The 72,089-nt window shown below is 39.2% G+C and overlaps 1 protein-coding gene across 4 annotated transcripts; it reads right to left on the reverse strand.

The window, feature by feature from the left end:
- Positions 1-28,194: 28,194 nt before the first annotated feature.
- On the reverse strand, positions 28,195-53,938 carry LOC131907305 (cytochrome P450 2C25-like). Of its 4 annotated transcripts, none has more exons than XM_059258407.1 (9): positions 53,771-53,938; positions 52,059-52,221; positions 51,734-51,883; positions 49,114-49,274; positions 45,612-45,788; positions 40,174-40,315; positions 34,530-34,717; positions 31,026-31,167; positions 28,195-28,376 (listed from the first exon to the last, which is right to left on the reverse strand). In XM_059258407.1, exons 1-9 carry the CDS (start codon positions 53,936-53,938, stop codon positions 28,195-28,197), a joined length of 1,473 nt encoding a protein of 490 aa, XP_059114390.1. The 4 variants fall into 4 exon arrangements, with proteins under 4 accessions (XP_059114390.1, XP_059114400.1, XP_059114409.1 ...); XM_059258417.1 differs by having other exon boundaries at positions 49,114-49,243; positions 51,730-51,883; XM_059258426.1 differs by lacking the exon at positions 51,734-51,883.
- Positions 53,939-72,089: the final 18,151 nt, after the last annotated feature.

The raw sequence follows: 72,089 nt of genomic DNA on the forward strand, positions 1-72,089 counted from the left end.
ACATTTATTAAGCAAACCTGGACTCAATATTAATATTTTATAAATTAGAGAGCAGACATTTTTTCCTTTTATGTATATAAAAGTATACATACTTATAAACAAAAATCACAGTGAATTTTAATTGTGCAACAGGATTAGAAAATAAGAAAAGAAAAACAGGTTTTTCATTTCACACTATAATTTCAGGTGAGCCTGCAGGTGCTCAGCAATGGGGTGGGGAACATCTGTATGTATGGCACCTTTAACCATAGGAAGTCATATGGTGAGATGCTCCTCCCAATCTGAGAAAGGCTGAGGTCACCAAGGGAGTTTGAGCCTGACCTGTGTGGACTAGGAGGGCCACAAAGACTCCTGCTCACTTCCCCTAAGTCACATAGGTAACGGTATATATTACATAACCAACCAGAACAAACCTGCTGCTTTTCTAAAATGGCAGTGTGAAGTGGGATGCACAGTTGTGAGGTTTGCAAGGCAGATTTGATGGAGGGATGTCAGTTCTAACCAGTCTGTCAGCCTTCATGATTACGTCTACTTTCAAGAAAGTAGCACTCATGAGGAGAATCCTCTAGAGAGATATATTTTTTGACATGGTGGTCTCTGACAACTAAAATAAGGAAAATAGTTGTATTATCAATATCATAAGTATCTACCTTGCTTTAACTCATAGAGAAATTTGAATCCATCATTTTAAAAATGAAAAGAAGATGGAAGAGTAGAAGGAATGCAAAGGCTTGATCAAATATTTCAGAGGGATGCTCTGAGGTGAGTGTGTTTTGTGTTTGTAATTAATACTTTTATCATTTTATAAATCTGTGATACAGTGGTTGGTAGGTTTGGGACTTATTCAGACAACTTTTTAAACAGTGATGAAAAAGTACTCCAGTGGTTGTATAATCACAGACACAGTATTTGCTTACGTATCCTTAGACCAAGTTCATGAATGAAGGAAGCCAAGAAAGAATCTATAATGTCCAATCTAGGTATAATAAATAGAAAAATTATATTCAAGAATGTAAGACTCTTTTTCAATGAAAGAGATATCTTGACAGAATGTACCATATAGCAGATGAGGAGAAATCCACAGCTAGGGAAAACCTCAGGAACTCACAAGATTGTCCCTTGCTAAGTCTCATAGCAATGGTGGAGAAGAAGTGTGATCTAGCCTTTCCCTGAACAAAAGCATTCAGTTTAATGATGCCCATCACAATTTCTTGACTGTGCACTGTGGCACTATCCTGATCCTAATCACTAACATTCACAGTAAACATGAATCTAGTTAATAATTACATCATCATCGTTTTAACACAGAAGTCAGAAAAGTTTGCTCGTTTTGTAATCTTGCTCAAAGATTACAAAAAGAAATAATTACAAAAGGATCTAAGATAAACTTCCATAGCCCAAAGTCATGGTTATCTTCATATTTACAATGAAGTAAGCAATAATTTGTTGCCCAATCAATTTGCTCTAAATTCCCAAAGAATAGATTTGAATAAAACAGTCTCAGTAGATTTCTTTTCATGACTGAAATAATACTTCATCTGGCACATTTCTAAGTCAGCATGATGTTTTGGACCAACTTTTTCTTTATAGAATATAAGAATCCAAGAAAACTTAAAGAGACATGGAACTCTGAGCTCAACTGGTCTACATTTTGCTTTGTTTTTTAAGGGAAGAGCTGTTAGTGATGAATGGAGTGTAACTAATCAGTGTAATTCCATCAAGATGAATTGACTCTTGGGAAAACTTTTTAGTGAATCTTCATTACATTTTGTTTTTAACTTCTTTCTTTCATCGATATTGCATAATTTAAAAAAGTATTTTGGTATTTTTATAAAAAATTACGAGTGCATATTCATTACACAATTGAATAGATTTCATAATGCCATTTTTATTCAAGCATAGCATGACTGTAACATTATGAACATCCTTTCTTTGCCGTGGTGATGCCTCCTTATTCTGATGCCCAGTCATCTTTCTCTTCTGAAATAGTCCTTCGTCCTTGTCTAAAAAATTTCTCTCACTCAAATAAAAAGAAATAGTTTATTCTGGAGCCAAATACACAGGACCATGGCTGAAAAACTGGGACAATGTCTCCCGCAATACCTTGTTCCAACATGGGAACAATTTCAAAGAAAACCATAAATGAAGCAATCATCAAATTTATCAATGGAAGCATTAGGTGAAGTGATTGTAAAATGTGGAGAAATCTGAGGTACAGGCCTCAGATGCTTTCTGACATTCTTAGTATTTTGGTCGTTAGAAGCTAGGGATCTATTTATATGTTGAAAAGATTGCCTAGTAGTCACAAAGATGATAGCTTATATAAAGTGTTGGGAAAATTTGCTACAAAGGAAGCTGAGGTCATTGGGTTCGATACTTGCAAACATTCTAGCCTTTTCACAGCACTGAAGTTCTTTTTATTCTTAAAATGTCGAAATATATATTAAAGAAACCTGGACTCAATATAATTATTTCATCAATTAGACAGCTGAAATATTTTTCCTAGGACAAATATATAGTTATAAACAAAAATCACAGTGATTTTTAATTGTGCAACAGGATTAGAAAACGAGAAAAGAAAAACAGTCTTTTTCAATTCACACTATGTTTTCAGGTGAGCCAGCAGGTGCTCAGCAATTGGGGAGAAGGGGTGGCCCATCTGTATATATGGCACCTTTTACCACAGGAAGTCATCTGGTGAGGCTCCTCCAAACTGAGAAGAGCTAAGGTCACCAAGGAGTTTCAGGATGAGCTGTGTGGAACAGGAGGGCCAAAAGACTCCTGCTCACTTCCCCTAAGTCACACAGGTAATGATATATATTACATAACCAACCAGAGCAAACCTGCTGCCAGCCTGAAATGACAGTGTGAAGTGGGATGCAAGGCTGTGAGGCTTGCAAGGCCGATTTGATGCGAGCATGTCAATTCTAACTAGTCAGTTAGCCTTCATGATTACCTCTACTTTCAATAAAGTAGCACTCATGAGGAGAATCCTCTAGAGAGATATATTTTTTGACATGGTGGTCTCTGACAACTAAAATAAAGAAAATAGTTGTATTACCAATATCATAAGTATCTACCTTGCTTTAACTCATAGAAAAATTTGAATCCACCATTTTAAAAATGAAAAGGAGATGGAAGAGTAGAATGAATGCAAAGATTTGATATAATATTTCAGAGGGATGCTCTGTAGTGGGTGTGTTTTTGTGTTTGTAATGAACGTTTTTATCATTTTATGAATCTGTGATGCAATGGTTGGTAGTTTTTGTGACTTATTCGACAATTTTTTAAAGAGTGATTAATAAAGTTCCCAAGTGGTAGTATAACCACAGACACACTATTTGATTAGGTGTCCTTAGACCAAGTTCAAGAACTAAGGAAGCCAAGAAAGAATCTATTATGTCCAACCTAGGTATAGTAAAAGAGAAGGTACATTCAAGAATGTAAGAATCTCTTTCAATGAAAGAGATACCTTGACGTAGTATACCATTAAGGGGATGGGGAGAAATCCGCAGCTAGGGAAAACCTCAGGAACTCACAAGATTGTCCCTAGCTAAGACTCATAGCAATGGTGGAGAAGGTGTTTGAACTAGCCTTCCCCTGCACTCTGATTGGTATCTACCCTAATTGTCATCATAGAACCTACGTCCAGTGACTGATGGAAGCAGATGCAGGGACCCACAGCCATGCTCTTGGCCAAGATCCTGGAGCTCAGTTAAAGAGAGGGAGGAAGGGTTTTAGGAGGTAGTGGGAGTGGTATCAGGATCATGATAGGAAAAACCATAGAGATAGTTGACCCAAGTCAGTGGGAGCTCATGGACTCTGGACTGACAGCAGGGGATCCTGCATGGGACTGCACTAGGCCCTCTGAATGTGGGTGAAAGTTGTGTGGCTTGATGAGTTTGTGGGTCCCCTGGCAATGGGACCAGGACTTATCCTGGATACATAAACTGGCTTTATAGAGCCCATTCCTTATGGTGAGATGCCTTACTCAGCCTTGAGCAAGGGGGAGGGGCTGGGTCAGCCCCAATGTGGTATGCTAGCCTATGTTGACTACCTAAGGGAGGCCTTTCCCTTATGAGGAAGGGATGTGTGTGAGTTCCGGGGAGGTGAAGGAGAGCAAGAGAAGGTGAGGGAGGGGGAAGAGGGGTTGGTATATAAAAGGAAAGAAAATTTCTCTAAATAAAAAATATTTTACAAAATTAATACAACAATGCATCTCTCTATCACATCTACTTCCCTATAGTTAGTCAGCAGCAGTGGATAATCTGGAAGAAGGGGCAAGTCAGGCCTTGGACTCTAAACCAGTACAGAGCCAGTCATGATAACACTCCATTGCTCCATTTCCTTTGCGTGTCTGCATATTGACCTTCTGGAATAACATGGACCTACCAGCCATGAACTGTCACCACCACCTTCCCCAAATCCCTATGACCTGAAGAGAGGGTAAGACTGCATCTTTTGTTTGGTGCTAGAGGAGATTCTTTCCTTTGTCCAGTGTTTGCCACAATTCTGTGAGATAGAACAGACAGGGAATAATGTCCCTGTGCTCAGGGCAGTACTTACAGATTGAGCCTCCAGAACTGTCGTAGAGTCATGTGGGAACTTTGAAGCCATGATACAAACACGCCTTACATAACTGGCAGCTTCTTTGTGGCTACAAAATTGCAACATGTCTGAACAGTGTGTTGGTGGAGAACAAACTCTCCCCAGGACTTCCCACACCATTCAGGCTCCAAAGCCAGGAAGCAAAATTTAACACACACACTTTGTGGGGAAAGAAATAGCAGGTAGCAACAGGCTGTATTATGAATGCCTGGCAGTTATCCCTTCGTGGTTATTCTGCCAAGAGCCAGGGACAATCCTACAGAGCCTGTCCACAAACTGGTGGCTGTAGAAAAGGTGTGTGGGACTCCAACAACCCCAGAAGACAGACCACTCTCTACATATACTCTCCCAGTTCGTGATGAACCACACACTGCTTATGTATTAGGACAAACCTGGGCTAGAGTCATCCTCTACTGGTTAAAAAAAAAAAGCTAAAGCACACAATACAGGACTCTCAGCAAATCTGGACAAAAAGTGTGCACCACATAGTTCTGAAGTATTTGGTGATAAAAGTCTTCAGAAAAATTTAATCAAAACCACAGGAGATATCACCTTCTCATAGTACTGCTGTCTACTATTAAAAAGATGACAGAGAACAAGTGCTAGTGAGCTATGGAGAATAAGCATACACTGTTGCAGTAATGTTAACTATCACTGTCACAATGTAGAGCAGCCTAGAAATTTCTCAGAAATTACAACCAGAACTACTCTATTGCCAGCAGTTCTCATGCTGTTTTGTACCCACAGACAATAGAATCAGTGTATGGAAGAGACTCTACACTCCTGTGTGTACTGTGACACTTTTCACTATAAAGCAGTAATGCAAGAGGCATATGTGTGCATCTACTAATGACAGACAAAGAAACTATGGTGCATTCATGTGATAGAGTGCTATGCTGTCATTCAAATTTAATCTCACTCATGCTGTGGGTGGAAATGAAAAGTGTTATGCTGAAGGATTGAAGCCAGGCACAGAAAGACAAGTTTCACATCTACTCTCCTGTGGAATGTAAAGTTGAAAGTTGAAAGAAAGCAAATGTGTTGGCATGGACATACATGGAAAGGTTTACAGAGGGGAAAAGAAAGGAGGAAATGTTGTAATTACATTCTAATCTCAACAAATAAAAAAGTATTTTTTAAAGTTGATGCTAATAAAGATTTAGAGTAAAAGGATAGCTAACTGAATTTTGAGAGAATAGAGGGGAGAAAGCTGTGGGAAAATTTGATAATTACAGCTGAAAAGAGGTTTTCAAATGTTTGTGACAAAGTTACTGTATGACTACAAAACAAGAAGAAACATTTTCACTGTTTCACTGTAAATAAACTCTAAACATTTGTGATGAAAAATTTAACTTATTTATTTTATTTATGTGACATATTTGTTTGCTTGCTTGTCCATGTACTCACTGCATTCATGCAATACTATCAGGGTCCAGAAGAGTGTGTGGGGTCCCTTGGTATTGGAAAAACAGGCAATTGTGAGCAGTCACGTGGATGCTGAGAACCAAACCCAGGTTCTTTGCAAGAGCTCTTAACTGCCAAGTCCTCTCTATAGATTGTTTTATACATCAGTTTAAATTACAGTTAAAAATAAGATAATCACATCCCATATTTGGTTATCTTGGAGGCTTTTCTGGATTATGTTTTAGTAAAAGAAGTAGCTTATTATACAAAACATAAGTATTTGAGTCCAATTTTATAAAAAACATGTTTTCTATTACACATAACCTTTGTATATGTTGCATAATATGTGTGAATATATGTCTATCTGCTCATGTATGTACAGGTACATGTCTGGATGAAGGTCCTAATATAGTGACTAGGGGATGGGAAAATGACTAAAAGTTAAGAGCACTGGCTACTCTTCCAGAGGTCTTGAGTTCAATTCCCAGCACCCACATTGTGGCCTACATCTGTCTGTAACTGTAGACCTATGAAATCCAATGCCCTCTTCTGGAATGCAGGCATACATGCAAACAAAACATTGGTATACATGAAATAAGTCAATAAAATAAAATGAAGATATCAGACGAATAATCAACAAAAGGCGGTAAACTATACCCATGAAAACATGGGAAATAATAATCTCATACCAGCATAACCTAACAAAGAGAGTCACACAAAACACACACAGACACACACACACACACACACACACACACACACGCATGCACACGCACGCACACGCACACATGCACACACATCCAACAACAAGAACAACAGCAAAAACAAAACAACAGGAATTGACAATGGTTGGTCATTGATAAATCTGAATATCAATGGACTCAATTCCCCACTAAAAAGACACAGACTAACAAAATGGATGTGGAAACAGGATCCTGTGTAGTCACCTAAGGCCGTGTTGATGTTTGTGGTCTGTACTGCCATCAGGGCCATGTCTGGGTCCATAGTCCTGCTGCAGCGAGGGCCATGCTGATGTCCATAGCCTGTGTTACCACAAAGGCCATGCAAGTGTTCATGGTCTGTGCCTCCGACTGAAGCCATGCTGACACCCGTGGTCTGGACTGCCACTGGGGACCATGTAGGTGTCCATGGCTTGTCCTGCCACTGGTGGTCATCCTGAGGTCTGTGGCTTGTACTGATGGTGGAGGCCAAGTGTATGTCCAAGGTCTATACTGATATGTAAAGTAAAGCCTTTATGACTGGCTTTAAGTGAAATGTATAATAAATCCTTTGTGTCTGGCTTTGAGTGAAATGATTCAGCAAAGCCTTTGCTATGTTTGGGTTAATCAGTAGAGGCTCAGAAATTATTCTGAGACTGTTTGAACCTTAAAGAAGAGAATCTGCAGTTAGTGTCATTTGTGAGTTTGCAGCTGCACCAACCTTGGTCCTATGGCACTCCTGACAAACTGGGAGTTCTTATTTTTTACTATGGCTTGCCATGCTCAAAATGGACTGAGATTTGTGTAAGTTGTCTCCCTCACAGGCAGTAAGAGCAAAATGACTTTGGTGGTCAGAATCATTCCCAGCCACAACTAATCTTGTATATGTTTGAATAAAATAACTAGAATGAGCTAGCTAAGTGTCAATTTTTTTCAAGAATGCTGAACCTGTCTAGTCCTTCAGAAAATGAAGGCTTAGCATCTTGGTGAGAATCTCTCTCTACTGCAGTACCAACAACTGACATCAAACAATATAGGCCCATGCTGTCACCAGGTACCATGTGGAAGTCCATGCTCAATGCTCCTGCTGACTATGAAGGGCAAGGAAGCTTTTCCAGTGGTTATCAATGACTACAGAGTCACAGTTAAAAAAGAGAGACATAGAAAGCTTCTGTGACAACCTCTACCCCTCAACACAAAAAACAGTAGCAACCTAGACAGGAAGCCACATAGAGAACTCTTAAAAATTGTGACAATATGCTGAAGTTTTAACTCTTCAAAGTAGATGGCTACTGAATGTAGTGGGGCAGAGAAGGACTTACTTTGCTTTAAGGGTCTGGCCACCAAGAGTTTTGACCATGCTCTAATATATGGGCTATATGAACAACACAAATTGGACATTTTTTAATCTATTTTGAGGGGAAGCCACAAGAGTGGAGGGTGGACCTGGGAAGATGGAGAAGTAAGGGTGATGGGGTGCATTAGGTGAAATTCCCAAATAAACTGTGGAAACAGTACAATTTACAATAGTCACAGACAATGTGAAATATCTTCCAGTAAACCTAACCCAGCAAATGAAAGTCTTGTATGACAAAAACTTCAAGTCTTTGAAGAAAAAAAATTGAAGAAGATAGCAGAAGATGGAAGTATCTCCTATGCTCCTGGATTGGTAAGATTAACAATAGTAAGAATGGCCATTCTACCAAAAGTAATCTACAGATTCAATGCGATCAAGATTCCATCACAATTATTTACAGACCTAGAAAGGACAATACTCAATTTCATATGAATAAAAAACAGGATAGATAAAGCAATGATGGACAATAAAAGAACTTCCAGAGGTATCACCTTCTCTGATTTTAAGCTGTACTAGAGAGCTATAATAATAAAAACCACATTGTTTTAGCATGTAAATAGACATATTGATCAATGGAATAGCAGCATAGACCCAGACCTGAATCAACACACTTATGAACACCTGATTCTTGATAATGAAGCCAGAAATACACAATAGAAAAAAATGACAGTATCTTCAACAAATGGTGCTGGTCTAACTGGCTGTCTGCACGCAGAAGAATGCATATTTATGACCCTGCACAAAACTTAAGTCCAAGTAGATCAAAGACCTCAACATAAAACCTGAAACACTGAACCTAATAGAAGAGCTAGTAGGGCACGGCCACAGGAGACAACTTCCTGATCAGAACACCAATAGTGCGGGCACTAACAATTAACAAATGGGGTTTAATGAAACTGAATAGCTTCTGTAAGGCAAAGGATACCATCAGTAGGAAAAAATGGCAGCCTACAAAATTAGAAAAAATTTTCATCACTTCCACATCTGATAGAGAACCTATCTCCAAAACATATAAAGAACTAAAAAAACTAGGCATCAAATAGCAAAGAATGCATGTTATAGCCATGAAATGATGTGTATTATTCTAATTGTAATGCCAAACCACAAGCAAAAAGCTTGATTTGCAGAGAAGGCTTCATATTTGTTCCAAATTGACTAAGCAGATTTTCTTAAGCTTACTTAGCTTGGAAAATTGTCATTTTATGGCAAATTTATATATTTCATGAATCATAGTTTATATAATATTTCATATATCATATTACACAGATTCTGTAAATTTTCATGAAATGTTCACACCCATATATCTTCTGAATCTTTCTCCTTTTGTTCATCCTAACCAAAATTATTTTCTCTAGGGATATACAGCTGAATCTCGGAAATTCAGTGCTTTGACAAGACTACTGGTAGTAGAGACAGGGTTTGAGGCTCATCCTCAAACATGACTCCACAAAGACATTCCGTTCTATTGCATTCACAAGCCTTCACTGCGCACTGTGAATCAATATCGACCTTACTCAGTGACATTAAAAGCAAACATGAGTTTAGTTAATAAATTACTAAAATAATTAAATTAATACCTGCAGACCCTGGCTGACCCTCCTGGCCTCCCCTAAGCTCAGAGCACTGACAGGTAAAAGGTCCCCAAACTCTCACCTCCAGGCCCACATTTGCATCCATGCAGCTGACACCAGATACACAAGTCTTAGCACAAAAAGAAAACCACATAAAAAATTCAAGTCAACATGTTGAGCCATAGGTTGTGAAACACTGTCCTTTAGACATGACCTAACACCTACCTTCCCAGCAACAGGTGAAGGACCTGGCTTACACAGCCAAATGGAATTACTTCCTATGTAGTAGTCCTCATACCCTATTAGAAAGCAGTTAATTGCACCCATAATTGTCACTCCATTATTATATCACTAGGTACCTCTTGCCTGGTATGGTGGGGCTGGTATTTATGGGGTCCATAACTGAATAGGACTGTTGATGACAGTTTTCCACCAAAAGCCTATCTGGTACCTTCAAATTGTATAAAAGTTGCCCAGAAAAGAGGAAAGTTCCAGCTCACTTCAAGTCAGATTTCTCCACATCCTGTAGGAAAAATGTGAGGTGCTGTCAGAAATAGGGTCATGCAGCCAACATAGTGGCAATAGCCTTATGTTTGGGGGCTTTCATAGACTTCCTTAGCCAATCATTCTTGGGGAGGTAACATAAAGTAACATACTTTTGACACTGGGAAATTACCTTACAGCCTTATGGCTCCTAAGAGTTCTGCTTCAACACATGCATAAGTTCTTCATGTAAACACTACAAGTGCTGTTTTTGCTGTTCTTCTAAGTTATTTACAAATGTACAAGGCATTCAAAGTTTAGATCAATGTTAAAATTTCTTTAACCTGATCTTGCCCTGGACTTCCCTTCTGAAGCACAGGTGAGTGCCCTAGCTTGCCCCCGACCCCATCCCTGGGCACCAGCCACTCCGGGGAAGACCTGCCCAACTTGGCCCCAGGTTCTGGTCACTGGGCAGGTTCCCTTCTAGCCCCACCAGGAAGGATCCCCTTCTCCAAGACCCCTGGCAGACCCTGCAGTCTTCATGCCCTGCCCCCATGCCCTTCCGCCTGAGCCCCAAGCCTCTTCCTGAGACTTAGAGGCTGGCCCCCAGCTCCCATCTTGCCCCGGACTTCCCTTCTGAAGCACAGGTGAGTGCCCTAGCTTGCCCCCAACCCCATTCCTGGGCACCAGCCACTCTGGGGAAGACCTGCCCAACTTGGCCCCAGGTTCTGGTCACCAGGCAGGTTCCCTTCTAGCCCCACCGGGAAGGATCCCCTTCTCCAAGACCCCTGGCAGACCCTGCAGTCTCCACGCCCTGCCCCCACCCCCATCCACCTGAGCCCCAAGCCTCTTCCTGAGACTTAGAGGCCAGCCCCCAGCTCCCAGCTCCCATCTTGCCCCGGCCTTCCCTTCTGAAGCACAGGTGAGTCCCCTAACTTGCCCCTAACCCCATCCCTGGGCACCAGCCACTCCGGGGAAGACCTGCCCAACTTGGCCCCAGGTTCTGGTCACAGGGCAGGTTCCCTTCTAGCCCCACTGGGAAGGATCCCCTTCTCTAAGACCCCTGGCAGATTCTTCAGTCTCCACGCCCTGCCCCCACGCCCATCCGCCTGAGCCCCAAGCCTCTTCCTGAGACTTAAAAGCTGGCCCCCAGCTCCCATCTTGCCCTGGACTTCCCTTCTGAAGCACAGGTGAGTCACCTAACTTGCCCCCAACCCCATACCTGGGCACCAGCCACTCGGGAAGACCTGTCCAACTTGGCCCCAGGTTCTGGTCACTGGGCAAGCTCCCTTCTAGCGCCACCGGGAAGGATCCCCTTCTCCAAGACCCCTGGCAGACCCTGCAGTCTCCACGCCCTGACCCCACACCCATCCGCCCGAGCCCCAAACCTCTTCTTGAGACTTAGAGGCTGGCCCCCAGCTCCCATCTTGCCCCGGATTTCCCATCTGGAGGAGAGAGAGAGAGAGAGAGAGAGAGAGAGAGAGAGAGAGGAGAGCACCCATCCTCCCCCGGACTTCCCTTCTGAACAAGAGCTCCCCTCCTGCCCCGGACTTCCAATTTGGACAAGAGAGCTCCCATCTGGACAAGAGAGAGAGACTTCCTGAATCTGTCAGCTCTGTCTGAACCAAGTCGGATAAGGCCAAGAACGAACCACAAGGAGATGGGCAGACGTCAAGGCAGAAACACATACAACAAAATGAATAGTAATACACCATCACCAGGCCCTACCCCTCCTCCAACACCTAGACCTGAACATCAGAAATTGGAAGAAGCAGAAGAAAATAGCCTTATGAATGTCATCATGAAGAAGCTAGAGGCTCGTGTAGAGGAAAAGACAAAAAAATGTGAAGAACGCTGTAAACAACTAGAGGAAAGGGCAAACAAATTAGAAGAAATCAAAAAAGTCCTGGAAGAGAACAATAAAATACTGAAAAAAAATCAAGAAAAATCAATGAAACAAATGAAGAAAACAGTCCAAGACGTGAAAAGGGAAATAGAAAAAATGAAGAAGACACAAACAGAGGGAATGCTGGAAATAGAAAATCTGAGAAAATGATTGGGAACTTCAGATGCAAGTATAAACAACAGAATGCAAGAGATGGAAGAGAGAATCTCTAGCGTTGAAGATACAATAGAAGAAATAGATTCATCAGTCAAAGAAAACACTAAAGTCAACAAAGTCATGACCCAAAATGTCCAAGAAATTTGGGACACCATGAAAAGACCAAACCTATGAATAATAGGGGTAGAAGAAGGAGAAGAATACCAACTCAAGGGCACAGAAAATATATTCAACGAGATCATAGAAGAAAACTTTCCCAACTTAAAGAAGGAAATGCCTATGAAGATACAGGAAGCCTATAGAACACCAAACAGACTAGACCCCCCAAAAAAGTCCCCTCGCCACATAATAATTAAACAATTAAACGTACAGAATAAAGAAAGAATATTAAGAGCAGCAAAGGAAAAAGGCCAAGTGACATATAAAGGCAAACCTATCAGAATAACACCCGATTTCTCAATGGAGACTTTGAAAGCCAGAAGGTCCTGGACAGATGTAATGCAGACACTAAGAGACCATGGATGTCAGCCTAGACTAATATACCCAGCAAAACTTTCAATCATCATAGATGGAGTGAACAAGACATTCCATGACAAAACCAGATTTAAACAATATTTATCCACAAACCCAGCCCTACAGAAAGCACTAGAAGGAAAATTCCAACCTAAGGAAGTCAGATACACCCTCGAAAACACAGGCAATAGATAAAGCCACAGCAGTAAACCCCAACAAAGAAAAGTACACACACATCACCACCAAAAAATAACAGGAATGAACAATCACTGGACATTAATATCCCTCAATATCAATGGACTTAATTCACCTATAAAAAGACATAGGCTTACAGAATGGATACAAAAGCAGGACCCATCTTTCTGCTGCATACAAGAAACACATCTCAAATTCAAAGATAGACACTCCCTAAAAATAAAAGGCTGGGAAAAGACTTTCCAATCAAACGGTCTTAAGAAACAAGCGGGTGTAGCCATCCTGATATCCAGCAAAATAGACTTCAAACTAAAATCAATCAAAAGAGATCAAGAAGGGCATTACATACTCATCACAGGAAAGATCCACCAAGATGAAGTCTCAATTCTGAACATTTATGCCCCAAACACAAGGGCACCCACATATGTAAAAGAAACATTATTAAAGCTTAAATCACATATAAAACGCCACACATTAATAGTGGGAGACCTCAACACCCCACTTTCACCACTGGACAGATCCCCCAAATCGAAACTTAACAGAGAAATAAAGGACTTAATTGATGTCATGACTCAAATGGACTTAATCGACATCTACAGAACATTCCATCCTAACAAAAAAGAATATACCTTCTTCTCAGCACCCCATGGAACCTTCTCTAAAATCGACCACATACTTGGTCACAAAACAAATCTAAACAGATACAAAACAATTGGAATAACCTCCTGTGTTCTATCAGACCACCATGGTCTAAAGTTGGATTTCAACAACAACAAAAACTACAGAAAACCTACAATCTCATGGAAACTGAACAATACCCACCTGAATCGCCAATGGGTTAAGGAAGAAATAAAGAAAGAAATTAAAGACTTCCTAGAGATCAACGAAAATGAAGACACCACATATCCAAACCTATGGGACACTATGAAAGCAGTACTAAGAGGGAAATTCATAGCACTAAACGCCCACATAAATAAGCTGGAGAAATCTCACACTAGTGACTTAACAGCACACCTGAAAGTTCTAGAACAGGAAGAAGCAAAGTCTCCCAGGAAAAATAGATGCCAGGAAATTATCAAAGTGAGAGCTGAAATCAATAAAATAGAAACAAAGAGAACAATACAAAAAATTAATGAAACAAAGAGTTGGTTCTTTAAGAAAATCAACAAGATAGACAAGCCCTTATCCAAACTAACCAAAAGACAGAGAGAGAGCATCCAAATCAACAAAATCAGAAATGAAAAGGGGGACATAACAACAGACATTGAGGAAATCCAGAGAATCATCAGGTCATACTTCAAAAACCTCTAGTCCACAAAACTGGAAAACCTAAAAGAAATGGATAATTTTTCTGGATAGTTACCACATACCTAAATTAAATCAAGACCAGATAAACTATTTAAATAGTCCAATAACCCCTAACGAAATAGAAACAGTCATTAAAAGACTCCCAACCAAAAAAAAAACCCAGGACCAGATGGTTTCAGTGCAGAATTCTACCAGATCTTCAAAGAAGAGTTAATACCAATACTCTCTGAATTGTTCCATACAATAGAAACAGAAGGAACATTACCAAACTCCTTCTATGAGGCTACAATTACCCTGATTCCCAAACCAAACAAGGATACAACAAAGAAAGAGAACTACAGACCGATCTCCCTCATGAACATTGATGCAAAAATACTCAATAAAATACTGGCAAACAGACTCCAAGAACACATCAAAATAATTATCCACCATGATCAAGTAGGATTCATTCCAGGGATGCAAGGATGGTTCAACATACGAAAGTCTGTCAATGTGATACACCATATAAACAAACTCAAAGAAAAAAACCACATGATCATCTCACTAGATACAGAAAAGGCATTTGACAAAATCCAACACCCCTTCATGATAAAGGTCTTGGAGCGATCAGGAATACAGGGAACATACCTAAACATAATAAAGGCAATTTACAGCAAGCCAACAGCCAACATCAAATTAAATGGAGAGAAACTCAAAGCAATTCCACTAAAATCAGGAACGAGGCAAGGCTGTCCGCTCTCCCCATACTTATTCAATATAGTACTTGAAGTTCTAGCCAGAGCAATAAGACAACACAAGGAGATTAAGGGGATACAAATTGGAAAGGAAGAAGTCAAGCTTTCCCTATTTGCAGATGACATGATAGTATACTTGAGCAACCCCAAAGATTCCACCAAGGAACTGATACAACTTATAAACACCTTCAGCAACATAGCAGGATACAAGATCAACTCAAAAAAATCAGTAACCCTCCTATATACAATGGACAAAAAAGCGGAGAAGGAAATCAGAGATACATCACCCTTTACTATAGCCACAAATGACATAAAATACCTTGTGGTAACACTAACCAAGCAAGTGAAGGACCTATATGACAAGAACTTTAAGTGCCTGAAAAAAGAAATTGAAGAAGATGTCAGAAAATGGAAAGATCTCCCATGCTCATGGATAGGCAGAACTAACATAGTAAAAATGGCAATCTTACCAAAAGCAATCTACAGATTCAATGCAATCCCCATCAAAATACCAACACAATTTTTCACAGACCTGGAAAGAATAATACTCAACTTCATATGGAAAAACAAAAAACCCAGGATAGCCAAAAGAATCCTGTACAATAAAACAACCTCTGGAGGCATCACGATCCCTGACATCAAGCTCTACTATAGAGCTACAGTAATAAAAACAGCTTGGTACTGGCATAAAAACCGACATGTGGACCAATGGAATCGAATTGAAGACTCTGACGTTAATCCGCACACCTATGAACAAATAATTTTTGACAAAGAAGCCAAAAGTGCACAATGGAAAAAAGAAAGCATCTTCAACAAATGGAGCTGGCAAAACTGGATATCAACATGTAGAAGGCTGCAAATAGATCCATATCTATCACCGTGCACAAAACTTAAGTCCAAGTGGATCAAGGACCTCAACATAAATCCAGCTACTCTGAACCTGCTAGAAGAGAAAGTAGGAAGTAGTCTTGAACGCATTGGCATAGGAGACCACTTTCTAAATAGAACACCAGTAGCACAGACACTGAGAGAAACAATCAATCAATGGGACCTCTTGAAACTGAGAAGCTTTTGGAGGGCAAAGGATACAGTCAACAAAGCAAAGCGACAGCCTACAGAATGGGAAAAGATCTTCACCAATCCCACATCTGACAGACGACTGATATCCAGAATATATAAGGAACTCAAGAAATTAGACATCAAAATGCCCAACAGTCCAATTAAGAAATGGGCTATAGAACTAAACAGAGAATTCTCAACAGAGGAAACTCAAATGGCTGAAAGACATTTAAGGAATTGCTCAACATCCCTAATCATCAGGGAAATGCAAATCAAAACAACTCTGAGATACCACCTTACGCCTGTCAGAATGGCTAAGATCAAAAACACTGAAGACACCTTATGCTGGAGAGGATGTGGAGCTAGGGGAACTCTCCTCCACTGCTGGTGGGAATGCAAGCTTGTACAACCACTTTGGAAATCAATATGGCGATTTCTTAGAAAATTGGGAATCCATCTCCCCCAAGATCCAGCTATACCACTCTTGGGCATATACCCAAGGAATGCTCAACCACACCACAAGAGCACTTGTTCAGCTATGTTCATATCAGCATTGTTTGTAATAGCCAGAACATGGAAACAACCTAGATGCCCTTCAACTGAAGAATGGATAAACAAAATGTGGTACATATACACAATGGAATACTACTCAGCAGAGAAAAACAATGACATCATGAGGTTTGCAGACAAATGGATGGACCTAGAAAAAATCATCCTGAGTGAGGGATCCCAGACTCAGAAAGACAAACATGGTATGTACTCACTCATAACAAGATACTAGATGTGGAACAAGGATGACTGGACTGCTACTCACATCACCAGGCAGGCTACCTGGAAAACAGGACTCCAAGAAAGACACAGGGATCGCCCAATGACAGAGAAATGGAATGAGATCTACATGAACAGCCTGGACATGAGTGGGGGTAGTGAACGGCGAGGGTCGAGGGAAAGAGAGCTTGGGTGAGTGGGAGATCCCAGCTGGATCAACAACAGAGAGGGAGAACAAGGAATAGGAGACCATGGTAAATGAAGACCACATGAGAATAGGAAGAAACAAAGTGCTAGAGAGGCCCACAGAAATCCACAAAGATACCCCCACAACAGACTGCTGGCAATGGTCGAGAGACAGTCCGAACTGACCTACTCTGGTGATGGGATGGCCAAACACCCTAATTGTCGTGCTAGAAACCTCATCCAACTACTGAGGGATCTGGATGCAGAGATCCATGACTAGGCCCCAGGTGGATCTCTGGGAGTCCAATTAGCGAGAATGAGGAGGGTTTATATGAGCGAGAATTGTTGAGACCAAGGTCGGATAAAGCACAGAGACAAATAGCCAAACAAACGGAAACACATGAAATATGAACCAATGGCTGAGGGTTCACCAACTGGATCAGGCCCTCTGAGTGGGTGAGACAGTTGATTGGCCTGATCTGTTTGGGAGGCATCCAGGCAGTGGCACCGGGTCCTGTGCTCACTGCATGAGTCGGCTGTTGGAAACCTGGGGCCTATGCAGGGTCGCTTGGCTCGGCCTGGGAGGAGGGGACTGGACCTACCTGGACTGAGTCCACCAAGTTGATCTCAGTCTGTGGGGAAGGCTTTTCCCTGGAGGAGATTGGAATGGGGGGGCGGGCTGGGGGGAAGGTGGGGGGGGGAGAACAAGGGAATCTGTGGCTGATATGTAGAACTGAATTGTATTGCAAAATAAAAATAAAAAAAAAAGTATCTGCCTAGCATGTGCAAGGCCATGGATTCAGTTCCCAGTACAAACAAACAAATAAGTAAATGAAAATAAAATTTTCTGTCCTGCCCGGTCCCACAGCCATTCACTCCCAAATAAACACACAGAGGCTTATGTCAATTAAAAAAAAATGACAGGTTGTGTATAAGGATTTTTCTTTTGGCCACCAGCTCACAAAAAATGACATGGAGACTTATTATTAATTTTGAAAGTTTGGCCTGTAGCTTAGGCTTGTCTTACTAGCTCTTATAGCCTAAATTAACCCATTAATATTAATCTACATTTTGCCTTATTGCTTTTTACCTCTTTTCCATCTTGCACCTCCTGTTTCCTCTCTGTCCTCTTGCATCTATTTTTCATAGATTCAATTCCTCTTTGTCTCTCTCTCTGCACAGATGTACCATCTAACCTCTACCTGCCTAGCTATTGGCCATTCAGCTCTTTATTAATCCAATCAGAAGGCATCTTGGCAAGGAAATATTTTCATAAAAAGAGTATTCCACAACAAGGTCATGCTCAAAAGGATACAGAATCAAAGGAATATTTATATATTGCTGATGGGGTACAAACATGCAGAGGCACTCTGGAGGTCAGTGACAGTTCCTTAGGAAAATGAGAAATGAACTATTAGAACATCTACCTATAATCTACAGTTCTCTGATGTTATTAGGAAGATATCTGGCATGTACAAGACAACTTCTTCTCCTCCATGTCTATCATAGACATAAGGCACAGCTGTCTCAATTTCCAACTCAGAAATACAGTTGTGAGCACCCTCCACAGAGATGTCAGACTTGTATGGCAGATAAGATGCAGGGCAGTGGGAATATTGGCCATCAACCCTGTCCCTGGAGCACCTCACTTGGTTGAGCTGGGAGAGGTAGAACACATTGAACACAGCAGTAGCTGGCTAATGGCCACAAAGCCAGCCAGGAGGCTTTCTGGGAAGAAAGTGGAAAGAGGGAATATAAACTTTTCTAGGCTGTTCATATCTTGGACTTTTTTCTTCCTTCATCTGTGACACATAATTTTGTTACATACATTACTCTAGATTGGTGGTCATGGTCTTTTATGGCTTGGAATACAAGGCTCTTCTGGATTTCAAGGTTTATATTGAGAAATCAGCCATTATTTTGACAGGTTTGCCTTTATATATGATGAATTTGTGCTTTTCTCTGACAGATTTCAATACCACACACACACACACACACACACACACACACACACACACACACACTCAGTTTTTCCAACCATGATATGCTGTGAGAAATTTCGTTTCTGGTCTTGTCTTTTTGGTGTTCTGTACAATTCTTGTATTATTAGGGAAGTTTCCTTCCATGATTGTGTTGAAGATCTGATCTATGCCACTGACCTCTGAATATTCTCCCTCATCTATTCCTGTAATTCAAAGGTCTCATCTTTTCATGGGTCTCACATTCCCTTCATGTTCATTTCATGTATTTGTAATTTTTTCATATTCCTTGCTTATTTTGTCTTGATTCTCTACTGTATCTCTGTGTCTTTGTCATTGTATTTTCTGCTTTCTTCATCTATTTGTCAGACATTCCCTTGAGTATTCTACTTGGAATTTTGGGTTTTTCAACTCCATCTTCATTTCTTCTTGGTTCCTCTTCAGTGTTTCTATCTCCTGATTGAATGACATTTTCAAATCCTGTATTGTTTTCATCATTTTCACTGGCCTACTTCTTGTGTTTTCTTGGGCATCATACAGGTGTTGGATTTTTTTTCCTTCTCTTTAAGTTCATTAGGCTTTTTTATGTCATTTTTAAACTTGAATTTTTTGTTGACATATTTTATGCATACAAGTGATTTGTCGAGCCCCCAGCTCCCACCCCACCCCAGAGCTCCCACCTGGATAAGAGGTGAGTGCCTGGTCTCATACCCAGAGAGGCCTGCCCCTAGGTCCCATCCCTGGGTACCAGCCATTCCAGGAAGGACCTGCCCAGCTTTGCCCCAGGTTCTGGTCATCAGGCAGGATCCCACAACCTCACTGGGAAAGTTCTCCTTCTCCAGGACCCCTGGCAGACCTTGCAATCTCCACACCCTGCCCCCACGCCCAACTGCTTGAGACCCCAGCCACTTCCTGAGACTCAGAGACCAGTCCCCATCTCCCATCCCTCCCTGGAGCTCCCACCTGGACAAGAGGTGAGTACCTAGTCTCATACCCAGAGAGGCCTGCCCCTAGGTCCTATTCTTGGGCACCAGCCATTCCAGGGAAGACCTGCCCAACTTGGCTCCAGGTTCTGGCCATCAGGTGGGCCCCACAGGAAGTTTCCCCTTTTCCAAGACCCCAGGCAGACCCTGTAATCTCCACCCTGCCCCCACAAACATCCTTCTGAGACCCCAGCCACTTCCTGAGACTTAGAGACCAGCCCACATCTCCCATCCGGCCCAGAGCTTCCATTTGGAACAGAGAGAGGCTTCCTGAATGTCGCTCTGTCTGGACCAAGAGCGCTGAAAAGACCAAGAATGAATCCACAAGGAGTTGGGCAGATGTCAAGGCAGAAGTACATAAAACAAAATAAAGAGCAATACAGCATCACCAGAACCTAGCTCTACTCCAACAGCTAGAACATCACAAAATGGAAGAAGCAGAAGAAAGCAACCTTATGAATAACATCATGAAGAGGGTAGAGGCTTATATAGAAGAAATCACAAATGAAATTGAGGAAAAGTCAAATAAACAATGGAAAGAATGCTATAAAAACCTAGAGGAGAGGACAAATAAAGCAGAAGAAAATAATACATCCCTGAAAGAAAACCATGAAAAAGCAATGAAACAGATGAAGGAAACAGTCCAAGACCTGAAAAAGGAAATAGAAAAAATGAAGAAGACACAAACAAAGGGAATGCTGGAAACAGAAAATCTGAGTAAACGAACGGGAACTTCAGATGCAAGTATAACCTACAGAATGCAAGATATGGAAGACAGGATCTCTGGCATTGAAGTTTCGGTAGAAGAAATAGATTCTTAGTGTTTTCTTTGACTGAAGAATCTATTTCTTCTACAGAAACTTCAATGCCAGAGATCCTGTCTTCCATATCTTGCCAACAAAGTCATGGCCAAAAATGTCCAAGAAATTTGGGACACCATGAAAAGACCAAACCTACGAATAATAGGGGTAGAAGAAGGAAAAGAATACCAACTCAAGGGCACAGAAAATACATTCAACAAGATCATAGAAGAAAACTTTTCCAATTTAAAGAAGGAAATGCCTATGAAGATACAAGAAGCCTATAGAACACCAAACAGACTAGGCCCCCCAAAAAATTTCCCTTGCCACATAATAATTAAACAACTAAACATACAGAATAAAGAAAGAATATTAAGAGAAGGAAAGGAAAAAGGCCAAGTGACTTATAAAGGCAAACCCATCAGGATAACAGCCGATTTCTCAATGGAGACTTTGAAAGCCAGAAGGACCTGGACAGATGTAATGCAGACACTAAGAGACTATGGATGCCAGCTTAGACTAATATACCCAGCAAAACTTTCAATCATCATAGACGGAGTAAACAAGACATTCCAAGACAAAGCCAGATTTAAACAATACTTATCCACAAACCCAGCCCTACAGAAAGCACTAGAAGGAAATTTCCAATCTAAGGAAGTCAGATACACCCATGAAAACACAGGCATTAGATGATGCCATAGTAGCAAACCCCAAAGAAGAGAAGTACACACACACTACCACCAAAATATAACAAGAATGAACAATCACTGGTCATTAATATCCCTTAATATCAATGGACTTAATTCACCTATAAAAAGACACAGGCTTACAGAATGGATATGAAAGCAGGACTCATCTTTCTGCTGCATACAAGAAACACACCTCAAATTCAAAGACAGACACTACCTAAGAATAAAAGGGTGGGAAAACACTTTCCAATCAAATGGTCTTAAGAAGCAAGCTGGTGTAGCCATCCTAACATCCAGCAATATAGCCTTCAAACTAAAATCAATCAAAAGAGATCAAGAAGAACATTACATACTCATCACAGGAAAGATCCACCAAGATGAAGTTTCAATTCCGAACATTTATGGCCCAAACACAAGGGCACCCACATATGTAAAAGAAACATTACTAAAGCTTAAACCACATAAAAAACCCCACACATTAATAGTGGGAGACTTCAACACCCCACTTTCACCACTGCACAGATAAGCCAAATTGAAATGAATAAATCGAATAAAGGACTTACCTGATGTTATGACTCAAAAGGACTTAATATCTATAGAACATTCCATCCTAGCAAAAAAGAATATGCTTTCTTCTAAACACCCCACGGAACCTTCTCTAAAATTGGCCACATACTTGGCCACAAAGCAAATCTAAACAGATACAAAACAATTGGAATAACCTCCTGCATTCTATCAGACCACCATGGTTTAAAGGTAGATTTCAACAACAACAAAAACTACAGAAAACCTTCAATCTCATGGAAACTGAATAATGCTCAACTAAATCACCAATGGGTTAAGGAAGAAATAAAGAAATTAAAGACTTCCTAGAGATCAATGAAAATAAAGACACCACATACCCAAACTTATGGGACACTATGAAAGCAGTGCTAAGAGGGAAGTTCATAGCACTAAAAGCCTACATAAAGAAGTTGGAGAAATCTCAAACTAGTGACATAACAGTACACCTGAAAACTCTAGAACAAGAAGAAGCAAAGTCTCCCAGGAAGAATAGACGCCAGGAAACCATCAAATTGAGAGCTAAAATCAATAAAATAGAAACAAAGAGAACAATACAAAAAATTAATGAAACAAAGAGTTGGTTCTTTGAGAAAATCAAGAGGATACACAAGCCCATATCCAAACTAACCAAAAGACAGAGAGAGAGCATCCAAATTAACAAAATAAGAAATGAAAAGGGGGACATAACAACAGACAATGAGGAAATCTAGAGAATCATCAGGTCATACTTCAAAAACCTCTACTCCACAAAACTGGAAATTCTAAAAGAAATGGATAATTTTCTGGATAGGTACCACATACCTAAGTTTCATCAAGACCAGATAAACTATTTAAATCATCCATTAATCCCTAAGGAAATAGAATCAGTCATTAAAAGTCTCCCAAGCAAAAAAAGCCCAGGACCAGATGGTTTCAGTGCAGAATTCTACCAGATCTTCAAAGAAGAGTTAATACCAATACTCTTTAAATTGTTCCACACAATAGAAACAGAAGGAACACTACCAAACTCCTTCTATGAGGCTACAATTACCCTGATTCCCAAACCAAACAAGGATACAACAAAGAAAGAGAACTACAGACCAATCTCCCTCATGAACATTGAAGAAAAAAAACTCAATAAAATACTGGCAAACAGACTCCAAGAACACATCAAAACAGTTATCCACCATGATCAAGTAGGCTTCATCTCGGGGAAGCAAGGGTGATTCAACATAGGAAAGTCAAACAGTGTAATACGCCATATAAACAAACTCAAAGAAAAAACCACATGATCATCTCACTAGATACAGAAAAGGCATTTGACAAAATCCAACACCCCTTCATGATAAAGGTCTTGGAGCGATCAGGAATACAGGGAACATACCTAAACATAATAAAGGCAATTTACAGCAAGCCAACAGCCAACATCAAATTAAATGGAGAGAAACTCAAAGCAATTCCACTAAAATCAGGAACGAGGCAAGGCTGTCCGCTCTCCCCATACTTATTCAATATAGTACTTGAAGTTCTAGCCAGAGCAATAAGACGACATAAGGAGATTAAGGGGATACAAATTGGAAAGGAAGAAGTCAAGCTTTCCCTATTTGCAGATGACATGATAGTATACTTGAGTGACCCCAAAGATTCAACTAAGGAACTGATACAGCTTATAAACACCTTCAGCGACATAGCAGGATACAAGATCAACTAAAAAAATCAGTAGCCCTCCTATACACAATTGACAAACAGGCTGAGAAGGAAATCAGAGATACATCACCCTTTACAATAGCCACAAATGATATAAAATACCTTGGGGTAACACTAACCAAGCAAGTCAAGGACCTATATGACAAGAACTTTAAGTCCCTGAAAAAAGAAATTGAAGAACATGTCAGAAAATGGAAAGATCTCCCGTGCTCATGGATAGGCAGGATTAACATAGGAAAAATGGCAATCTTACCAAAAGCAATCTACAGATTCAATGCAATTCCCATCAAAATACCAACACAATTCTTCACCGACCTGGAAAAAACAATACTCAACTTCATATGGAAAAACAAAAAACCCAGAATAGCCAAAAGAATCCTGTACAATAAAACAACCTTTGGAGGTATCACGATCCCTGACATCAAGCTCTACTATAGAGCTACAGTAATAAAAACAGCTTGGTACTGGCATAAAAACCGACATGTGGACCAATGGAATCGAATTGAAGACTCTGACGTTAATCCGCACACCTATGAACATATAATTTTTGACAAAGAATCCAAAACTGTACAATGGAAAAAAGAAAGCATCTTCAACAAATGGTGCTTGCATAACTGGATATCAACTTGTAGAAGGCTGCAAATAGATCCACATCTGTCACCATGCACAAAACTTAAGTCCAAGTGGATCAAGGACCTCAACATAAATCCAGTTACTCTGAACCTGATAGAAGGGAAAGTAGGAAGTAGTCTTGAACACATGGCATAGGAGATCACTTGCTAAATAGAACACCAGTAGCACAGACACTGAGAGAAACAATCAATCAATGGGACCTCTTGAAATTGAGAAGCTTTTGTAGAGCAAAGGACACAGTCAACAAGGCAAAGTGACAGCCTACAGAATGGGAAAAAATCTTCACCAACCCTACATCTGACAGAGGGCTGATATCCAGAATATATAAAGAATTCAAGATATTAGACATCAAAATTCCCAACAGTCCAATTAAGAAATGGGCTATATCGGCCTGGGAGGAGGGGACTGGACCTACCTAGACTGAGTCCACCAGGTTGATCTCAGTCTGTGGGGAAGGCTTTGCCCTGGAGGAGATTGGAATGGGGGGCGGGCTGGGGGGAAGGTGAAGGGGGCGGGAGGGGGGAGAACAAGGGAATCTGTGGCTGATATGTAGAACTGAATTGTATTGCAAAATAAAAATTAAAAAAAAAAAAGAAATGGGCTATAGAACTAAACAGAGAAATCTCAACAGAGAAAGATCAAATGGTTGAAAGACATTTAAGGAATTGCTCAACATCCCTAATCATCAGGGAAATGCAAATCAAAACGACTCTGAAATACCACCTTACACCTGTCAGAATGGCTAAGATCAAAAACACTGAAGACAACTTATGCTGGAGAGGATGTGGAGCTAGGGGAACTCTCCTCCACTGCTGGTGGTAATGCAAGTTTGTACAACCACTTCGGTAATCAATATGGTGCTTTCTCAGAAAATTGGAAATCAATCTCCCCCAAGATCCAGCTATACCACTCTTGGCCATATACCCAAGGAATGCTCAATCTTACCACAAGGGTACTTGCTCATCTATGCTCATATCAGCATTGTTTGTAATAGCCAGAACCTGGAAACAACCTACATGCCCTTCACCAGAAGAATGGATAAAGAAAATATAGTACACATACACAATGGAATACTACTCCGCAGAGAAAAACAATGACATCATGAGGTTTGCAGGCAAATGGATGGATCTAGAAAAATCATCCTGAGTGAGGTAACCCAGACTCAGAAAGACAAATATGGTATGTGCTCACTCATAGAAGGATACTAGATGTAAAACAAAGATGACTAGACTGCTACTCACAACTCTAGGGAGTCTACCTAGAAAACAGGACCCTAAGAAAGACACAGGGATCGCTCAATGATAGGGAAATGGATGAGATCTACATGAACAACCTGGAGGTGATGGGGGCGAGGGTAATGAAGGGCACAGTTCAAGGGAAAGAGAGCTTAGGGGAGCGGGAGATCCCAGCTAGATCAAGAACAGAGAGTGAGAACAAGAAATAAGAGAACATGATAAACAAAGACCATATGAGAATAGGAAGAAGCAAAGTGCTAGAGAGGTCCACAGAATTCCACAAAGATACCTCCACAATAGACTACTGGCAATGGGTGAGAGAAAGCCCAAACTGACCTACTCTGGTGATAGGATGGCCAAACACCCTAATTGTCGTGCTAGAAATCTCATCCAATGGCTGAGGGAACCAGATGCAGAGATCCATGGCCAGGCCTCAGTTAGAGATCCAGGAGTCCAGTTGGTGAGAAAGAGGAGGGTTTGTCTGAGCGAGAATTGTTGAGACCAAGATTGGAAAATGCACAGGGACAAATATCCAAACGAATGGAAACACATGCACTATGAACCAATAGCTGAGGAGCCCCCAACTGGATCAGGCCCTCTGGATAAGTGAAAGAGTTGATAGCTTGAACTGTTTGGGAGGCATCCAGGCAGTGGGACCGGGACCTGTCCTCAGTGCATGAGCTGGCTCTTTGGAACCTGGGCTTATGCAGGGACACTTGGCTCAGCTTGGGAGGAGGGGACTGGACCTGCCTGAACTGAATCTTCCAAGTTGAACTCAATACCCAGGGGAGTCTTTACCCTGGAGGAGATGAGAATGGGGGGTGTCCTGGGGGGAAGGCAGTTGAGGGGGCGAGAGGGGGAAGACAAAGGAATTCGTGGCTGATATGTAAAATTAAATTAAATTATAAAATAAAAAAATACAACACAAATGATTTGTCTGCACCAGATCCCATTATAGATGGTTGTAAGCCACCATGTAACTGTTGGGAACTGAACTCAGGATCTCTAGAAGAGCAGAGCAGCTAGTGTTCTTAAACACTGAGTCATCTCTCTAGTCACTCCTTGATTTTTTTAAACGAAACTTATGAGTGTTCTTTTAAATTCTGTGTCCTGGGGTTCATCTTAGGTAATTCTCTTTGGCAAACAGTTCTATAGGACTGATGGATTTTGTAGAGGAAATACTGCCTTTATCTTTCATATTGTTTGTATTTTTGCAATGAGATCTGAGCACGTTAACTTCTTTTGTTAGTTCTATGTCTGATATGGACAGAGCAGGTTGGGATTGAATACAGTATATTTAGGCTACATTTTCTATCACAAAAATCTATATATAGATCGAATAGCATGTGCAAATGCATGCATGTGCACTAATGTATATGCAGATATATCACTGCAGTATGCCCCAAGAAAAGAACTTAGCAATGCTAGAAAAAGTGGCTCCTTTGAGACTAAGACAGAAGGAGATAATCCCTACTGTTACTTCTCATTTGATTGGGAAAAGAATGTAGCATCTAGAAATTATGGAAATGTGACTCTTCCTGGGACCATTATTCTTCTGGGAAGAGGAGGAAGGCATAGGGAGCATATCATTAGCAATAAGAAAGCAAAATGCATGCTCAGGTCCAACCTGAGAACATAAAGTCAAAAGCATGTTTAAAATGTTACCTTTTATTGATAATAATAGCAAAGCAGGGCATGACCTGATACTACACGTGTGTTCCTCCCTGTGACTTGTTCTCTACATGGTGGGGCTACTCCAGGACAGTGTTTATTTGTTTCATATACAAATACTTGAAGTGACTCTAAGTGATGCTCACCAAAGGGCTTTGGTACCACCTTCCTCTTCTCATTCTGTTTTACATGTATGTATGTGGGTGTGTGGATGTGTGTGGATAATCAGGTGATTATATGAGAGAATGTATGTACATACACATATGTAGAAGTCAACGGTGAACCTTGAGTGTTTTTTTTTGGAAGGTGATATGCTTGTATTTTGAGATAGGGTATTTCACTGGGACACAAGGCTCACTAATTAGGCTGGGTTGGGTGTCCAGAGAGCTTTCAGGATCTCTTGTCTGTCATCGAAGTGTTGTTATAACAAGCACACACACTTAGCCATTATAAATATATATGCCAAATGTTGGATTTAGGTTTGTGTGTCAAGCACTATAGTAAATGAAATATCTCTCTAGCACTCTCTCTTGCATTCTCTATGCTTCACAATATGTGGACCAGCATGATGTGATGGGAACGCTATTGTCTTTCTTTTTTTTTTTTTTAACCTAAGTTGTAAGCAAGTCTAAGGACAGGTACACAAATCAAATATATTTATTATTGAAAACATATAGAAGAAAATTGACCATGAATTATTTTATTACATTAGTTATTTTACAGTGAAATTCTATTTTAACTCAAGACCAGATACACATTAGCACAAGGGATAATAACACTGTTGCAGAGAAGAGAAAATAGCAATGTATTTGTGCAGTGACTCCAGAAACTGCAAAATGGTTGACAGGTGTTTCCTTGGTCTTGACACAATGGGAATACATGTGATTGAAGAAAGGGCACCTTGTCCCTAATGAGGAAGGAGGTGGATGAAGGTCTAGAGGTGATTGCAGAAAATAACATAGCTTAGGCCAGAAAATCTGATCTTCTTTAAACAGGAATGAAGCAGAGCTGGTAAGGGGGTGGCAGAGAAGCAAATCCGTTGGCCACTGGGGTTGTATCAATGTCTTTAGGGTGAACCAGTGATTTCAGCTTAAAGTTCTGTAAAATGGTGGTCAGGAATAGAAACAGCTCCATGCGTGCCAGGCCCTCTCCTGCACAAATCCGTTTTCCTAGGGGGAAGAAAGTCAAAGAAGGTTACTATTCTCATTTGTAAATGTGAGCATCACTGTACTTGTAACTGACACAGGAGACGATGAATGAAGGGTAGGTTATTTATTGTAGCCCATGGGACCAGCTCCCGGGACAGCTCCAGGGTTGCAAAGAGAATGCCTCAGAGTAGCAGGACTTAAATATAATTCTTATCTATCTGAGGAAATAAGACTCATACAGGTACTGTTGGTTATTCTCCTTATTTCTCTCAAGTTCTCTTCTTCCTCTCTTTTTTCTGCATCCCTTATATACATCACAGGCATAGGAATAAAATCTGACAATATTTTATTCTCAGGGAATATTACATCTGAGGGTCATATTGCATTGCTCAGGTAAACAATAGGAGCAGAGCCATTCTGATAACACACATGAAATAAACTTGTCAGCTTTCTCATTAGTGGAGCAGCTGTAGGCATGAAGGAGTGTACAGATGCTTCAGTATCTGTTAAGGGGATAGCCTACAAAGGGCATTATAAAATTAAACTATTTGGAAGCCTAGAAAATGGAGAAATTTTGCATTGTATTATGTATTTCTGAGTGATTAACATTCTAAACTAACATTTAAAAGTGTCAGTTTTTCTCAGACTTGGAGGCACCTCTGACATGAAGCAACCAGTGCAGCTAAAAGTGGGTAACTTTGGCAACACGTGGCTGTGAAGGCTATAAAGTGGAGGCTGAGGGCACAGCGCCTATGAGATAAGCTGCTAGGAATCTGTGTAGGGAGATATGTCTTAAATTGTCAGCCAGACTTTAGCAAAACTATCACCAATGTTGCTTAATGCCTGTGACCTTGGTTCAGCAATCAGACACTTGGGAATTTGTCCTTGTGTGATTCATTTGCAGGGGCAACTAGTCAACTTTGAATTTTTGTGAGGTTTTAAATCAGCTAATTGTACATAGTTGTCTAGAACTGGGGAGACATGGCCATTCTCCTATTTGAGCCTGAGACAATGATATAAAACAGATTTCTAAGTTTCTATAGTCTTCATAGAACAATAGATCTAGTTATGAAGCACATCCTAGTATATTTTCTATTTATTAAAATTGTACAGCTTAAAAGTAATCATCTTTTGACAGTCCACAGACATCAGGGCTCTTAAGATTGAGATGCAATCATGAGATTTCATGTAAACATTACATGAGAATGCACTGTAGTGGGGAGATTCCTCAGCTGATTATGAACATGTGAAATTACAGACAGGAGCAAACAATATCAGAGTCTGTGGCCTCATAAGCTTTGCTTGAAATGACACTCCTCCACCAGGGAATTATTCATCTGGTGGGTTGACACCTGAATTATTAATGACCCTCTGCTGTATTATTCCATGGCCTGTAGCAGTTGTTTGATGGGTTGGTAGATGGATAGCTGCATGAAAGGACATCTAATTGGGCAAATAGAAAAAGTGGAATGATTTTTTTCTCAATTACCTACACTATTAAGAAATACATTGTTCAAGAATACTTTTTAGCTAAGTGGGTTGTTCACATTTGTAATCAGACTGCCTGTGAGACTGAGGAAGAGTCTCTGTGTTCATAATAAAAAATAATAAAACCAAGGACAGAAACTACATATCCAAAGGCAGCATACACATTGCAGGTGTGGACTCAATATTCATTGTTCTCATCCTAAATGAGAAGGAACGGGGTTGCCAATCATCTTGGCAGAGTGTCCTGCCACATATACAATGTCTCCATCATCTCATGTTGATCTTGAAGTTCCTGGCACTCTGAACAGAGTAAAAGTGCTCTGACCTAATGGTTCCAAATATTCTTTTTATTAATATGGGATTTCTTCTTATAATACTCCATTACCTATGCTTTTTGAGGCAGCTAGGGAGTCAGTCATTTATTAGAAAGATGTTCCATGTTAGGCATTAATTAATAGGGTTTGAGATGTAAATGTGCTGATTTATCCCCAATAACCCAGAGATCTGGGAGTCTTTCTCATTGCCCTTGTCCAACTGAAATTTATCTAGTGTTGTTCATTCATGTGTTTACCAAGGGCACTTTAGGCTCTTTGGTAATTTTCTGTATTTCTGAAGAATTGTAAGTGCATAGTTGAGCATGGGGGTGAGTGACACAGCAAAAAAGACATGAATATAAATTATGGTGTCTCCATTTTCTTTTCTTTTTCTTTTTTTTTTTTTTTTTTGGTTTTTCAAGACAGGGTTTCTCTGTGTAGCTTTGCGCCTTTCCTGGAGCTCACTTGGTAGCCCAGGCTGGCCTCGAACTCACAGAGATCCACTTGGCACAGCCTCCTGAGTGCTGGGATTAAAGGAGTGTGCCACCACCCCCGGCTGGTGTCTCCATTTTCATAGTGAGTGAATAAAGTGTAAACAAAGTTTGCTTTCTTTGATATTTCTCTGATGTAGCTAAAGGAAGATTAAACAGATTCTTTTCTTCAGCTTTCTCAACTTTGAGCAATGGATGAACAATCAAAGCCTCACTTTTGTAAACTGAAAGGAAAGAAATCTCTTTAACATGACAGTGCATGGACACTGGATAGTCATATTCCTGATCATTGCAAGTCTATTGGCCATTAGGGAGCCACTGCGTAAATCTTTAGAGCCTCTCATGTCACTAGAGCCATGGAAATGAGTTTCTATTACCTGCTGAGAAAGGCATGAAGTAGTCACTTTTCTTAAAGTTTCCATTCTTATCTAGAAAGTGTCCAGGGTCAAATACCTCTGGGTTGGGGAATTCCTTGCTGTCATGCAGGACTGATGACAGTGATGTTATTACTGTTGTTCCCTATAACAACACACGGAGAGAAATCAAGTTACAAAGAAAGCAGAGAGCTCAAACACTTTAGGAAAGTAACCTAGTTCACCTTCTGCTCAATAGTGGGAGTGAAGTAAAAAGAACAGCAGGGACATTTCAACACAGAGAGCAGGTAAGGAGCAGGGAGAAGGTTTAGGCCAGGCACAGATGTGGCTAAAATGCCATCTAGTGACATTTCACATGAGTACTTGGACTAAAACTTCTCAATCTCTCCTTTCTTTCCTTCAGATTATACTCGTGCTTCTCTGATCTGGTTTCTCAGGCTCATCACTTCTGTATACTCCTCATGTGAATCAGTTTCCAAGTAGCATTATTCATTGAGTATTTTGAACAGAATAGGAGACCATTCAATAAGTAAAATATGGAAGATTTGGAAAGACAAATACCACTCCTTTTTTTCTCATTTACAGAATCTGTCTATCTATATCTGTATTTATATGATAGGAAAGTAAATGCAGGGCTATTTGCCAGATTAGAGGTGTGCAGTCTTGTATGTAATCTATCTATATGAAAGCACAGGCACAAACACAGAAATACATATATGTACATGTGTCAGAAAAGCAGGATGAGGACTCTTTGGGAGAAGAAAAGGAAGAGTTGGAATGAGGAGGAGAGGGAAAAAATAAAATTAAACAAAATAAGATTAAAGTAAGATGATCTGGTGACAGCTAAATCAATAAAACTTCCAGGGATATACAGAAATTGCTGGGAACTGGTGCTGGCAAGTTTTCTTTAAATAGTACACAAACTAATCTCGCATCATTTCAAAGTTTCTAGCAATGTGATCTATAAAGCTTTTACAAGGCTGACACACATATTAATATGCAGCTTAACTAAGTATGTTTAAATTTATGAAGCTAAAAAACCGTTATTGACATACATAAATTGTGTGAAAATTAAGTTCTAGTGTCAATAGACATTGAATGTATATTCATAACCACTTGTTTACATATTGCCCATTAATGCTTCTCTGCTGCAATGACAGAGTTTCTGAAGAGGCAGCACAATCCCCTTGGCCTAGAAAGTCTGAAATCTACCAGAACAATTACGGCAAATGTCATTGGTTCCTTCCTTTCCTATTACTTCTGCTGAGATCAGTGGCTCCAGTCTGATCAAAGAAATCACTTATCCTACTTGTCAGAAGGGAAAATCAGCTGTGAAATCATGCTTATTTCCAGACAAGGTTGTTCCACAAAGGGAAATAAATGGAATAATCTCCTTAAGTGGACCCAAAGAGAACTGTCATATCATGATCCAGCAGCAGAAGGATGAAGGGATATAAGTTTAGCTGATGCAACACTTGACTCAAACTGGGGTCTAAACCCAAGGAAGCCATGAGAAGATATGTCACTCCTATCTTGTCCTTTGTTCTATTTACTATTTAGTTGGGTCTAAGGACATAAACATAAAAATGTTATGTATATTAGAATAGACCTCAACAGTCTTGCCTCAGGAGTGTCCTTTAGCCAAAGCAAACTGGCAACTTCACCCATATCCTAAATCTGTTATCACACAACAAAGCCCAATGCCACTGGCAAAACTGGTCCCATCATCTCCACATAATATTAGTTATTGGAAACTTACCAATCTCTTTTTGCTCCCTACCCTGAAAAAATACAGAACTACCCTGTAGAGAGCAACTTCATCCTTTTTGGATGAAGGTATCACTATAAAAATTCTGCATTTTTCATCTATACTATCTGGAACTCAATCAGAAGTTTTTGGGGTCTTCGAAGTAAAACTAAGTGGCCACAGAATGAATTAAATACAAACAGAACCACATCAGGCAACATTCTTAACTTATTTTTAAGCCAACAGCTTAGTTTTAATATAGGAATTCTAAGAAGTTTGCAGGAGAAAAATTATGGACAAAAATTTCTTTACATGGAAATCATAAGCAATGTGTAGTGAGAAAATCCAACATACATACATGTTGATAACATATATAGTGCTGTGGGATGTCTTTTTACATGTTGATAATGTGTGTTGCTTTTATTGCTTAATAAAGAAACTATGGCAAGAAAGCTTACAGAAGAAGGCAGAGTCAGGGGATATGTGATCCAGCCACCCAAGAAGGAAGATGTGAAAGTACTGGTAAGCCAAGAAGCCACATATCAGGACATAGATTAATAGGAATGGGTTGAATTAAGTTCAAAGAGCTAGCTAATATAAGCTGTAGCCATATGCCATACAGTTTGTAAATAATATAACCCTCTGAGTAATTATTTTTATAAGCAATTATGGGACCACAGGTAGGAGAGATTCATCTGGACCACTGGGCAAGGCAGGACTGGAGAAAATTCCATCTACATATACAGTCAGTGATCAAAGGGTAAACAATACACAGAACCATAAAATGGAGGCAGAGAACAATTTTGAAAATACTGTACAGATTTTTGTGAATAAAATTCATCTAAAAAATCTGTGTTCCTGGGTTATGCTCATACATAATTGGCTCTACAATAAAGTGTCTCTTATACCCTTAAATAAATCAGACTAAAAATTATCATCTGATCTACACAAATATCAATGTATTCCTAAAACATCAAACTTGATGCAGTAATATTAAAGTTACAATACTTCATCCTAATCAGAAATGAGACAAGTGATGGCCACTGCAACTAGGTCTGTTCATCACCATGCTGCAATTAGCCAAACTGAAGAGAAACTAAGAACAATGGAATATGAAAAGCACATAGCAAAGTATTAGCCCATGTAACAACTCCAAATTCCATATACATTTATAGATACCTGTTAGAAATAGTAAAATTCACATGTTTAGATAAAAATAAGACCAACAAAAGGATTGTTTTCATTTCAATTGTTTCAATTGTTTCCATTATGCAGATGGAATGAATAGCAGAGTCACTAGAGAAATAATAACAGATATTCACCACTCAGAAAACCTATAAAAAAGATATTTACAAACTTCATTATTGAAAAGAAACATGGCAGAGAAATAAACATAACAAATAAATGATTGAATGACATAACCTTACTGATGATTTGAAAGAATTCAGGATATCAGTTCTTTCCAATTTGAAGATTTTTTTTCTCATAATGATAAAAATCCAGAAAAGACTTTTGGAAATTTGAAAAAGTGTTTGAACATTCCAACAGAAATACCTAAGCTTTGCCAAATAGTATATGAAAGAGAGAGAAAATGTGGAAGTATCATTACCAGATGTATCTGTACCTGCAGAAGAGCTGTCTTCCTGATTGGGAAGCAGTATAAGCCACCAGCAGCACCAGGTAACACAGAGGACTGGAACTGCACTGTGATCTGGGAACATCAGGAGCACAGAGGTGCAGCAGAGAAGAGACAAGCTTACCTTGGGGATAAGGTAGTTCCTGAACTTAGTGTCACAGGTCACCGCATGGGGCAGGTTGGTGGGGATGAGGTCAATGAATCTTTGGACCTCATGAATCATGGCGTCTGTGTAGGGCATGTGGCTCCTGTCCTGCATGCAGGGGCTGCGGTGCCTGCCAACCACACGTTCAATCTCTTCCTGGACTTTAGCTGGTTGGTCACAGTGAGAAATGGGGGAATAGGAGAAAAGTGAAATGTTTGGCACAATGTCAGGCCATACACAGCATATTGTAGGTTTTGTAAAACAATTGAAAATGTGCATTTTTCATTCAGAGGTAAACATACATATACATATATTTATGCAAAATGCTGTGTTGTGGATTTATTCCACTATTCTCTAAAGATATCATGATATATCAGCATACACTTATTATTATATAGAATATAATATAATGTAATATAGTAAGCCATAATTGGAAATAACTTATGAGTAATTAAAAGTATCAAACAGTATAAAAAGTATCAAAAGTATAAAACAGAGTATAATTAGTCAACATGCTGTAGTCTATGGTAAAGAAGATTAGAACTCAGATACTAAATCTGTATCCAAATACAATATTCTTTTACAGTCACATTCTAAGATATGTGTATTTATGAATATGTGTGTGCTGCATGTGTACAATGTGAAACACTCTTCTCTTTTGTTCCCACACTTAATGAACAAGTTCAACCTCTTCAGCTACTTCTGAAATATATCCATAATTGTAAAATGACTGTTTCTTATATGCCCAAATATGCGCAACATTTATGACTTTCAGATATGGGAAATGAAATTTCAGTTACATATACATCATCTACATAAACAAATACATGCTAAATATACACACACATGCACACTTCCTCTTTCCCCTCACTTCATGAGCAATATCATATTGGAACCTCATGAGACTAACAAGCTTCTGTATGGAAAAAGACATCATCATTAGGACGAAATGGCATACTACACAATGAGAAAAGATTTTATCCAACACATCCAATAGAGGGCTAAGATCCAAAATATATAAAGAATTGAAAGAATGAGATATCAAGAAAACAAATAACCCAACTAATAAATGGGGTACACATCAAGGCAGAAAAGCAAATGGATGAGAAAAACGTTAAGAAACATAGAAAAATGTTCAAAAATCTTAGTCATCAGGGAACTGCAAATCAAAACTACTGTGAAATTTCATTTTACACCCATCAGAGTGGTGAAGATCAATTAAAAAAAAGTGACAGATCATGCTGGTAATGATGTGGCACAAGGGGAACACTGGTGCACTGTTGATGGGAGTGCAAACCTGTACAGCCACTATGGCTATCAGTGTGACAACACTTCAGGAAGATGGGAATCAATCTACCTCAAGATACAGCTATACTACTCTTGGGCACACCTAACAATTGTTTCATCCTATTATGAAAACACTTGCTCAAGCATGTTCTGTTGTTGTTTGTTTTTGCTCTTTTTGAGGGGGCCTGTAATCCAGCTACCAAAAAATTCACACACCAAGGCTTATTATTACTTATGAATGCCCAGCCTTAGTTTCGCACCAGCTTTTCTTAACTTTAAATTATCCCATCTATCTTTGCCTACAGGATTTTTCTTTTTCTATTCTTGTATACCTTTCTTTGTTTCTTACTCCATGGCTTGCTGTGTAGCTGGGCAGTTGGCCCCTGGAGTCCTCCTCCTTCTCTGGCTCCTTGATTTCTCACTCTTCCATCTCTTTTCTCACTCCTTAGTATTTATCATCTCTGACTGCCAGCATCCCCTACTTTTCTCTCCTGCCTCCCTGTTGGCCATTCATCTCTTTATTAGACCATCAAGCGTTTCAGACAGGCACAGTAACAAAGCTTCACAGAGTTAAACAAATGCAAAATAAACATAAGTAACACACCTTAAAATAATATTCTACTACAATGTTCATTGCTCCTTTATTCATAATAGCCGGAAATTGAAACGAACTGTATTTTCCAACTGAGGAATAGATTGTTTTTAAATGTGGTACATTTATTCAATGGAATTTCACTCAGCCATTAAAAAAAGAATAAAGTTATGAAATTCTCGGGTAAATGGATGGAACCAAAAAAAAAAAAACCCAAAAACCTCACCCTGAGTGATGTAATCCAGACCCAGCAAGAGAAATTTGGTATGGATTCACTTAAATGTGGATATTAGCTGTTAAATCAATGATAACCAAGCTACAATCTGTAAAACCACTGAGGTTAGATTTAATGTAAGGGACACTGGTGGACAGATAGATTTTGTTAGGAAGGAGAGATAGAATAGATAGTTATGGATATATTGGGGGGAGTCTTGAGTGGGGAGGGGAGAAAAGACAAGGGAGGGAATATAGGGAGAAACACCTAAAATTCAGAGCCATTTGATGGATAGTTTATATATATATATGTATATATATATATGTATATATATAAATATATATGAAGGTGATCTAAATGAAATATCCAAGAGCCCCAACTGAACATCCCTTGTCACCAAATGAAACTTCCAAGACCAGCGTTAGTTTGCATCTAATTGAGTTGATGTTCAAATGAGTTTGATGGACATTTCCAAACAACCCAGGCTATAGCCAAGACAATAGATTGCTTTCTACAAACTGACAGCAAGGCCTCGTTGCTGAAGCAACACCTATACAGCTCTGCGAACATGGAGAAGTCAAGCTGATGCCTACATAGAACCTTCATCCCTAAGTTCCAGCATCTTTGGTACTGGAATGTACTCTATGTACTATCAAATGAGACATATAAACACCAAGCTAGCCACAAACGCTTTCATTAATAATGGTGTCTTGCCTGCAAGATATGCTAGGGCAATAGTGTTACAATACTTGTGGGTGTAACCAACCAAAAACTGATTTTACTTAAGGTTCACTCCATGAAATGAAACCTAGTCCTGAAACTTGTTTGGTGGCCAATAATGGGAGTCTAAATAATCCAGAGACCTATGGTAAAAACAAATATTTCTGTTCTAAAATAAGAAAACATTATCAACGAAACACAAAACAAAAATTTAGCAATAAAATGAATCTTAATGACATTCTGCTATACTCATCCTTCAGTGCCTTGCTCAGCCATCTTCATCTTTATCTTGCAACAGATGGCAACAAATACAGAAACCCTCAAATAGACAATATGCAGACAGTGAGAGACCTTGGAGCACTTAGCACTAAATGGAATATCCTCATCAAATCATTCCCATCAGGGATCAGGAACCTCTGTGGATTAGGAGGCAGAAAGAGTGTGAGAACAAGACAGGATGGAGGATATTAAGGGAAAAAGGCCATATAAAATCAAAATAAAGGACATATGAACTCACAGAGGCTGAGGCAGCATGGACAGGGCCTGCACAGGTCTACACTAGGTCTTTGCATATATATTATGGCTTCCAGTTTAGTGTTTTTATGAGATTCTTTGATGTGAAAATGAATGCTCTTTGTTTCCTGTGCCTTCTCTTGTGTTCTTTTCCTTTTTTTTTTGTTTTGTCCAGTTCTGATGTGTTATTTTTGTTGTGTCATGTTATATTTAGTAGATTGTATTATTCTATGTATCATTTTTAGAGGCCTGCTTGTTTTCTAATGAGAGGCAGAAAAGAAGGATATCTGAATGTGAGATAAGGTGGGGAGGAACAGCAAGGAATAGAGGGGGATCCATAATCATGATACATAATGTGAGAAAAAAATCAATTTTTAATAAAAGGGAAAAACTGTAGATTGGACTATAACATTGTGCTAAACCAATATTCACTGATAGTTAATTATAAATACCTAAGTATTATCCATTATCATGAAAATTATGATTATTTTCCATTATTAGCAGTCTTTTTGATAAATGAATATATTTTTAGTCTGTAATTTTGCATTTCTGGAGTTAGAATGATACTGGAAATTTAAGTAAATACTTTAAAGTGCTGGGAATATATACTCAATTAAAAGGAGTATTAGACTCAAAATTGTTTCTCTTTCATCCCTCATTTTCTGTCAAAAATCTACAGGAACCATATAGTAAATATGGAATTGGGAGCTTCCCAGACCTGGTACACAGCAAAATCTCTGATACACTCATCCTCCCATAAGAGGTATTCAGGCCCCCGAAGCCCATGGCTTCCTGTGACTTTACTTCACATAATTGATGAAAAACATTCTCACAAATTTCATGAAGAAATGGAAAATTGGACAGAAATTATGGCAAACCTAGAGGTCTCATCTGCCTCTTACTTTAGAAACTCATCAGAAGCCAGCTGATCATGAGAATCCCGGTGTAGTTTTGATTAGAATAGTTAACATATGACCCAGGGATCTCCCTGAAGGGTTCCATGCTTCTATTCGGTTCAGAAACTCCATGAATCTGTGTCTTGGATGGATGTTTAGAATCTATTCTGATTAATGTATGGAAAGTATTTTCTGTTAATGTTGTAAAATATGGAATGCTGATTTATTTCCTTTGTCTGGAGGATAGACTCTGCTGCTCACATTGATGGAACAAGGCACTGAAAAATTTCTGAGCCAGAATTCTGGGACTAAAATGTTGGCAGCCTCTCCTTTCATCCCTATGCACTGCTCCTTCCCTGTCAATCATCAATGTCTAGAGAAAAGGGCTTCTTAGACTCAGTTTCCTTTAAGAATTCTATTTTCCTGGAAGGGGGTCACCTGCTGAATGTGAATAGGAAGAGAACCTCAGCAAGGCCAGCATCCGGTACACAACATTATTCTCTACTTAAACTTCTATTGCTTTGGAGCAGGAGTCTTCACTGGTCTGTAGATATAGATCCACAGCTTGTTTGTCTTACTACATGCATGTTCATCTATCATTTATGATTCAACATCATCTTTCCTGATCTACATTTTTCTCATTCCTCATATTACTGGTTCTGTAAATTAGTGAAGCCTCCTTGTCTGCTTATTGTTATCTCTTCCTATCCTAAAAATATAAATTTTAATTCACACTTGTGCTTTAATCATGTAATATATGTTGGGCACAGGGGAAAAGTGTGATTTGTACATGCTGAACCACTGGATCTGTTTTAAAGTACAAAGTAAGAGAAAATGCTATTAGTACAGTTAAAAAAATCATTGTTCAACAATTTAAGGAACAGGACTTTTGAAGTGATAAGATTCCTTCATCTATATTTTCTGGAAATACATTAATGGAAAAATGTTTCTAGAGAATCTAAATATTTTGAACACTTCTCAGAATGAACATTATCTCAGCCATACTCAGTATATTCTAGGCTTTTTGCTTATGCTTCCATGAGGTGAGTTTTCTTTTCTCCACCCCAAAGTTAGATTCATCAGAATGAGGAAAGGAAATTGAAAGGTTTTAGCTGATCTAAAGACATGATTTTTGAGATTAAAGGAACATGTATCCACAGGACAATGTATCCTGACCACACCTGTCATAGCTTACCTTCCAGATAACTCACACACTGATCAGAATTTGGTTGCTTTTCCTACAGTCAGAGTCTGTTTCTCTTAGTCATGCTGTTCTTCACAGCCAGTGAGTGACACAGAAGGTGAAGGACTAAGACTTCTCTAAGAATAACACACAGACACTAGGAGAGTCTTTCCAGCATCTTATATAAGAAAGCTGTGCATCACCACCTGAGTCCTCACCTGTGACATGTGGGTGCTTCAGCAGGAGTAGGAGAGCATATCTCAGCGTTGTGCTTGTTGTCTCTGTCCCAGCACCAAACAGATCATTCACTATGGTTGTCAGATGTTCAAGTGTAAATTCTGATTGTTGATTGTTGTTTGCCTAAGAATAATTTGATGTAATAATCTGATCAATTGTTTACCAGCACATCTGATTACAATGGCTCTACAATTTTATTCAAGTTTATATATTTTTTACTGAGAGTACAAAATTTAAAATAAAAATCCATAGCTCCCATTCCTAATGCTTATTCTAAATGTATAGAAGTTTACTGAGTTGTATAGAATTGGGGTCTAGTTAATTTGACATGAACATTTACTTATTTGCAATTTTTTTTTATAGTAAGACTTCTACAGAATATTTGTTTTTATATTGTTGCCAACAAAGATCCTGGAATGTAGAATAGAGGAGAAATTAACATATAATATCAAAGACTATGGCACAGATTTTTATAATTTTTGACATCACCTGATTCCTTACTAGCCTAACTCTTGCAATGATGTGACTATCTGCACATAAATTTGTGCAGTTTTGTATAATTATGCTTTAAAAAACATAAATGAAACATTTTATTCATTATCTATTTTCTTCTTGTTAACAACCGTTGTTAACAAGATTGGCAAATTTTATCCAAAATAACCAAAGAAAAGAAAAAAATCACAGATGAAAAGGGTGAGCATGAGTTAGTGAGGTAAAAGAGTGAATATGAGAATAGATAAGTCACACCAAAGGTCCTTTGTAAAACTTATGGGAAACTACTATTATAGTAGCTTTAAAAATACAAATACATATACATCATATATATGCCCTAGGACCAGTAAAAGATTACATTGGCCAATAGAGTCACATAGATCCTTAAGTATCACAGGTTATTGTCGACATTCCAGGTTACGCTCCTGAACTCTATGAGAAATCACTATTTTGATGACATATTTTGGAGTCACAAAATGTGAAGACATCAAGCTGCTACTCATCTAGAACCTGCATTCCTATTGGCTAGTATTTGTTGTGCTGTGTAGCAAGAATCTAAAAAATGTTCTTATTAATAAAAACAAACCTGAGGCCAGTTACTGGGGTGAACTCTGGAAGAGAGACAGAACAAGCCACAGCTACCTCACCTCGCCATATCCTCAGCTGGTCTTCTTTCCTCAGACTGGAGGCCTCTGAGTCCTCACCCAGAATGCGGCTCAGCTGAATTGCTGCTCAAAAGCCTGAATGCTTAACCAGGCCAAATGCTTCTTGTTCCTGGTCCTCACGCCTTATATATCTTTCTGCCTTCTACCATCACTCCCTGGGATTAAAGGCTCACTTTCTGGGATTAAAGGCGTGAGTCACCATGCTTGGATGTATTCTTGAACACATGGATTTCTGCCTAGCTCTGCCTCCCAAGTGCTGGGATTAAAGGTGTGTGCTACCACTGTCTATCCTCTATGTTTTATATTGTGGCTGTTCTGTCTCTGACACCAGATAAGTTTATTAGTGTGAGCAATATTTCGGGGAACACAATACCACCACAGTGCTGAGATGTGATATTCATGGTACTGGGGGAGAAAAGTTCTTCTCAGTTTCACCCAGCTGTGAACCTGCAAGTTACAACAATGCCTAGCCTGATAAGTCATGCCCAGTAGTGCAATAGTTACACCAATGTCATGAGAGCAAACAACTGCTTTCTGATGGATCTAAGCTAGGATAAGTTGTTACATAGGAACCATATCTACAACTGTTAAAGGGCTAAGACTCTTTTAGTCTAATGGACTAATGGTATAGTGATATAATGATTCCTAATGATTTACTACTATATCCATAGACCGGAACTGTCTTATTTTCATCAGAGAAATTACTCCTTCCAGGGATGGCAATTAATATAGAGACACTCAACTGTTCAATGTACAGAGAATAAAGCATTGTAACATGCTCACCCCTAAATCATAACACACTCCTCCCCAGAGTGTTTAAGTATCTGTAGCTGGAGGGTTTTTCTCTGGGCCCTACCAAGCCCCCACAGTCCCACAGCCCACTTATAAAATAAACACACAGATGCTTATATTATTTAAACTGTTTGGCCTAATGGCTCAGGCTTCTAGCTAGCTGTTCTTATATCTTAAATTAACCCATTTCTATTAATCTGTAAGTTGCCATGTGGCTCTTGGCTTATCAGTATCTTAACATCTTCTCATGGTGATGGCTGGCAGCGTCTCTCTGCCTCAGCCTTCCACTTCCCAGACCTCTCCTCTCTCTTTGTCCCACCTATACTTCCTGCCTGGCTACTGGTCCATTAGCACTTTATTTATTAACCAATCAGAGCAACACATTCACAGCATAGAGAACACCCCACAGCAAGTAACTTTGTGGAAGAGGGGGCAGAAATGTTGTAAGAGCTATCAATGATCAATAAGATAAAGAAAACAGTGTTTTCTGGAGACAAAAAGAGAGATGAACGTAAGAACTCACAGTGACAGTGACAGCCTACACAAAAACTATGTAGGTATTACCAGATTAAAAACCCAGAACGAAGTGAGGAGAGGAAATATGAAGTACCAAGTCTAGCTGATTAGCTCCTGGGAATGGGAGAGTCAATTTTCTTCAATGATGAGACCCTGATGGGTTGATCACATATCAGGCCTAAGGCTAGGTGAGCAACAGAAACTGGACTCAATGGGGAAGAGAGGGAAAAAAGAAATCACAAAGTATGGTAGGAAGAGATGAGAGGATGGAGAGGAGGATAATAAAAGTTGAGGGTCTCAACAATTCTCGCTCATACAATCCCTCCTCTTTCTCGCCGATTGGACTCCCGGAGCTCCACCTGGGACCAAGATTGGAAAAAGCACAGGGACAAATAGCCAAACTAGTGGAAACACATGAACTGTGAACCAATAGCTGAGGAGCCCCCAACTGGATCAGGCCCTCTGGATAAGTGAGACAGCTGATCAGCTTGAACTGTGTGGGAGGCCCCCAGGCAGTGGGACCAGTACCTGTCCTTAGTGCATGGGGCGGCTGTTTGGAACATGGGGCTTATGCAGGGACACTTTTCTCAGCCTGGGAGGAGGGGACTAGACCTGCCTGGACTGAATCTCCCAAGTTGAGCTGAATCCCCAGGGAAGTCCTTGCCCTGGAAGAGATGGAAATGGGGGGAGGTTGGGGGAAGGTTGGGGGAGGGCAGGAGGAGGGAGGACAGGGGAATCCATGGCTGAAATGTAATATTAAATGAAATTAAAAAAAATAAAATAAAATAAAAAATATAAAAGTTGAGGTTTATGTTCAAATTACATCACATGAAATTCTCAAGTGCTTAATAAAATATTGCAAAAATAAAATAAAACAAATGGATCAAATACAAAACAATTATTTTAAAAATCTTATCGCAGAGCTACAGTTGTGAAAGTAGTGAAGTTTTGACACAATCGACATCAAAACCAGTAGAGCTGTGACAGCCGGGAGTTAACCTAAACATCTATGGCCAAGACTTTTACAACTGAGTTCCAAGCCTGCTCCATCCAAAGGAAGAGACTTCCGCAAGTGATGACAGCAAGATAACTACATGAAAAGAAGGATACTGGAAGAGTAAACTAGGGATAAGCCTTGTTCTCTATGGATTTCAGAACAAAGTACCCAAAACCCAGATAAACCAGACATCATCCATGACAAAATGCTAATGCACTCAGGACATAATTAAGAATATGAAAATGACAACCTACTGGATGGAAATATATTTCCATACCATTTATATGGAGATGTTTGTATCAAGATACATACACAATTCCATAAATCCACACAGTAAGGAATCTAATAGGTAAAATATTTGAATAAAAATTCTCTGAAGACACAGAAAGGCAAAATGGCACCTAAAAAGATAGCCATTTCCACTGTTATCAAGAAAATACCCATCAAATCTGCCCTAAGAAACCACTTCACACTAACTGAGTCGATGTTAATAATAAAGTTTCAAAATTATACCTTTTGGCATCTATTTGGAAAATAAGGGATCATATAGACATGAAATAGTGTATTAATGTGAAAGTTTTTTAGCAGCTGCTCAAAAAAGAAAAACAGAAAGAAAAATATTATCATTTGACTCAGAAACCCTAGTCCTGGGGATATAGACAGAGGAAGTAAAAAAAAAAAGCTATGGACAAAGATGTTCACATATGTTCATATGTATAGCTTAGAGGAGCCACAGATAGAAATAACAAAAATATCTATCTATGAGTAATAAGTGCATTGTGCTATTAATGCAAGAAAATGAAATTTGCTGCAAAGAAAGGAAGAAAGACTTAGTCCAAAATTTATGCAAGTGCAAAGCACAAATTGAAAGTCATGTATACTGAGTCATTAAGATGATCCTTCATCATAGGCAAATCTATACATACAAAAATCACATTAACAACTACTATAGATGGTGTGGAGGCAAAAGAGTGATCAGTAGTAGTGCGTGTGGTGTATTTTTTCATAGTAATGGAATACTTTCCAACTAGAAGGAGCTGGTAGTTGCAGTGTTTTGTAACCACATGAAGAACCACCATAATATAAGTGAAACATGGTTACAGCCTAGAGACATCACTTTTCATTCAGTGGACTTTGTGAACTATATCTTACAAAAATACATATTTAAAAGGAACAAACTAGACAAAAATCTGTCAAAAGAAAGCAGCAACATCAGGGGACTCAGATGCCAGGATATTAAGTACTTTTATTCAGTTGCAGTAATGAAGAACTCAGGTTAGTGAAATACTAGCAAAGGACAAACTAAGATCAGTGGACTAGGATCCATGCCCACAACCAAACCCAAACATCTATAGTCAACTGGCTCTTACTGATTCCCTAGGAAATACAGTGGAAAATGTCATTTGAATAAACTACACGATGCCAATGCAGATCATGCTGATAGGATCCCTAGTAGATAACAAGCTTTAACCCCTTTTGGTGAAAATTAGGTTGAACTTACACTCAAAGCCTTACTCTTCTATACACCTACTCTTTCCCACCACAAACACCCCTCAGTAATTCTGAAATTAATTCCTATCTCTATCATTTTAAAAGAAACACTATGGCCAGATCAATTTTAATCCACTAGATACACAGGAAATCTAGCCATACTACATGTACTGATGGTGCCAATTTTCACACTGCCATTATAACTGGTTATTTTCTACCTGATTAGAATTTTTTCCCTTCTTACCTGACCTTTGTATTATTTTTATCCCCAGCTACACTTTTTAAAGAACAGAGGGAATGTACTCCAGTTAACAAATTCCCTTTACTTTAATCAGTATCAATATGGTGCATCCCAACAATTGTTTTTCAAATGCTACTGAATTTAAACCATCTCCAACAAACATTTCAATGTTCGACAAACCACAAAATGCTGAAGCAATAAAATAAATTAATATTAACATTTTACCTGCTTTTGTTTAATCAGATAATAATCAATAAAGTCCCGAGGGTTTTCAACATTCAATGATTCCTGATGTTCTTTTATTTTCTCCACAAGGTATCTTTTGATATAATCAACATTTTTCGTTATCTTGTGATGACTTCCTGGACAATAGTCAATTAGTGAAGGGAAATTATTGCATACCTACAAAATTAAACAAAGAAATTTTTTGTTAAGATGTATTGTTTTGCTTTTAATCATGTATGTGGTGTGTGTATGCATGCATACGTGTGTGTCATCTACGTGTGGGTACCTTGGAGGCCAAAGATATCAGATTCCCTGACGCTAGTGGTTTTGAGCCACCTAACATGGATGCTGAAAATTAGACTCAGGTTCTTTGCAAGATCAATGCACACTCTTAATCACTGATCCATCTCTCTAGGCTTTGCCAAAATAAACTTTTTAAATAGACAGATATGAGGTAATACACATGTCTATAATATATATCAAGACCAATTTGGGTTTATAGATTCAGATATGAATGAAAAATGGTGTCCAGCATAAGGAAAAGGTGTTTTATTTCATACATGTAAAAATTCTCTGTGGTAGTAGAGAGGTTGTGGGGAGAAATTCCTGTTCAAATGATCAAAGATCATAATCAGGTTACCACATTAATGAACCCTTTTTAGTATAGAGCATATTTGTGAAATATGGCTCATGACTTAAGCCATTTATTCTCTAAAAGTCTGAAATATGATATGTTTCATTTATTGTCATTTACAGCTTTTAGATGGTGGCAGAAGTGAAGAGAGTTGGGCATCTTAATTTATATTAAAAGAGTAGCACACGCGTATTTCACTCCTGTAAACCGGCCTATGATATGAAATGAAATTTCAGAAGGGAGTGGGGCTCCAAGAGGCTTTGAAGCAGAGGTATACCACAGCTCTTAGGGCTTTCACTATGATCACAGGCATTCTTTTTTTTTTAACTTGTGTTTTATTTATTCTTTGTGTCCCTACACCATGTATCTTGATTCCATCCACCTTCCAATACCCTTGCATCCACCCTCAGCCCTTACACCATCCCCAACCCAAATAAAATAAAATAAAATTCAAGAGAAAAAAATCTTATTATGGAAGCTGTAGTGTGACACAGTGAGTCAAACAGTACACACCCTTTTATCCATATATCTTTATTTGCAAATGTTCACCTCAAAGAGTCATTGACCTGCCTCAAGGCCTCTAGTTCCTGTTACATTTCAATACTGGACCCTCACTGGGAGTCTTCTTGGCTATCCTGTTGCTGCCCTGTACAGTGAAGACCTCGCAGCTCTGAATCTGCATGTCCAGCCTCTCCAGCATATCACAGCTGGGGTGGATGTTGAGGTGCACCAACTTATAACACTAGATCTAGACCTGGATAGTTGCAGTGTTTGCCAGCCCTCCAGCTGTGTCCAAGTCCTCAGGACCAAGGTGAGTTCTCTGGCATAGCCCTGGCTAGTTCACCCATTGTTATAGCAATGAGCTTCTTTCATTCCCTCAGAGTTGGCTCTCCCATACCCACACCATCAGGGCCAAATCTACTGTGTTAACTAGGCAAAGTGTTGGGGCTACTCTCCCAAGAGCTGAGGCTAATGAATGGCAGGAAAAGCTCGCCCACTCTTATGACCTCAGGGCCAGCCCTCGCACCTGCCACAGGCTGCAAGGAAGGAGAGGGAATCTCTACTCCACCAAATATCACCATAAGACAGATGAGGGGAGGGGCCCAGATCTCCCACACTCAGATTATCTAGCCTGATTTACCTGCAGAACCCCCACTGAATAGGGTCACTAGGATCAGTTCTGCTGTACTGCCCAGGGAAGGTGCAGGGCTCACTTTTTCAGGTGCTCAAGCTGGTAAGGAGGAGGGTCAGCTCCTTCACCAACCACAGGTGGGAGGGACAAGGCGGGAGAGCCTCTTTCCTTCTTCCTTACTACCATGTGGCAGAAGACAGGATTTAGCCAGCTATCCCACTCTCATAATCTCAGGGCCAGCCCACCCATGCTTCTGCCAACAAGATCAGCTCTACTATGCTGCCCAGGTTAGGAACAGGACCTGCTTTCTTGAGTGATGCAGCTGGTAAGGGGGAGGGTCATCTGCCTCATTTGCCCTAGGCAGCATGGGCTAAGGGTAACATCTCTTTCCAAACCACAACCATCACATGACAGCCAGGTAGTGGGGCCAGCTCTCCCACACTCACAATGTCAAAACAGACTCATATACACCCCTGCCAACAGCATCAGCCCTACTGTGCTGCACAGGCAAGGTGCAGGGTGTGCTCTCCTGAGTTCTGTAACTGTTGGGGGGATCAAGGGCAGCTCTCCTGCTCCTAAGACCTCGGAGCCAATTCTGCTACCTGCCAAAGGCAGTTGGGGGGGCATCTCTACCCCACCCATGCCACTATATGGCATATGAGGGGTAGGGTCAAATCACCCAAGCTCACATTCTTGGGGGTGGCTCACCAACACCCCTGTCAACAAAATCAGTTTCACTGTGCTGCCCAGAGGAGGTGCAGGGCCCACTCTTCCTAGTGCTGCAGCCAGTGAGAGACATGTCCAACACCACACAAACATTTCCTCTTGGCCTTTGGCGGTATCAGGAGCCATGGACACCACACAGACCATGGCTGAAACATGACCATGAACCCAAACATGTGGCCTGGCAGCAGCCGAGGCCCAAACATCACCTTGGCCCTGATGGCAATCAAGCCACCCACCTCAGTCCCCTACTCACCACTTCACCTCTTCATATATGCCTCTGTCCACAGGATATGAACTACTGTCTCTCTCTTTCTCATACCACACCATACATTTGCTCACCATAGTAGGGCCTGACGGCCTATGCCTTGTTGCACTGGGCAGCTGAGATCACAGACAGCCATTCTTTATGGAAAGTCCAGGAGATGCCAGTTCAGGCTAGGACAACTCTGAGAACATGTGTGTGGGCCACACAGCGTTAACCTACTCACATTCTCATTTCTTGTTGTCATCTTGTCAATTAGGATTCCAGCTGACACATCAAACCACTGAAACTACTCAATGTTTCCTGGTAGATTTCATTGCCATTAAGATTATTTCTTCTTTAAAAGAATATTCTTTCTAAAATAAAATATCCCTGCCTGATAATATGACGATCATGTATTCAATAATTGAAAAGAGGGTAAGAATTATGCATAGAAGAAAGACCTGTGAACAACTGGCCACACTTCTACATGTGAATGCAATAATACTTTATACAGACAGGTCTGTGAACATCAATTAGAAAATCAATAGATAGATAACTAGTAGGTTTGAGCTAATCTGGCATTTGCCTTTCAGTTTTGCTATTTGTATGGCAAAGGACTTAGAACCGCCTTCCAGATATTCTTTCCTTAGTATGTTTTTCAGAACTGTGGTGACTGGTCACCTGACTTCCTGGTCCATATTGAGTTTGACCTATGAGAATAAAAGACTGTAAGTATGTTATCAGAAGGAAAAGATCTTGACATCACCTGCAACCAGGGGGAGCTGAGAATCCTGACGTTCTCATTTACTTTTTCCATGAAGGTAAGAAAATCCTGATCCTTATAATCAAAACGATTCTGGAAAATAATGGAGCAGATGACATTGCATGGAGCACAGCTCAGGATGAAGGTGGGATCACAGGGTGAGCCTGGATAATCAGAAACAATTAGAAAAATACCATTAAAATATACAAAGAAGACATTTTGTTTTTGTTAACAGGTAAAGAGTCTGTAGAAGTTTTAAACCGTATCTCATCTACAATATTCCTAAGAGCTAAGCATTTGTTATATACAGAAGTAACATATCACATTAACCTTAACCATGAGGTGGCCTCAACCTCACTACGTAAATAAGAACTGATCAAATCTGAATACAGCAAGGCAGCTGCACATGTCAATTTAAAACAATTGTGACAACATTCACAAAACCCATGGAGGTTTAAGCCAGAGAGAATCACAGTAAAGAGAGGGGAAATGTGTACAAAGTCCCACCAATAGTCAAGAAGCTACTGGCACTACTTAGCTCTCGAGAGAAGGTGAGTCAGTTTTCTTTAAGAGGGTAGCCCCTAGTAAGTCAAACATAATCCAGAAGAAAGAGACACATACAAGGTTATTTCTCAACCACCATCAAAGAAGCTTCTGTTTACAGTAGCTGATGATGAACACAGGGGCTACAAAGGGCGAAGGTGCAAAGAATAAGAGACTGCAAAGTGTTCATCCCAAAATATAAATTGTGTGCTGTACCCTTTCCTAGAACGACTCACGGATTATTGAAGAAGAGGGGGCAGAAGGAGGGTAAGAGTCAGAGGTGGTGGATGACTACAAGGAAATGATGTCTTCTGGGCACAGCAGGGCAGATGCACATATGAACTCACAGAAAATGTGACAGTATGCACAAGACCTGTGCAAGCCAAAAAACAGAAAATATCCTAGCATGGAGACAGAGGTTGGGCTTGATGTAATACCCCTAATGGAGTTGTTATTGGAAATTACTAGCCTCTGGAAGAAGTAGGGTCAATTTTCTATAAGAGTGTATCCCCTGATAAATCGACTATGATTTATTGGAAGGTCACACAAACAAGAATATTTGATGAGCACAAGTTGGCATTTGGGGAAATATTATAAATATTATAAAAAATGGTTACGAAGAAAAGGTGGATAGATGTGGGATGAATTGGAGGAGGGAGGATGAATAATAAAAAATGAGATAACTTTGTAGGGTTAGTGAGGTGATGGGCCATAGGAAAGAATCTACTACCAAGTTAGCTTGACCAGCATAATTCTTTACTACATACTAAATCATATCCTTATAGATATAGGTAAGTGTAGCTATCACCCCTTACTAAAAAGATCTCTTTTTACAGCAAATGGAGACCATTCCAATAAGCCACTATTGGGTATAATGCAGACACCAACAGATTGTGGGAATCCCAGCCTCAACATACATAAATTCATCACAACTTCTGCATCTATGACTCAGTAATCAGAACAGAAGAGGAAGCAGCAAGATTCTAAGAACCAGAATATCAAGAAGTCACCTATAAAACAGTCTCTCCTAGAAATGAATGCAAAACAAAACTGGAAAAATGACAAAATCAGTATTTGTGCTAATGTGGACAGGGAAAATTTTCACAGAGTCCTACCACTAGACAGGCAACTCCATATAACTAATGACTCCTGGCGTAAGGATAATTATCCTCTCAAAGCTTAAGCTGTATTATTTGCAGTCCAAGTGCAGAGTGGTCAGCACTGAAATTGTATATGTGACACCCAATAGCAAAGAGTACTCAAGAAGTTGTATATGTATGTGTTTATTTACATACATTGTACACAATAATAATTAAAGAAAAAGAGGCTATCAATTTGAGAGTGTGAAGCCTTGAGAAGGAGACAAGGGAGGGCATCTGGGTAGGGATAGAAGGTAAAGGGGGAGGAATCATGCAATGTTATTTCAATTAAAACATATTTTTAAACAAGAAAAAATTCTGAAACCACTAATAAAAATTTTCTTATAAAATCATATATGTCAAGCACAAATCAGATTTGGTGGATAGTAAATAAAGAGACAACACAAAGTATGGTAAATTGTAGAGTAGGGGTATATCTCAGAGGTGTTTGTGAATAATCACAATAAAGACAAATTTTATAAGATTCTGAATGTAGTAAATAATTTTTAAACAAATGGCAATACAATTTTGGTAACATGCTATTGCAGACACAATAATTCATGAATATTCTATTACCCTTGGCTAAGAAATGAAAGCCATAAATCACATCATTGACACCCAGGACTGTAAACATTGACCTATAAGAATCCTGTATTACTCAGTTAATTTGCTTAAATCTCTGTAATCCAAGTCCATAAAAACAAATATCCTGATTGGGTTCTGTCACCATTATCAATAACAATCATTCTGTGTTGGAATGATCCACAAAGAGAAATTACACTAGTGCTAATGGAAATGCATATTCCTACAGCTCAGCAGAAAATTGACATGAAATTCTTTTTTTTCTGATTTAAAACAAAGAAATATTTTAGATAGGATGTGATCAACACGACATACACACATACCTAGACTAATATATAAGTGCATAAACCTACACTTACCGTTGGTTTTCCTCAGTTCCTCCACAAGACACTGTGCTTCCTCTTGAACACGGTCCTCAATGGTCCTTTTACCCATGCCCAAATTCCGCAGAGTCATGAGTGAGAAGCGCCTTATCTCTTTCCATCTGCTTCCATTGCTAAAAATAATGCCTAAAGAAATGGTAAAACATTAGAAGTGGATTCTAGAAACAGATGAGAGATCTGATGGGTGGAAACCACAGAGAGGTTCAAAGTGTAACTAAGGAAGAGGTCCAGCCCCACCTTTCATCTTCACTTCCACTGTAAACACTGTGCAGCACTCACATCAATGTGTACACTTGCTTACCAAGGCCTTTATTAATTTTTTCAGCCATTGGAAAGCTTCCTCTTCCAGCAAACTCCTCCCCATGATCAATCAGAGCTTCCTTCACTGCTTCATATCCATGCAACACCACAGTGGGCTGTCTACCCAAATATAGTGTAAACACAGGGCCGTAGACTTTTGAGAACTGGAAGTAGGAAAGAAAATGTAAATACTAGCAAAAAAGTCACTGTAATCTCCATGGAGTCAACTTCATTCACACTCATATTGTCATTCATTGTATTTTAGTAATTTTATTCAGGCAAAACTGATCTTCAAATGGTTCTGAAGCCTATTTATATCACATTATGGTGATCATCAGTTATTGTTTGCCTACAGTAAACCATGTAATGGCTCAGGGCTTAGGTAGTTGTTACACAAAGATTACAACAAATTTTCACATCAGCACATTCAGCAGAGAACTAGCCACCAGAACTCCATGTAGACTACCCATATGCCTAATGACTGCCACCTCTCTCAGTGCCTGTCTACCCTACACACAATCATCCTTTGCATCCTGCCCATTATGTCCCAGTCCCCAAATTTGGGCAGAAACATCCTGTATGAACAGAGGCCAGTCCTCTCTGACCTACAGAAGTCCAGCCTTCTTGTGTGTAGACCCTCTACTCAAACATAGGGCACTCCAGCAAGAAGCACAGAGAAGAAGCAGAAACCAAGAAACAAAACACCCATACTCCTAAACCCATACTACCATATTTACAGATCTTACGCTATATATCAAACTTCTGATGCCATATTTACTGGTTTAGAAAAACAACAGAGGACTTCATGTGGGATCACAAAGAACTAAGAATAGTCAAGGCACTCCTAAGGAGTAAAAACACTGTTGGTGGTATAACAATACCTGACCTCAAATTATATTACATAGTTATAGTGATATAAATAGTCTGGTACTCACAAGAAATATACAGGTAGACTGGTGGAATAAATGAAATGATGTAGAAATACAGCAGCAAAGCTAGGCCTACTTAGTTTTGACATGTAAATTTGTAAGTCAGAATCAATGATTCTGTTGAGCAGTCCAGATTAGGCAACTGCTGCTACAAACACAGAGAGTTGGCACCACAGAAGCTGCACCATAGGCATGCAATATTTCTTGGAAAAGCAAGTCCTTCTCTGGCAGCATTCCTAGGCCCAGACTTAGGTTTTGCAAAAATTAAAAGTATATATAAATATCACCAGATATGCTGAAAGTTTGGCTTCTTTCATGCATTTCTTGTGTTATTCCATGTCCATTGATATTTATTTAAATGAGGCATCACGTAGTTCTTTAGAGTCCAGCGTCAAATAGATCACCTCAGTAAAAATGTTTGTCTAAAGTTCTACCTGACTTATTGAATAAAATATTACTCATTTTTGACCTTCAACCAAAATTAACAGAAAAGGCTGACCTTTTTTTTAGATAGGTAATATTCACAAATTTTGCAATTTTGTAGGAATTTTTTCTTATTTTATACAATACAATGAAATAAATATCTTTTCACCTGAATTCTTGCTCGTTACTGGATTCCTGACAAGAGACAACTGTAAAAGTCACAAGGTACACAATACTTTGGAAGAGTTTTGACTTTATGATTATTTATATCAATTACTTCCTCTTATATTAGATTTTCATTTAAAGTAGCTTTCAATTTATCTTCTTTATCAAGGTATTGAGGAGCACAAAGAACACTTACATTGGTCAAAGATTGGCTGATATCCTTCACATCTATCTGGAGGAAATTTCCAATAACTGGGAGAGGAGTAGGGCCAGGAGGGAGCTTCCCTCTCACAGAGCTCTGTCTCCAGAGTGAGAGGAGAAGCAGACAGGAGAGACTGAGCACCAAGACAACAAATGGATCCATGGAGACCTTTCTCACTGACACAGCTATTATCAGCCAGCATGGAGCTTTTATAACACTACCCGCTAAATCAACATGTTCCTCTTTGGTATATCATTGACTGATCAATCAGATAACTTTTTTTAATCAGATAACCTTCAATCTCTCTCTCTCTCTTTCTCTCTTTCTCTCTTTCTCTCTCTCTCTCTCTCTCTCTCTCTCTCTCTCTCTCTCTCTCTCTCTTTCTTTCTAGTAGACTTTGTCCTTTTGATAGAGAAAAATAAGATGTCCTTGTTTACAGGACACCCGATTGAATTTCTGGTAACGGAACTGATTGGTGTCCAACTACTGCTAATAAAAACAAACGCATGTATTTATAATGTGCAACTATTCTTTAGAAGTAATAGGTTACTTTTGAGATGCAAGTGTACTCCTCAACCTTTACATGCTCAGGTTAGTGATCAAGTAGGAGTTTATGACTTATGGATAGTTTGCATATTCTATAAAATATATTTATTTTTTGACAAAGTCTTACTATGTAGCTTTGATTGACCTCAAACTGACAATTCTTCTAAATTGACGCAATAGCTAGAAATATATTTGTGTACCACCATGGTCATGCATATTTAAAATATATTAAACATTTGGACATATTTTGCTCAACAATGTAAGCCTTATAGCTCATTATTTCACTCTTTGGCTATTGATAAAACTGAGATAACATAACAAACCTATCAGTCACACATCTTGAATCAGAAAATATATATTAAGGTTTTAGCTAAAGAAAGTTGTTTCTTTTTCAGTGTTATGTAGTTCAACCATGAAAGAACTTTTTTTTTAAATTTTTATTTTGCAATACAATTCAGTTCTACATATCAGCCACAGATTCCCTTGTTCTCCCCCCTCCCGCCCCCTTCACCTTCACAGACCTGGAAAGAATGAAAGAACTTTTTTTAAGGTAATGGGACAGAAGGAATTGTCAGTGTCTAACAGCTCATAGCTGGAAGAATTTAGAAATCAGAGTGATTATCTAATGGGCATACTTACTCCCCTGGCTTTACCATAGATTCTTAAAGAAAAGCATTATATTCTCCATGTCTCACCAGTCCTGATTTAAATAGGATAAGCACAATAGTTTATAGAAACAGTAACAATAATTTTTATGACTTAAACCTCTACAAACAGCACCATCAAGTGGGTACTAAGTAGTCAAATGGTTGAGCCTAAGGGGACATTTCTAATTTAATCCACACTTCTTGCATTTTGCCCCTTTTCCTGAAAAAAAAAACATTCAGTTTAATGATGCCCATCACAATTTCTTGAGTGTGCACTGTGGCACTATACTGATAGTAATCACTAACACTCACAGTAAACATGAATCTAGTCAATAATTATAACATCATTGTTTTAAAATAGAAGTCAGAAAAGTTTGCTTGTTTTGTAATCTTGCTCAAAGATTACAAAAAAAAGCTACAAAATGATCTAAGATAAACTTCCAAAACCCAAAGTCATGGTTATCCTCATTATTTATAATGAAGTAAGCAATAATTTGTTGCCCAATCAATTTGCTCTAAAGTCCCAAAGAATAGATTTGAATAAAACAGTCTCAGTAGATTTCTTTTAATGCCTGAGGAATACTTCATCTGGCACATTTCTAAGTCAGCATGATGCTTTGGCCCAACTTTTTCTTTTACAGAATATAAGAATCCAAGAAAACTTAAGGAGAGATAGGCCTCTCTGCTCAACTGCTCTACATTTTATTTCTTTTTTAATAAAAAAAAAACCTGTTGGTGATGCATGGGGCATAACCAATCACTGTAATTAGATCAAGATGAATTGACTCTTGGGAAATCTTTTTAGTGAACATTCATTACATTTTGTTTGTTAACTTGTCTTCTCTTTCATCAATATCACATAATTAAACTATATTTTGGTATATTTATAAAAAATTACTAGTGCATATTCATTACACAATTGAATTGATTTCATAATGCCATTGTTATTCAAGTATAGCATGACTGTGACATTATGAACATCTTTTCTTTACCATGTTGATGCCTCCTCATTCTGACCCCCAGTCATTCATCTCTTCTGAAATAGCCCTTCTGCTTTGTCTAAGAAATTGCTCTCACCCAAATAAAAGGAAATAGTTTATTCTGGAGTCAAACATACAGGACCATGGCTGAAAAACTGGAATAATGTTTTCCTCAATACCTTGTTCCAACATGGGAACAATTTCAAAGAAAACCATAAATGAAGCCTTTGTCAAATTTATCAATAGAAGCATTAGGTAAGGTGATTGTAAAATGTGGAGAAATCTGAGGTACAGGCCTCAGATGCTTTCTGACATTCTTAGTATTTTGGTCATTAGAAGCTAGGGATCTATTTATATATTCAAAAGATTATCTAATAGTCACAAAGTTGATAGCTTATATAATGAGTTGGAAAAAATTGTTTCAAAGGAAGCTGAGATGGCCTGAGGTCATTGGGTTCTAGTCTTGAAAACATTCTAGGCTCTTCACAGCACTGAAGTTCTTTTTTTTTTCTTAAAACATAAACATTTATTAAGCAAACCTGGACTCAATATTATTATTTTATCAATTAGACAGCAGAAATTTTTTCCTTTTATGTACATAAAAGTATACATACTTATAAACAAAAATCACAGTGAATTTTAATTGTGCAATAGGATTAGAAAACAAGAAAAGAAAAACAGGCTTTTTCAATTCACACTGTAATTTCAGGTAAGCCAGCAGGTGCTCAGCAATGGGGTGGGGAACATCTGTACGTATGGCACCTTTAACCACAGGAAGTCATATGGTGAGACCCTCCTCCCAATCTGAGAAGAGCTGAGGTCACCAAGGGAGTTTGAGCCTGGCCTGTGTGGACTAGGAGGGCCACAAAGACTCCTGCTCACTTCCCCTAAGTGTCATAGGTAACAGTATATATTACATAACCAACCAGAGCAAACCTCCTGCTTTCCTAAAATGGCAGTGTGAAGTGGGATGCAAGGCTGTGAGGTTTGCAAGGCAGATTTGATGGTGGCATGTGAGTTCTAACCAGTCAGTCAGCCTTCATGATTACGTCTACTTTCAAGAAAGTAGCACTCATGAGGAGAATCCTCTAGAGAGATACATTTTTTGACATGGTGGTCTCTGACAACTGAAATAAGGAAAATAGTTGTATTACCAATATCATAAGTATCTACCTTGCTTTAACTCATAGAGAAATTTGAATCCAAAAATGAAAAGAAGAGGGAAGAGTGGAAGGAATGCAAAGACTTGATCAAATATTTCAGAGGGATGCTCTGAAGTGCGTGTGTTTTTGTGTTTGTAATTAATACTTTTATCATTTTATAAATCTGTAATACAATGGTTGGTAGTTTTTGTGACTTACTCAGACATATTTTTAAAGAGTGATGAAAAAGTACTCCAGGGGTTGTATAACCACAGACACACTATTTGATTACGTATCCTTAGACCAAGTTCATGAATGAAGGAATCCAAGAAAGAATCTATAATGTCCAATCTAGGTATAATAAATATAAAAATTATATTTAAGAATGTAAGAATCTTTTTCAATGAAAGAGATATCTTGCCAGAGTGTACCACATAGGGAATGAGGAGAAATCTGCAGCTCGGGAAAACCTCAGGAACTCACAAGATTGTCCCTTGCTAAGACTCATAGCAATGATGGAGAAGATGTGTGAACTAGCCTTTCCCTGAACAAAAGCATTCAGTTTAATGATGCCCATCACAATTTCTTGACTGTGCATTGTGGCACTATCCTGATCCTAATCACTAACATTCACAGTAAACATGAATCTAGTTAATAATTACATCATCATCGTTTTAACACAGAAGTCAGAAAAGTTTGCTCGTTTTGTAATCTTGCTCAAAGATTACAAAAAGAAATAATTACAAAAGCATCTAAGATAAACTTCCATAACCCAAAGTCATGGTTATCTTCATATTTACAATGAAGTAAGCAATAATTTGTTGCCCAATCAATTTGCTCTAAATTCCCAAAGAATAGATTTGAATATAACAGTCTCAGTAGATTTCTTTTCATGACTGAAGTAATACTTCATCTGGCACATTTCTAAGTCAGCATGATGTTTTGGACCAACTTTTTCTTTTATAGAATATAAGAATCCAAGAAAACTTAAAGAGACATGGACCTCTGAGCTCAACTGGTCTACATTAGCTTTGTTTTTTAAGGGAAGAGCTGTTAGTGATGAATAGAGTATAACTAATCACTGTAATTCAATCAAGATGAATTGACGCTTGGGAAAACTTTTTAGTGACTCTTCCTTACATTTTGTTTGTTAACTTGTTTCTTCCTCCATTAATATTGCATAATTTAAAAGAATATTTTGGTATTTTTATAAAAACTTACGAGTGCATATTCATTACACAATTGAATAGATTTGATAATGCCATTTTTATTCAAGCATAGCATGACTGTGACATTATGAACATCCTTTCTTTACCATGGTGATGCCTCCTCTTTCTGATGCCCAGTCATCTTTCTCTTCTGAATTAGTCTTTCTTCCTTGTCTAAGAAATCTCTCTCGCTCAAATAAAAAGAAATAGTTTATTCTGGAGCCAAATATACAGGACCATGGCTAAAAAACGGGGATAACGTTTCCCGCAATACCTTGTTCCAACATGGCAACAATTTCAAAGAAAACCATAAATGAAGCCTTTGTCAAATTTATCAATGGAAGCATTAGGTAAGGTGATTGTAAAATGTGGAGAAATCTGAGGTACAGGCCTCAGATGCTTTCTGACATTCTTAGAATTTTGGTCGTTAGAAGCTAGGGATCTATTTATATGTTCAAATGATTACCCAGTAGTCACAAAGATGATATCTTATATAAAGTGTTGGGAAAATTGCTAAAAAGGAAGCTGAGATCATTTGTTTCTAGACTTGCAAACACTCTAGCCTTTTCATAGCACTGAAGTTCTTTTTATTCTTAAAACGTAGAAATATATATTAAAGAAACCTGGACTAAATATTATTATTTCATCAATTAGACAGCTGAAATTTTTTTCCTAGGACAAATATATAGTTATAAACAAAAATCACAGTGATTTTTAATTGTGCAACAGGATTAGAAAACAAGAAAAGAAAAACAGGCTTTTTCAATTCACACTGTAATTTCAGGTAAGCCAGCAGGTGCTCAGCAATGGGGTGGGGAACATCTGTATATATGGCACCCTTTACCACAGGAAGTCATCTGATGAGGCTCCCCCAATCTGAGAAGAGCTGAGGTCACCTAGAAAATTTGAGCCTTGGTGGAAAAGGAGGGCCACAAAGACTCCTGCTCACTTCCCCTAAGTCACATAGGTAATGATATATATTACATAACCAACCAGAGCAAACCTGCTGCCACCCTGAAATGACAGTGTGAAGTGGGATGCAAGGCTGTGAGGCTTACAAAGCAGATTTGATTGGAGCATAGCAGTTCTAACTAGTCAGAAAGAAGTACTCATAAGGAGAATCCTCTAGAGAGATATATTTTTTGACATGGTGGGCTCTGACAACTAAAATAAAGAAAATAGTTGTATTACCAATATCATTAGTATCAACCTTGCTTTAACTCATAGAGAAATTTGAATCCAATATTTTAACAATGAAAAGGAGATGGAAGAGTAAAAGGAAAGCAAAGATTTGACATAATCTTTGAGAGGGATGTTCTGAAGTGGGTGTGTTTTTGTGTTTGCAATGAATGTTTTTATCATTTTATGAATCTGTGATACAATGGTTGGTAGTTTTTGTGACTTACTCAGACAATTTTTTAAAGAGTGATGAATAAAGTTCCCAAGTGGTAGTATAACCACAGACACACTATTTGATTAGGTGTCCTTAGAACAAGTTCAATAACTAAGGAAGCCAAGAAAGAGTCTATAATGTCCAACCTAGGTATAGTAAAAGAAAAGGTACATTCAAGAATGTAAGAATCTCTTTCAGTGAAAGAGATATCTTGACATAGTATACCATTAAGGGGATGGGGAGAAATCCGCAGCTTGGGAAAACCTCAGGAACTCACAAGATTGTCCCTAGCTAAGACTCATAGCAATGGTGGAGAAGGTGTTTGAACTAGCTTTCCCCTGCACTCTGATTGGTATCTACCCTAATTGTCATCACAGAGCCTACATCCAGTGACTGATGGAAGCAGATGCAGGGACCCACAGCCATGCTCTTGGCCAAGATCCTGGAGCTCAGTTAAAGAGAGGGAGGAAGGGTTTTAGGAGGAAGTGGTGGGGGCTGTCAGGATCATGATAGGAAAAACCATAGAGATAGTTGACCCAAGTCAGTGGGATCTTATGGACTCTGGACTGACAGCAGGGGATCCTGCATGGACTGCACTAGGCCCTCTGAATGTGGGTGAAAGTTGTGTGGCTTGATGAGTTTGTGGGTCCCCTGGCAATGGGACCAGGACTTATCCTGGATACATAAACTGGCTTTATAGAGCCCATTCCTTATGGTGAGAAGCCTTCCTCAGCCTTGAGCAAGGGGGAGGGGCTGGGTCAGCCCCAATGTGGTATGCTAGCCTATGTTGACTACCTAAGGGAGGCCTTATCCCTTATGAGGAAGGGTTGTGTGTGGGATCAGCAGAGATGAGGGGGAGCAAGAGAAGGTGAGGGAGGGGGAAGAGGGGTTGGTATGTAAAAGGAAAGAAAATTTCTCTAAATAAAAAATATTTTAAAAAATTAATATAACAATGCTTCTCTCTATCACATCTACTTCCCTATAGTTAGTCAGCAGCAGTGGATAATTTGGAAGAAGGGGCAAGTCAGGCCTTGGACTCTAAACCAGTACGGAGCCAGTTATGATGACACTCCATTGCTCCATTCCCTTTGCGTGTCTGCATATTGACCTTCTGGAATAACTTGGACCTACCAGCCATGAACTGTCACCACCACCTTCCCCAAATCCCTGTGACCTGAAGGGAGGTTAAGACTGCATCTGTTGTTGGGAGCTAGAAGAGAATCTTTCCTTTGTCTCAGTGTTTGCCACAATTCTGTGAGATAGAACAGACAGGGAATAATGTCCCTGTGCTCAGGGCAGAGCTTACAGATTGAGCCTTCAGAACTGTCATAGAGTCATGTGGGAACTTTTGCAGCCATGGGACAAACACGCCTTACATAACTGGCAGCTTCTGTGTGGCTACAAAACTACAACATGTCTGAACAGTGTGTTGGTGGAGAACAAACTCTACCCAGGACTTCCCACACCATTCAGGCTCCAAAGCAAGGAAGCAAAATTTAACACACACACTTTGTGGGGAAAGAAATAGCAGGTAGCAACAGGCTGTATTATGAATGCCTGGCAGTTATCCCTTCGTGGTTATTCTGCCAAGAGCCAGGGAAAATCCTACAGAGCCTGTCCACAAACTGGTGGCTGTAACAAAAGTGTGTGGGACTACAACAACCCCAGAAGACAGACCAGTCTCTACATATACTCTCCCAGTTCATGCTGAACCACACACTGCTTATGTATTAGGACAAACCTGGGCTAGGGTCATCCTCTACTGGTAAAAAAAAAAAAGCTAAAGCACACAATAGAGGTCTCTCAGCAAATCTGGACAAAAAGTATGCACCACAAAGTTCTGAAGTATTTGGTGATAAAAGTCTTCAGAAAAATTTAATCAAAACCACAGGAGATATCACCTTCTCATAGCACTGCTGTCTACTATTAAAAAGATGACAGAGAACAAGTGCTGGTGAGCTATGGAGAATAAGCATACACTGTTGCAGTAATGTTAACTATCCCTGTCACAATGGAGAGCAGCCTAGAAATTTCTCAGAAATTACAACCAGAACTACTCTATTGCCAGAAGACAATAGAATCAGTGTATGGAAGATATTGGTGAAATTATTAAGGCCACTCCACGTAGTTAAAAGGAGATTTATTTAATGGCGTAACTTACAAATTAAGGGATAGGTAGGTCGCGGGGTCTGGGGAAGGTGTATCACAGTCCAGCGGTGTTCTCTGGAGCTCTGCTTTGTCCACCTCCACCATCCAGGGTCCTTGAACCAAGAGAGTGTTCACCGATCCAAATCTCGGGTCCCCAGGCGCCTCCCTTGGCCCTGCCTTGCAGGTGTGACAGTTGCTGAAGTCTCAATGGGGGTTGGAACTTCCAGAACAAAGCTGGAATGGCTACCCACTACATCTCCCCCTTTTTGTCTAAATAAGAAAGTTCTAACCTAATACAAGACTATATACAAAGGAATGGTTATCAAATATTGTCCAGGAATAATGAGGGATAATGACCTAGATAAGATAGAACTACAACCAATGCAAACAATATCAAGCAAGAAACACATATTAAAATCCAGAGAAGTATAGAGCATAGGTAAATGGCATGTTACAAAGATCATTCCAAAAGGTGTCCTATCCTAAAGAACCTGAATCTAATACTTAATATGTTCTATCTACTAAGTTGTAAGTATAACTGCTAGCCTTAAATCCCATCAAAGACCTGAGAAGAAATATAATGGTACCTGAGAAATGGTGGATGGATGCAAGCAACTTTCGGGAATCTTGCAAGAGTAGACCGAGACAGCTGGCAGCCTGGACAGTCACCTAATGTTTCTCAGCATTGTTGGTGCATTCAAATTGGCTACAGGCCTAAAGTATCTGACAGACCATTTTCAGAAGCAGGAATTCTGAAAGACCATCTTACCCTGTCTTGGCAGAGTACAGTGGTCACTTTCCTTGTGTCCCGCTTGTCCAGAAAGGATAGCATTGCATTTGTACTTCAGCCGTCGAGGCAAGGACAGTTCTTTGCCCAGTAGGCCATTTTGTGCCAAGAAGACAAACTTCCAAATGGAAATGTCTAGAAGCCCAACATTCTCTCGGGATCAAATTGGTGCAGCCAGGAGCAATTGTGTCTCACATCAACAGAATTCTAAGTTATTTAAATGCCATATTCTCTAGGTCTATGAAGTGTTTGAAGATTACCTGTCCATCTGACCTATGTATCTGTAAATCTGTATAACCTAACTAATGTAACTATAGAGATGACAAGCATAGGTGACTATAAATCTATAATTCTTATCTACCGAAATAACCTAAGGACTAAGGCTTCACGTAAACAAGGTAGACAGTCTATAAGCAAGTGTATGGTAAAGAACGATGACTTCAAAATTGTGACAATACACAAGATGTTATAACAGAGGTAGGAGTGTATAGTGTGATATACAATATGACAATAATCTTAAATATATATCAATATTTATAACAGAGGTAGGAGTATGTAGTGGGATATGCAATATGACAATAATCTTAAATATATATCAATATACCGAATATCCTAAACAGAAGTAGAACATACATAAAGTATGACATATAAATTTACATTTGTATCAATATACAAATATTTCAAATAAGAGTAGAAATATATGTACATTATAACAAGTATAGTTCTGTATTTGTATCAATATACAAATTATCTTAAACAGGAATATAAAAATAGTTTACATTTGTATCAACATATAAGAATCCATAACAGTGCAAATTACAGTGCAAATTATTTAAGGCTGCTATTTTACTAAATTTGTTTACTAGTATACACAATAATCTACCATAATGTCTTATACCTATCCATTCTATTTCTTCTTTTCCTTTTTTTTAAGAGTACTGAGTTTAATATTTCCTTCCACCCCCAACCCTATAACCATCATCCATAACCCTGAGAATTATAAAACCTAAGGGAGAAGGGGCGTCGTTTTCTTAGAATTGCTTCCTGCTGTTTAGGGGGTGATGTTATCTCTGTTGGGTACTGTGAGAAGGCGCAGATAGTTAAATTTCAGTTAGACTAACTGTAGGTTCTGCAGCAAGTCTTGGAGTAATGGGTAAGATTGTCTGAAATTCTGGTAAGAAGTGCAGTATGATGATGATTACCATGGCATCATTCTGGATTGGGTAGAGTTGTTGTTGGGGCCCGATCTTCCTTCTGGAGACTTCTGAGATTGCTACTAGAAAAACTTATTTGTTATCAAAATGGAAGATTTGGATTTAAAGAGGACATAGCATGTAAGAAAGGATTCTGAGAAATCAAGAGTAAGGATGGAGAAATTAGAATCTAGAAGACAATGGTCCCTTTTTATTGGTTTCCTTCTGTCCCACACCAGAGGGCTCTTCTGATATGGTACTGAAGAATCTCTCAAACTTTTCTTTTAGCAATGTGCTTGGGTTTAGAGAAGGAGTGAGCCAATTCCATCTCCAAAGCCAGCTTGGCTTATAATTGAATTGGAACCACAACTTTTCTATGTTGATAGAGAGATAGATGTTAGACAGTGAGATTTTACCGTGTGTAGATTGGTACCAATAGATTCTTTCTTTCTGCTGTAAACATCCGGATATCCAAGGCCTTATTATTTTTGGAAGATGGGTATTTCCATTATCTTGGAAAGACAAAAACAGAACCCTACCTCAACCTTGATTGTTAAATTTTTCTTACAACTTGTAGAGATGTCACATTGGTGGATGATCTTTTACTTCACCTCATCAAGGGGTTTTTCCTGTTCAAATCGAATTTTTATTAATTTTGTTGGTATCCATAGCTTTTCTTCTCCTGCAGAAACAAAGGCAAAACCCCTTCCCCAACGTAGAACATATCCAGGTTTCCATTCTGAGGTCAGCACATCCTTGAAATAAACCGGTTGGTTTAGCTCGGGAGTTTTGTCTGTTGTCCAATGTCTCTCTGCAGCTGTTGTTCCTTTCTCATCAGCATTGAGAAAATTCAAGGTTAATAAAGCACTATGCAATCTATTTCTAGGAGTCATTGTTACCTGTTGCTGTTTATTTAGCATATCCTTTAAAGTTCGATTGTATCTTTCTATGACTGCTTGGCCTGTGGGATTGTGTGGTATACCTGTAACATGCTTTATATTGTAATAAGCAAAGAATTGTCTCATTTCATTGGAGACATATGCTGGAGCATTGTCTGTCTTAATTTGTACAGGTATCCCCATGATGGCCATAACTTCTAATAGGTGTGTAATCACAGAATCAGCCTTTTCAGAACTCATAGGAGTTGCCCATTGAAATCCTGAATAGGTGTCAATGGTATGATGTACATACTTTAATCTTCCAAATTCTGCAAAATGAAACACATCCATCTGCCAAATTTCATTTCTTTGTATACCTTTTGGATTTCTCCCTGCAGGTAATGGAAGTTGGTTATAGATGGAACAAGTAGGACATTTTTTCACAATATCCTTAGCCTGTTGCCAAGTGATGGAGAAATCCTTCTTCAAACCTTTGCTATTTACATGGTATTTCTTATGAAATTCTGAAGCTTCTAGCACATTACCTATTAGTAACTGATCAATCTCATCATTACCTTGTGCTAGAGGTCCTGGCAGACCTGTATGGGATCTGATATGTGTTATATATATAGGATGTTCCCTTTTTCTGATGATTTCCTGCAATTGTATGAATAATGAAGTTAATTCTGTATTATCAGGAATAAATTCAGCAGTTTCAATATGTAAAACAACTCTCTCTGTATATTGAGAGTCAGTGACTATATTGAGGGGTTCTGTGAAGTCCATCAGTACCATAAGAATGGCATACAGTTCTGCCTTTTGTACAGAGCTGTATGGACTTTGTACCACTTTACTTAAGTCTCCTGATTTATATCCTGCTTTCCCTGATTTATTTGCATCAGTATAGAATGTGAGGACTCCAGAAATTGGCTTTTGTCGTACAATGTGAGGAAGGACCCATTCGGTCTTCTTTATGAATTCTATTCTCTTGCTTTTGGGATAGTGGTTGTTAATCTCTCCCAAAAAGTTACTGCAGGCTCTCTGCCAGTATTCGTTATCTTTCCATAGTGATGAAATTTCTTCATTAGTTAAAGGTACTACAATTTCTGCTGGGTCCATTCCTGTCAACTGGCGAAGTCTTAGTTTACCTTTTTGAATCAAATCAGAGATCTTTTCTATATAAGTTTTTAATTTCTTATTTGGTTTACATGGTAGGAATATCCATTCCAATATAATATCTTCTCTCTGCATCAAAATACCTGTTGGGGAATATCTGGAGGGGAATATGACAAGAATGCATTTAAGTTCTGGATCTACACGATCTACATGTGCTTCTCGAATTGTCTTTTCTACTAGAGCCAATTCCTTCTCAGCTTCGGCTGATAATTCTCTTGGACTATTTAATTCTTTGTCCCCTTCTAGAGTATTAGCCAAATTTTGTAGTCCATCTTTTGGTATTCCCATGATACCCAGTAAGTTGGAAATGCTTCCTAATAACTTTTGAAAATCATTAAGAGTCTTCAATCGATCTCTCCTTAGCTGTACCTTTTGGGGTCTAATTTTTTGTAGCTCTATCTTATATAATAAGTTGTTAATAGAATCTCCTCTTTGTATTTTTTCAGGAGCAATTTGCAGTCCCCAGTGAGGCAAAACTTTTTTGCTTCTTTAAACATGCTTTCTAATGTATCTAACTTTGGATCAGCTAATAGGATATCATCCATATAGTGATAAATTATGGATTTTGGAAACTTTACACAAATTATCTCCAATGGTTTCTGCACAAAGTATTGGCACAAAGTAGGGCTGTTTAACATTCCCTGTGGGAGGACCTTCCATTGATATCTCTTGACTGGCTGAGAATTGTTATAATTAGGTACTGTGAAGGCAAATTTTTCTCTATCATTTTCTTGTAAGGGTATGGTAAAGAAACAGTCTTTTAAGTCAATAACTATTATAGGCCATTCTTTAGGTAGCAGAGAGGGCAAGGGCATCCCAGTCTGTAGGGAGCCCACTGGCTGAATTACTTTATTAATAGCTCTCAGATCTGTCAGCTTTCTCCAATTACCAGACTTTTTTTTAATAACAAATACAGGAGAATTCCAAGGGCTGGTAGATTCTTCAATGTGTTGAGCATTTAACTGCTCTTGAACCAGCTGTTCTAAAGCTTGTAGCTTCTCTTTTGTCAAAGGCCATTGTCCAACCCAGACAGTTTTATTAGTTAGCCATTTTAAAGGTAAGGCAGTTGGTACTTCTGAGAGTTCAACAGCAGTTGTGCTCTGTTTGTGAACAGCCTGAATGGTTGGTGCCTGATTTTTATAGCATGCGATGATATTATTCCTAGAAACATGCATTGGTCTGTATTCTTTTTCTGAAAGTGTAGGAATTTTAATCTGGGTATTCCACTGTTGTAACAGATCTCGGCCCCAAAGATTTACTGCTACATTTGCTACATATGGCTCCAGTCTTCCTCTCTGTCCTTCTGGCCCTATGCATTCAACCCATCTCGAACTCTGTTTTATCTGAGATAGGGTGCCAATCCCTAAAAGTTGGACATCTACCTCTTGAAGAGGCCAATTCGGATGCCATGATTTTGGTGTAATTATAATCACATCTGCACCTGTGTCTACCAGTCCCTCCATAACCAGGCCATTAATTCGAATTCTAAGCTTTGGTCTTTGATCATTTATGGAAGTCTGCCAAAATATTTGTTTTATAGTGTTCTTTGTAAACTGTGATCCATCCATCAGAGCTGTTTTATCATCCATTGCAGTATCGGTTTTTACATTAGGCAGTGGTTTATTCAGTTGTCCTGGAGAGGAATTTCTTCCACAGTGGCTGGGAATGTTCGTACTACATTTGATTTGGGGGCCTGCAAGAGGCCCCCTGAGGCATTTCCCGCCAGTAAAGGGTTACCTCGTATATCTATTTTTGATCTGCACTCACTGGTCCAATGTCGGCCTTTGCCACACCTTCTACATAATCCGGGAGGTGGTTGGGGTCTCCTGTTTAGGCTATTCCTAAAAGGAGTATTACTCCTAGGAGTACCCCACGTACAGTTTTTACTTATATGACCTGGTGTACCACATTTAAAACATTTGGTAACACGGGGCCTTCTTTCACCTCTGGGATTTGTCTCTCCTATCCAAGCCTCATTACTGTAGTTACGAGACTCAACACCATTAGTATACTGAATCCATTCTTCCAAAGGAGCTGATCTGATCTTTAATGGTGTAAGTATTCTTCTGCATTCTGCATTAGCATTGTTGAACGCCAAGGACTCAATTAATACTTTTCTTAATTCTTTATCTGATACAGCTCTTGTTATAGCTGTGTTCAGTCTTTGTAAAAAATCAGTGAAGGGTTCGTGCGGTCCCTGAAATATCTTTGTGTATACCTCAGTTGGTTTTCCAGGTTCTGGAATTTTTTCCCAAGCATTTAGAGCTGCTGTACAGCATAGGGATATTGTATGTTCATCATAAATGGCTTGTACATTCCTGTCAGCAAAACATCCCTCACCAAGTATTTGATCTTGGGAGATCACAAAACCTCTGAGTTTACCTTGTTGTTCTAAATTTTTTGCCTCTTCTCTCAACCAGCTTTTCCACTGTAGCTGCTGACTATATTCTAGAATAGCTGAAATTAACTGATGCCAGTCATCTGGGATGATTCTATGTGAGGTAGACCATGAATTTAACAATTGTTTTACGTATGTGGAGTGTATCCCATATGTAACTACTGCTTCCTTTATATTTTTAAAGTCCCTTGTTGAAATTGGTTGTAATGTATGTATTATATGGCTCGGGGTGTGTGTCATCCGCTGGCTTCTCATGGATGATAACAGGATAAGCCATTATGTGAGAGCCATTTGGAGATGTTACAACCTCTATGGTCTTGCCCTTCTGCTTATTAGGTCCCTTGTCATGTTTACTGAGAGTTTCTTCTAAGGCCTGCAAACGAGCACCTAGGTTCTGTTCTAGGGAGTGAACCTCCTCTCTGGCAAGGGACTCCAGATTTCTCATGGAATCATAGAAGTTTTTATGTTCCTCAGAAACACATGATTCCATGGACCTTATCTTATCAATTAATGATAATCTTTCTTCCTTATATAGTGTCTGGAGAGTTAGTGTTCTGTCCATTAAATATTCACATTTATTATCAATAAGATCAATTTTTGGTACAAGCCTGTTTTGTAAATCCTGATCAGCAGATTCCAGAGAAAGAATCTTTTTCTCTAAGGTCTCATTGCTATCCATTAAAGCAGATTCCAGAGATAGAATCTTTTTCTGTAAGCCTTCATTGTTAGTTTTGAAAGCCTGTAAATCCTGGTTAGCAGATTCCAGAGAGAGAATCTTTTTCTCTAAGGTCTCATTGCTATCCATTAAGGCAGATTCCAGAGATAGAATCTTTTTCTGTAAGCCTTCATTGTTAGTTTTGAAAGCCTGTAAATCCTGGTTAGCAGATTCCAGAGAAAGAATCTTTTTCTGTAAGCCTTCTTTGTTAGTTTTGAAAGCCTGCAAATCCTGGTTAGCAGATTTCAGAGAGAGAATCTTTTTCTCTATGGTCCCATTGCTATCCATTAAAGCAGATTCCAGAGATAGAATCTTTTTCTGTAAGCCTTCATTGTTAGTTTTGAAAGCCTGTAAATCCTGGTTAGCAGATTCCAGAGAAATAATCTTTTTCTGTAAGCCTTCATTGTTAGTTTTGAAAGCCTGTAAATCCTGGTTAGCAGATTCCAGAGAAATAATCTTTTTCTGTAAGCCTTCATTGTTAGTTTTGAAAGCCTGTAAATCCTGGTTAGCAGATTCCAGAGAAAGAATCTTTTTCTGTAAGCCTTCATTGCTCTCGCTTAAAGCCTGTATCAGTCCCAATAATGACTCATCTTTGTTCTTGTTTTTAAACCAGTGTTTGAACACTGAGTGGATTATTACAATGAATGCCAAAATGGTACAGGCCAGATATGCCTTAGGAAGGTCGTATATTTCCAGGAAGATGTCATTCATCATACAGGCAAAAAGGTTTTCAAATTCTTGTGAAGTAATGTTGTCAGCCATATTACAAGAATTACTCAAAATTTGTTAGTCAATTTTAAGGTGTAAAATTATCAGGTACTTTTACTTGAAACAATATGCTTACCTTTTGTGGTTTTGGGGGGTGTAGTAGCACTTTTCAGCCAGCAGATGGCGATGGTACAGCTCCAAAGTAGGGCCTGCTGGTGATCTTGGCTGACTGCAGATCGCTGGAGTCAAGATGGCGGAGCCGAGCCGCAGCTGGCGTGCGTGCACTCAGGAAGCCAGGAGTGCCTCTTTCGCTGGTCTCCGGGCTAAGCTAGGGAGCTGAGACCGGACTAGCTGCTCCCTTTTTCGGGAATAGAACCGTGTAGGTGTTCCCTGGTTATATGGAACTTTGCAGGTGGGTTTAGGTACCCGCTAGCCTGGGAGGAGGCTGAGGGCAGGAGCCACCCAGGCCTTAGGAATTTGCCCCAGGTGAGCGCCAGATATTGGTGAAATTATTAAGGCCACTCCACGTAGTTAAAAGGAGATTTATTTAATGGCGTAACTTACAAATTAAGGGATAAGTAGGTCGCGGGGTCTGGGGAAGGTGTATCACAGTCCAGTGGTGTTCTCTGGAGCTCTGCTTTGTCCACCTCCACCATCCAGGGTCCTGGAACCAAGAGAGTGTTCGCCGATCCAGATTTCAGGTCCCCAGGCGCCTCCCTTGGCCCCACCTTGTAGGCATGACAGTTGCCGAAGTCTCAATGGGGTTTGGAACTTCCAGAACAAAGCTGGAATGGCTACCCACTACAGAAGAGACTCTACACTCCTTTGTGTATTGTGACACTTTTCACTATAAAGCAGTAATGCAAGAGGCATATGTGTGCATCTACTAATGACAGACAAAGAAACTATGGTGCATTCATGTGATAGAGTGCTGTGCTGTCATTCAAATTTAATCTCACCCATGCTGTGGGTGGAAATGAAAAGTGTTATGCTGAAGGAAGGAAGCCAGGCACAGAAAGACAAGTTTCACATCTACTCTCCTGTGAAATGCAAGTTGAAAGAGAGCAAATGTGTTGGCGTGGACATACATGGAAGGGTTTACAGAGGGGAAAAGAAGGGAGGAAATGTTGTAATTACATTGTAATCTCAACAAATAAAGAAGTATTTTTTAAAGTTGATGCTAATAAAGATTTAGAGTAAAAGGATAGCTAACTGAATTTTGAGACAATAGAGGGGAGAAAGCTGTGGAAAATGTTGATAATTTCAGCTGAAAAGAGGTTTTCAAATGTTTGTGACAAAGTTACTGTACGACTACAAAACAATAAGAAATATTTTCACTGTTTCACTATAAATAAACTCTAAACACAAGCATGCACATGCACACGCATGCACACATGCACACACATCCACCAACAAGAACAACAGCAACAACAAAACAACAGGAATTAACAATGGTTGGTAATTGATAAATCTGAAAATCAATAGACTCAATTCCCCACTAAAAAGACACAGACTAACAAAATGGATGTGGAAACAGGATCCTGTGTAGTCACCTAAGGCCATGTTGATGTTTGTGGTCTGTACTGCCATCAGGGCCATGTCTGGGTCCACAGTCCTGCTGCAGCGAGGGTCATGCTGATGTCCATAGTCTGTGTTACCACAAAGGCCATGCAAGTGTTCATGGTCTGTGCCTCCGACTGAAGCCATGCTGACACCCATGGTCTGGACTGCCACTGGGGACCATGTAGGTGTCCATGGCTTGTCCTGCCACTGGTGGTCATCCTGAGGTCTGTGGCTTGTACTGATGCTGGAGGCCAAGTGTATGTCCAAGGTCTGTACTGATATGTAAAGTAAAGCCTTTATGACTGGCTTCAAGTGAAATGTATAATAAATCCTTCGTGTCTGGCTTTGAGTGAAATGTTTCAGGACAGCCTTTGCTATGATTGGGTTAATCAGTAGAGGCTCAGAAATTGTTCCGAGAGTATTGGAACCTTAAAGAAGAGAATCTGCACTTAGTGGCATTTGAGAGTTTGCAGCTGCACCAAACCTTGGTCCTACGGCACTCCTGACAAATATGGAGTTCTTATTTTTTACTATGGCTTGCCATGCTCAAAAAGGACTGAGATTTGTGTAAGTTGTCTCCCTCACAGGCAGTAAGAGCAAAATGACTTTGGTGGTCAGAATCATTCCCAGCCACAACTAACCTTGTATATGTTTGAATAAAATAACTAGAATGAGCTAGCTAGGTGTCAATCTTTTCAAGAATGCTGAACCTGTCTGGTCCTTCCGAAAATGAAGGCTTAGCATCTTGGTGAGATTCTCTCTCTACTGCAGTACCAACAACTGATATCAAACAACAGAGGCCCATGCTGTCACCAGATACCATGTGGAAGT

Source organism: Peromyscus eremicus, chromosome 1 (assembly GCF_949786415.1).
Source record: "Peromyscus eremicus chromosome 1, PerEre_H2_v1, whole genome shotgun sequence".
Taxonomy (NCBI): Eukaryota; Metazoa; Chordata; class Mammalia; order Rodentia; family Cricetidae; genus Peromyscus; species Peromyscus eremicus.

Excerpts from the sequence above, each read along its gene's own strand:
- LOC131907305 (XM_059258407.1), bottom strand. The coding sequence starts at position 53,938 with ATGGATCCATTTGTTGTCTTGGTGCTCAGTCTCTCCTGTCTGCTTCTC. Across the intron at positions 52,222-53,770 it reads TCAGCCAATCTTTGACCAAT|TTCTCAAAAGTCTACGGCCC; the intron begins GTAAGTGTTCTT and ends TCCTACTTCCAG. Across the intron at positions 40,316-45,611 it reads ATCTGATTAAACAAAAGCAG|GCAAACAACAATCAACAATC; the intron begins GTAAAATGTTAA and ends AATTATTCTTAG.